The sequence below is a fragment of the Schistocerca americana genome, chromosome 4, assembly GCF_021461395.2.
Source record: "Schistocerca americana isolate TAMUIC-IGC-003095 chromosome 4, iqSchAmer2.1, whole genome shotgun sequence".
Classification (NCBI taxonomy): Eukaryota; Metazoa; Arthropoda; class Insecta; order Orthoptera; family Acrididae; genus Schistocerca; species Schistocerca americana.
The window spans coordinates 11001725-11073813 of NC_060122.1; positions in this window are offsets into that span (position 1 = coordinate 11001725).

The window sequence follows — 72089 nt, forward strand, 5'->3', positions numbered from 1 at the left end:
GCCACTTCCTACTGTCTATGTTTTGAACCATTCCTGTGACACTAGTTATAGATTCCGATGCTTCACTTCAGGTTTACTGTATCCCTCTGACCTTCTTATTGACGATGAAACACAGAAATTGCATCGGAATTAAATACAAAATGCTCAATGATGACTCAAGTACAAGAAGACTGGCTCTTCTTACCGTCTATGTTTTGAACCATTCCTGTGACACTAGTTATAGATTCAGATGCTTCACTTCAGGTTTACTGTATCCCTCCGACCTTCTTATTGACGATGATACACAGATATTGCATCGGAATTAAATGCAAAAGGCACAATGCCGACTCAAGTACAAGCAGACTGGCTCTTCTTACTGTCTATATTTTGAACCATTCTTGTGACACTAATTATAGATTCCGATGCTTCACTTCAGGTTTACTGTAACCCTCTGACCTTCATATTGACGATGAAACACAGAAATTGCATCGGAATTAAATACAAAAGGCACAATGCCGACTTAAGTACAAGAAAACTGACGCTTCTTACTGTTTATGTTTTGAACCATTCCTGTGACACTAGTTATATATTCCGATGCTTCACTTCAGGTTTACTGTATCCCTGTGACCTTCTTAGTGATATTGAAACACAGAAATTGCATCGGAATGAAATACAAAAGGCACAATGCCGAATTCAGTACTAGAAGACTGACTCTTCCTACTGTCTATGTTTTGAACCATTCCTGTGACACTAGTTATAGATTCCGATGCTTCACTTCAGGTTTACTGTAACCCTCTGACCTTCTTATTGACGATGAAGCGCAGAAATTGCATCGTAATTAAATACAAAAGGCACAATGCCGACTTAAGTACAAGAAAACTGACTCTTCTTACTGTCTATGTTTTGAACCATTCCTGTGACACTAGTTTTAGATTCAGATGCTTTACTACAGGTTTACTGTATCCCTCTGTCCGCCTTATTGACGATGAAACACAGATATTGCATCGGAATTAAATGCAAGAGGCACAATGCCGACTCAATTACAAGAAGACTGGCTCTTCTTATTGTACATGTTTTGAACCATTCCTGTGACATTAGTTATAGATTCCGATGCTTCACTTCAGGATTAATGTATCCCTCTGACCTTCTTATTGACGACGAAACACAGAAATTGCATCCTAATTAAATACAAAAGGCACAATGCCGACTTAAGTACAAGAAGACTGGCTCTTCTTACCGTCTATGTTTTGAACCATTCCAGTGACACTAGTTATAGATTCAGATGCTTTACTTCAGGTTTACTGTATCCCTCCGACCTTCTTATTGACGATGAAACGCAGAAATTGAATCGGAATTAAATACAAAAGGCACAATGCCGACTTAAGTACAAGAAAAGTGACTCTTCTTACTGTCTACGTTTTGAACCTTTCCTGTGACACTAGTTATATTTTCAGATGCTCCACTTCAGTTTTACTGTATCCGTCTGTCCGCCTTATTGACGATGAAACACAGAAATTGCATCGGAATTAAATACAAGAGGCACAATGCCGACTCAAGTACAAGAAGACTGGCTCTTCTTATTGTCCATGTTTTGAACCATTCCTGTGACACTAGTTATAGATTCCGATGCTTCACTTCAGGTTTACTGTAACCCTCTGACCTTCTTATTGACGATGAAGCGCAGAAATTGCATCGGAATTAAATACAAAAGGCACAATGCCGACATAAGTACAAGAAAACTGACGCTTCTTACTGTTTATGTTTGGAACCATTCCTGTGACACTAGTTAAACATTCCGATGCTTCACTTTAGGTTTACTGTATCCCTCTGACCTTCATATTGACGATAAAACACAGATATTGCATCGGAATTAAATACAAAAGGCACAATGCCGACTTAAGTACAAGAAAACTGACGCTTGTTACTGTTTATGTTTTGAACCATTCCTGTGACACTAGTTATAGATTCCGATGCTTCACTTCAGGTTTACTGTATCCCTGTGACCTTCCTATTGACTATGAAACACAGAAATTGCATCGGAATTAAATACAAAAGGCGCAATGCCGTCTTCAGTACTAAAAGACTGACTCTTCCTACTGTCTATGTTTTGAACCATTCCTGTGACACTAGTTATAGATTCCGATGCTTCACTTCAGGTTTACTGTAACCCTCTGAAATTCTTATTGACGATGAAGCGCAGAAATTGCATCGGAATTAAATACAAAAGGCACAATGCCGACATAAGTACAAGAAAACTGACGCTTCTTACTGTTTATGTTTGGAACCATTCCTGTGACACTAGTTAAACATTCCGATATTTCACTTTAGGTTTACTGTATCCGTTTGACCTTCATATATACGATAAAACACAGATATTGCATCGGAATTAAATACAAAAGGCACAATGCCGACTTAAGTACAAGAAAACTGACGCTTGTTACTGTTTATGTTTTGAACCATTCCTGTGACACTAGTTATAGATTCCGATGCTTCACTTCAGGTTTACTGTATCCCTATGACCTTCATATTGACGACGAAACACAGAAATTGGATCGGAATTAAATACAAAAGGCACAATGCCGACTTCAGTACTAGAAGACTGACTCTTCCTACTGTCTATGTTTTGAACCATTCCTTTGACACTAGTTATAGATTCCGATGCTTCACTTCAGGTTTGCTGTAACCCTCTGACCTTCTTATTGACTATGAAGCACAGAAATTGCATCGGAATTAAATACAAAAGGCACAATGCCGACATAAGCACAAGAAAACTGACTCTTCTTACTGTCTATGTTTTGAACCATTCCTGTGACACTAGTTACAGATTCAGATGTTTCACTTCAGGTTTACTGTATCCCTCTGTCCCCATTATTGACGATGAAACACAGAAATTGCATCGGAATTAAATACAAGAGGCACAATGCCGACTCAAGTACAAGAAGACTGGCTCTTCTTATTGTCCATGATTGGAACCATTCCTGTGACACTAGTTATAGATTCCGATGCTTCACTTCAGGATTACAGTGTCCCTGTCACCTTCTTATTGACGATGAAACACAGAAATTGCATCGGAATTAAATACAAAATGCACAATGCCGACATAAGTACTAGAAGGCTGCCTCTTCCTACTGTCTATGCTTTGAACCATTCCTGTGACACTAGTTACAGATTCCGATGCTTCACTTCAGGTTCACTGTATCCCTCTGACCTTCTTATTGACGATGAAACACAGAAATTGCATCGGAATTAAATACAAAATGCTCAATGCCGACTCAAGTACAAGAAGACTGGCTCTTCTTACCGTCTATGTTTTGAACCTTTCCTGTGACACTAGTTATAGATTCAGATGCTTCACTTCAGGTTTACTGTATCCCTCCGACCTTCTTATTGACGATGATACACAGATATTGCATCGGAATTAAATGCAAAAGGCACAATGCCGACTCAAGTACAAGCAGACTGGCTCTTCTTACTGTCTATATTTTGAACCATTCTTGTGACACTAATTATAGATTCCGATGCTTCACTTCAGGTTTACTGTAACCCTCTGACCTTCATATTGACGATGAAACACAGAAATTGCATCGGAATTAAATACAAAAGGCACAATGCCGACTTAAGTACAAGAAAACTGACGCTTCTTACTGTTTATGTTTTGAACCATTCCTGTGACACTAGTTATATATTCCGATGCTTCACTTCAGGTTTACTGTATCCCTGTGACCTTCTTATTGATATTGAAACACAGAAATTGCATCGGAATGAAATACAAAAGGCACAATGCCGAATTCAGTACTAGAAGACTGACTCTTCCTACTGTCTATGTTTTGAACCATTCCTGTGACACTAGTTATAGATTCCGATGCTTCACTTCAGGTTTACTGTAACCCTCTGACCTTCTTATTGACGATGAAGCGCAGAAATTGCATCGTAATTAAATACAAAAGGCACAGTGCCGACTTAAGTACAAGAAAACTGACTCTTCTTACTGTCTATGTTTTGAACCATTCCTGTGACACTAGTTTTAGATTCAGATGCTTTACTACAGGTTTACTGTATCCCTCTGTCCGCCTTATTGACGATGAAACACAGATATTGCATCGGAATTAAATACAAGAGGCACAATGCCGACTCAAGTACAAGAAGACTGGCTCTTCTTATTGTACATGTTTTGAACCATTCCTGTGACATTAGTTATAGATTCCGATGCTTCACTTCAGGATTAATGTATCCCTCTGACCTTCTTATTGACGATGAAACACAGAAATTGCATCCTAATTAAATACAAAAGGCACAATGCCGACTTAAGTACAAGAAGACTGGCTCTTCTTACCGTCTATGTTTTGAACCACTCCGTTGACACTAGTTATAGATTCAGATGCTTTACTTCAGGTTTACTGTATCCCTCCGACCTTCTTATTGACGATGAAACACAGAAATTGAATCGGAATTAAATACAAAAGGCACAATGCCGACTTAAGTACAAGAAAACTCACGCTTCTTACTGTTTATGTTTTGAACCATTCCTGTGACACTCGTTATAGATTCCGTTGCTTCACTACAGGTTTACTGTATCCCTGTGACCTTCTTATTGACGATGAAATACAGAAATTGCATCGGAATTAAATACCAAAGGCACAATGCCGACATCAGTACTTGAAGACTGACTCTTCCCACTGCCTATGTTTTGAACCATTCCTGTGACACTAAGTCATAGATTCTGATGCTTCGCTTCAGGTTTACAGTAACCCTCTGACCTTCTTATTGACGATGAAGCGCAGAAATTGCATCGGAATTAAATACAAAAGGCACAATGCCGACTTAAGTACAAGAAAAGTGACTCTTCTTACTGTCTACGTTTTGAACCTTTCCTGTGACACTAGTTATAGATTCAGATGCTCCACTTCAGGTTTACTGTATCCGTCTGTCCGCCTTATTGACGATGAAATACAGAAATTGCATCGGAATTAAATATAAGAGGCACAATGCCGACTCAAGTACAAGAAGACTGGCTCTTCTTATTGTCCATGTTTTGAACCATTCCTGTGACACTAGTTATAGATTCCGATGCTTCACTTCAGGTTTACTGTAACCCTCTGACCTTCTTATTGACGATGAAGCGCAGAAATTGCATCGGAATTAAATACAAAAGGCACAATGCCGACATAAGTACAAGAAAACTGACGCTTCTTACTGTTTATGTTTGGAACCATTCCTGTGACACTAGTTAAACATTCCGATGCTTCACTTTAGGTTTACTGTATCCCTCTGACCTTCATATTGACGATAAAACACAGATATTGCATCGGAATTAAATACAAAAGGCACAATGCCGACTTAAGTACAAGAAAACTGACGCTTGTTACTGTTTATGCTTTGAACCATTCCTGTGACACTAGTTATAGATTCCGATGCTTCACTTCAGGTTTACTGTATCCCTGTGACCTTCCTATTGACTATGAAACACAGAAATTGCATCGGAATTAAATACAAAAGGCGCAATGCCGACTTCAGTACTAAAAGACTGACTCTTCCTACTGTCTATGTTTTGAACCATTCCTGTGACACTAGTTATAGATTCCGATGCTTCACTTCAGGTTTACTGTATCCCTCTCACCTTCATGTTGACGATGAAACACAGAAATTGCATCGGAATTATATACAAGTGGCAGAATGAAGACTTAAGTACAAGTAAACTGACCCTTGTTACTGTCTATGTTTTGAACCATTCCTGTGACACTAGTTATAGATTCCGATGCTTCACATCAGGTTTACTGTATCCCTCTGACCCTCTTATTGACGATGAAACACAGAAATTGCATCGGAATTAAATACAAAAGGCTCAATGCCGACTCAAGTACAAGAAGACTGGCTCTTCTTACTGCCTATGTTTGAATCATTCCTGTGACACTAGTTATAGATTCCGATGCTTCACTTCAGGTTTACTGTTTCCCTCCGATCTTCTTATTGACGATGAAACACAGATATTGCATCGGAATTAAATTTAAAAGGCACTTTGCCGACTGAAGTACAAGAAGACTGACCTTTCTTACTGTCTATGTTATGAACCATTCCTGTGACACTGATTATAGATTCCGATTCTTCACTTCAGGTTTACTGTAACCCTCTGACCTTCGTATTGACGATGAAGCACAGAAATTGCTTCGGAATTAAATACAAAAATCACAATGACGACTTAAGTACTAGAAAACTGACTCTTCCTACTGTCTATGTTGTGAACCATTCCTGAGACACTAGTTATAGATTCCGATGCTTCACATCAGGTTTACTGTATCCCTCTGACCCTCTTATTGACGATGAAACACAGAAATTGCATCGGAATTAAATACAAAAGGCGCAATGCCGACTTCAGTACTAAAAGACTGACTCTTCCTATTGTCTATGTTTTGAACCATTCCTGTGACACTAGTTATAGATTCCGATGCTTCACTTCAGGTTTACTGTATCCCTCTCACCTTCATGTTGACGATGAAACACAGAAATTGCATCGGAATTATATACAAGTGGCAGAATGCCGACTTAAGTACAAGTAAACTGACCCTTGTTACTGTCTATGTTTTGAACCATTCCTGTGACACTAGTTATAGATTCCGATGCTTCACATCAGGTTTACTGTATCCCTCTGACCCTCTTATTGACGATGAAACACAGAAATTGCATCGGAATTAAATACAAAAGGCTCAATGCCGACTCAAGTACAAGAAGACTGGCTCTTCTTACTGCCTATGTTTGAACCATTCCTGTGACACTAGTTATAGATTCCGATGCTTCACTTCAGGTTTACTGTTTCCCTCCGATCTTCTTATTGACGATGAAACACAGATATTGCATCGGAATTAAATTTAAATGCACTTTGCCGACTGAAGTACAAGAAGACTGACCTTTCTTACTGTCTATGTTTTGAACCATTCCTGTGACACTGATTATAGATTCCGATTCTTCACTTCAGGTTTACTGTAACCCTCTGACCTTCGTATTGACGATGAAGCACAGAAATTGCATCGGAATTAAATACAAAAATCACAATGACGACTTAAGTACTAGAAAACTGACTCTTCCTACTGTCTATGTTTTGAACCATTCCTGAGACACTAGTTATAGATTCCGGTGCTTCACATCAGGTTTACTGTATCCCTCTGACCCTCTTATCGACGATGAAACACAGAAATTGCATCGGAATTAAATACAAAAGGCTCAATGCCAACTCAAGTACAAGAAGACTGGCTCTTCTTACTGTCTATGTTTGAACCATTCCTGTGACACTAGTTATAGATTCCGATGCTTCACTTCAGGGTTACTGTATCCCTCTGACCTTCTTATTGACGATGAAACACAGACATTGCATCGGAATTAAAAACAAAAGGCACAATGAAGACTTAAGTACTGGAAGACTGTCTCTTCCTACTGTCTATGTTTTGAACCATTCCTGTGACACTAGTTATAGATTCCGATGCTTCACTTCAGGTTTACTGTATCCCTCTGACCTTCTTATTGACGATGAAACACAGAAATTGCATCGGAATTAAATACAAAAGGCTCAATGCCGACTCAAGTACAAGAAGACTGGCTCTTCTTACCGTCTATGATTTGAACCATTCCTGTGACACTAGTTATAGCTTCAGATGCTTCACTTCAGGTTTAGTGTATCCCTCCGACCTTCTTATTTACGATGAAACACAGAAATTGCATCGGAATTAAATACAAAAGGAACAATGCCGACTCAAGTACAAGCAGACTGGCTCTTCTTACTGTCTATGTTTTGAACCATTCCTGTGACACTACTTATAGATTCCGATGCTTCACTTCAGGTTTACTGTATCCCTCTGTCCGCCTTATTGACGATAAAACACAGAAATTGCATCGGAATTAAATACAAGAGGCACAATGCCGCCTCAAGTACAAGAAGACTGGCTCTTCTTATTGCCCATGCTTTGAAAGATTCCTGTGACACTAGTTATAGATTCCGATGCTTCACTTCAGGATTACTGTATCCCTCTGACCTTCTTATTGACGATGAAACACAGAAATTGCATCGGAGTTAAATACAAACGGCACAATGCCGACTTAAGTACTAGACGACTGACTCTTCCTACTGTCTATGTTTTGAACCGTTCCTGTGACACTAGTTATAGATTCCGATGCTTCACTTCAGGTTTACTGTATCCCTCTGACCTTCTTATTCACGATGAAACACAGAAATTGCATCGGAATTAAATACAAAAGGCTCAATGCCGACTCAAGTACAAGAAGACTGGCACTTCTTACCGTCTATGTTTTGTACCATTCCTGTGACACTAGTTATAGATTCAGATGCTACACTTCAGGTTTACTGTATCCCATCGACCTTCTTATTGACGATGAAACACAGAAATTGCATCGGAATTAAATACAAAAGGCACAATGCTGACTCAAGTACAAGCAGACTGGCTCTTCTTACTGTCTATGTTTTGAACCATTCCTGTGACACTAGTTATAGATTCCGATGCTTCACTTCAGGTTTACTGTATCCCTCTGACCTTCATATTGACGATGAAACACAGATATTGCATCGGAATTAAATACAAAAGGCACAATGCCGACTTAAGTACAAGAAAACTGACAATTGTTACTGTTTATGTTTTGAACCATTCCTGTGACACTAGTTATAGATTCCGATGCTTCACTTCATGTTTAGTGTATCCCTGTGACCTTCTTATTGACGATGAAACACAGAAATTGCATCGGAATTAAATACAAAAGGCGCAATGCCGACTTCAGTACTAGAAGACTGACTCTTCCTACTGTCTATGTTTTGAACCATTCCTGTGACACTAGTTATAGATTCCGATGCTTCACTTCAGGTTTACTGTATCCCTCTCACCTTCGTGTTGACGATGAAACACAGAAATTGCATCGGAATTATATACAAGTGGCAGAATGCCGACTTAAGTACAAGTAAACTGACCCTTCTTACCGTCTATGTTTTAACCATTCCTGTGACACTAGTTACAGATTCCGATGCTTCACTTCTGGTTTACTGTATCCCACTGACCGTCTTATTGACGATGTAACACCGAAATTGAATCGGAATTAAATACAAAAGGCACAATGCCCACTTAAGTACAAGATAACTGACTCTTCTTACTGTCTATGTTTTGAAATACTCCTGTGACACTAGTTATAGATTCCGATGCCTCACTTCAGGTTTACTGTATCCCTCTGACCTTCTTATTGACGATGAAACACAGAAATTTCATCGGCATGAAATACAAATGGCACAATGCCGACTTAAGTACAAGAAGACTGATTCTTCGTACTGTCTGTGTTGTGAAACATTCCTGTTACACTAGTTATAGATTTCGATGCTTCACTTCAGGTTTACTGTATCCCTCTGACCTTCTTACTGACGATGAAACACAGATATTGCATCGGGATTAAATACAAAAGGCACAATGCCGGCCTAAGTACAAGTAAACTGACTCTCCTCACTGTCTATGTTTTGAACCATTCCTGTGACACTAGTTATAGATTCCGATACTTCACTTGAGGTTTACTGTATCCCTCTGACCTTCTTATTGACAATGAAACACAGAAATTGCATCGGAATTAAATACAAAAGGCACAATGCCGACTTAAGTATAAGAAAACTGACTCTTCTTACTGTCTATGTTTTGAACCATTCCTGTGACACTAGTTATAGATTCCGATGCTTCACTTCAGATTTACTGTATCCCACTGACCATCTTATTGACGATGAAACCTAGAAATTGCATCGGAATGAAATACAAAAGGCACAATGCCGACTTAAGTACAAGAAAACTGACGCTTCTTACTGTTTATGCTTTGAACCATTCCTGTGACACTAGTTATAGATTCCGATGCTTCACTTCAGGTTTACTGTATCCCTGTGACCTTCATATTGACGATGAAACGCAGAAATTGCATCGGAATTAAATACAAAAATCACAATGACGACTTAAGTACTAGGAAACTGACTCTTCCTACTGTCTATGATTTGAACCGTTCCTGTGACACTAGTCATAGATTTTGATGCTTTACATCAGGTTGACTGTATGCCTCTGACCCTCTTATTGACGATGAAACACAGAAATTGCATCGGAATTAAATACAAAAGGCACAATGCCGACTTAAGTACAAGAAAACAGACTCTTCTTAACGTCTATGTTTTGAACCATTCCTGTGACACTAGTTATAGATTCATATTCTTCACTTCAGGTTTACTGTATCCCTCTGTCCGCCTTATTGACGATAAAACACAGAAATTGCATCCTAATTAAATACAAAAGGCACAATGCCGACTTAAGTACAAGAAGACTGGCTCTTCTTACCGTCTATGTTTTGAACCACTCCGTTGACACTAGTTATAGATTCCGATGCTTCACTTCAGGATTACTGTATCCCTCTGACCTTCTTATTGACGATGAAACACAGAAATTGCATCGGAATTAAATACAAAAGGCACAATGCCGACTTAAGTACTAGAAGACTGACTCATCCTACTGTCTATGTTTTGAACCATTCCTTTGACACTAGTTATAGATTCCGATGCTTCACTTCACGTTTACTGTATCCCTCTGACCTTCTTATTGACGATGAAACACAGAAATTGCATCGGGTTTAAATTCAAAAGGCTCAATGCCGACTCAAGTACAAGAAGACTGGCTCTTCTTACCGTCTATGTTTTGAACCATTCCTGTGACACTAGTTATAGATTCCGATGCTTCACTTCAGGCTTACTGTATCCCTCCGACCTTCTCATTGACGATGAAACACAGAAATTGCATCGGAATTAAATACAAAAGGCACAATGCCGACTCAAGTACAGGCAGACTGGCTCTTCTTACTGTCTACGTTTTGAACCATTCCTGTGACACTAGTTATAGATTCCGATGCTTCACTTCAGGTTTACTGTATCCCTCTGACCTTCATATTGACGATGAAACACAGAAATTACATCGGAACTATATACAAGTGGCACAATGCCGACTTAAGTACAAGAAGACTGACCCTTCTTATTGTCTAAGTTTTGAACCATTCCTGTGACACTAGTTATAGATTCCGATGCTTCACTTCAGATTTACTGTATCCCACTGACCATCTTATTGACGATGAAACCTAGAAATTGCATCGGAATGAAATACAAAAGGCACAATGCCGACTTAAGTACAAGAAAACTGACGCTTCTTACTGTTTATGCTTTGAACCATTCCTGTGACACTAGTTATAGATTCCGATGCTTCACTTCAGGTTTACTGTATCCCTGTGACCTTCATATTGACGATGAAACGCAGAAATTGCATCGGAATTAAATACAAAAATCACAATGACGACTTAAGTACTAGGAAACTGACTCTTCCTACTGTCTATGATTTGAACCGTTCCTGTGACACTAGTCATAGATTTTGATGCTTTACATCAGGTTGACTGTATGCCTCTGACCCTCTTATTGACGATGAAACACAGAAATTGCATCGGAATTAAATACAAAAGGCACAATGCCGACTTAAGTACAAGAAAACAGACTCTTCTTAACGTCTATGTTTTGAACCATTCCTGTGACACTAGTTATAGATTCATATTCTTCACTTCAGGTTTACTGTATCCCTCTGTCCGCCTTATTGACGATAAAACACAGAAATTGCATCCTAATTAAATACAAAAGGCACAATGCCGACTTAAGTACAAGAAGACTGGCTCTTCTTACCGTCTATGTTTTGAACCACTCCGTTGACACTAGTTATAGATTCCGATGCTTCACTTCAGGATTACTGTATCCCTCTGACCTTCTTATTGACGATGAAACACAGAAATTGCATCGGAATTAAATACAAAAGGCACAATGCCGACTTAAGTACTAGAAGACTGACTCATCCTACTGTCTATGTTTTGAACCATTCCTTTGACACTAGTTATAGATTCCGATGCTTCACTTCACGTTTACTGTATCCCTCTGACCTTCTTATTGACGATGAAACACAGAAATTGCATCGGGTTTAAATTCAAAAGGCTCAATGCCGACTCAAGTACAAGAAGACTGGCTCTTCTTACCGTCTATGTTTTGAACCATTCCTGTGACACTAGTTATAGATTCCGATGCTTCACTTCAGGCTTACTGTATCCCTCCGACCTTCTCATTGACGATGAAACACAGAAATTGCATCGGAATTAAATACAAAAGGCACAATGCCGACTCAAGTACAGGCAGACTGGCTCTTCTTACTGTCTACGTTTTGAACCATTCCTGTGACACTAGTTATAGATTCCGATGCTTCACTTCAGGTTTACTGTATCCCTCTGACCTTCATATTGACGATGAAACACAGAAATTACATCGGAACTATATACAAGTGGCACAATGCCGACTTAAGTACAAGAAGACTGACCCTTCTTATTGTCTAAGTTTTGAACCATTCCTGTGACACTAGTTATTGATTCAGATGCTTCACTTCATGTTTACTGTATCCCTGTGACCTTCGTATTGACGATGAAACACAGAAATTGCATCGGAATTAAATACAAAAGGCACAATGCCGACTTCAGTACTAGAAGACTGACTCTTCCTACTGTCTATGTTTTGAACCATTCCTGTGACACTAGTTATAGATTCCGATGCTTCACTTCAGGTTTACTGTAACCCTCTGACCTTCTTATTGACGATAAAGCACAGAAAATGCATCGGAATTAAATACAAAAGGCACAATGCCCACTTAAGTACAAGAAAACTGACTCTTCTTACTGTCTATGTTATGAAATATTCCTGTGAGACTAGTTATAGATTCCGATGCCTCACTTCAAGTTTACTGTATCCCTCTGACCTTCTTATTGACGATGAAACACAGAAATTTCATCGGCATGAAATACAAATGGCACAATGCCGACTTAAGTACAGGAGGACTGACTCTTCGTACTGTCTATGTTGTGAAACATTCCTGTTACACTAGTTATAGATTTCGATGCTTCACTTCAGATTACTGTATCCCTCTGACCTTCTTACTGACGATGAAACACAGATATTGCATCGGGATTAAATACAAAAGGCACAATGCCGACTTAAGTACAAAAAACTGACTCTCCTCACTATCTATGATTTGAACCATTCCTGTGAATCTAGTTATAGATTCCGATGCTTCACTTCAGGTTTACTGTATCCCTCTGACCTTCTTATTGACGATGAAACACAGAAATTGCATCGGAATTAAATACAAAAGGCTCAATACCGACTCAAGTACAAGAAGACTGGCTCTTCTTACCGTCTATGTTTTGAACCATTCCTGTGACACTAGTTATAGATTCAGATGCTTCACTTCAGGTTTAGTGTATCCCTCCGACCTTCTTATTGACGATAAATCACAGAAATTGCATCGGAATTAAATACAAAAGGCACAATGCCGACTCAAGTACAAGCAGACTGGCTCTTCTTACTGGCTATGTTTTGAAACATCCCTGTGACACTACTTATAGATTCCGATGCTTCACTTCAGGTTTACTGTAACCCTCTGATCTTCTTATTGACGATGAAGCACAGAAATTGCATCGGAATTAAATAGAAAAGGCACAATGCCGACTTAAGTACAAGAAAACTGACTTTTCTTACTGTCTATGTTTTGAACCATTCCTGTGACACTAGTTATAGATTCAGATGCTTCACTTCAGGTTTACTGTATCCCTCTGTCCGCCTTATTGACGATGAAACACAGAAATTGCGTCGGAATTAAATACAAGTGGCACAATGCCGACTTAAGTACAAGAAGACTGACCCTTCTTATTGTCTAAGTTTTGAACCATTCCTGTGACACTAGTTATTGATTCAGATGCTTCACTTCATGTTTACTGTATCCCTGTGACCTTCTTATTGACGATGAAACACAGAAATTGCATCGGAATTAAATATAAAAGGCACAATGCCGACTTCAGTACTAGAAGACTGACTCTCCCTACTGTCTATGTTTTGAACCATTCCTGTGACACTAGTTATAGATTCCGATGCTTCACTTCAGGTTTACTGTAACCCTCTGATCTTCTTATTGACGATGAAGCACAGAAATTGCATCGGAATTAAATACAAAAGGCACAATGCCGACTTAAGTACAAGAAAACTGACTCTTCTTACTGTCTATGTTTTGAACCATTCCTGTGACACTAGTTATAGATTTCGATGCTTCACTTCAGGTTCACTGTATCCCTCTTACCTTCATGTTGACGATGAAACACAGAAATTGCATCGGAATTATATACGAGTGGCAGAATGCCGACTTAAGTACAAGTAAACTGACCCTTCTTACTGTCTATGTTTTAACCATTCCTGTGACACTAGTTATAGATTCCGATGCTTCACTTCAGGTTTACTGTATCCCTCTGACCGTCTTATTGACGATGGAACACCGAAATTGAATCGGAATTAAATACAAAAGGCACAATGCCCACTTAAGTACAAGAAAACTGACTCTTCTTACTGTCTCTGTTATGAAATATTCCTGTGGCACTAGTTATAGATTCCGATGCCTCACTTCAAGTTTACTGTATCCCTCTGACCTTCTTATTGACGATGAAACACAGAAATTTCATCGGCATGAAATACAAATGGCACAATGCCGACTTAAGTACAAGAAAACTGACTCTTCTTACTGTCTATGTTTTGAACCATTCCTGTGACACTAGTTATAGATTCAGATGCTTCACTTCAGGTTTACTGTATCCCTCTGTCCGCCTTATTGACGATGAAACATAGAAATTGCATCGGAATTAAATACAAGAGGCACAATGCCGACTCAAGTACAACAAGACTGGCGCTTCTTATTGTCCATGTTTTGAACCATTCCTGTGACACTAGTTATAGATTCCGATGCTTCACTTCAGGTTTACTGTAACCCTCTGACCTTCTTATTGACGATAAAGCACAGAAAATGCATCGGAATTAAATACAAAAGGCACAATGCCCACTTAAGTACAAGAAAACTGACTCTTCTTACTGTCTATGTTATGAAATATTCCTGTGAGACTAGTTATAGATTCCGATGCCTCACTTCAAGTTTACTGTATCCCTCTGACCTTCTTATTGACGATGAAACACAGAAATTTCATCGGCATGAAATACAAATGGCACAATGCCGACTTAAGTACAGGAGGACTGACTCTTCGTACTGTCTATGTTGTGAAACATTCCTGTTACACTAGTTATAGATTTCGATGCTTCACTTCAGATTACTGTATCCCTCTGACCTTCTTACTGACGATGAAACACAGATATTGCATCGGGATTAAATACAAAAGGCACAATGCCGACTTAAGTACAAAAAACTGACTCTCCTCACTATCTATGATTTGAACCATTCCTGTGAATCTAGTTATAGATTCCGATGCTTCACTTCAGGTTTACTGTATCCCTCTGACCTTCTTATTGACGATGAAACACAGAAATTGCATCGGAATTAAATACAAAAGGCTCAATACCGACTCAAGTACAAGAAGACTGGCTCTTCTTACCGTCTATGTTTTGAACCATTCCTGTGACACTAGTTATAGATTCAGATGCTTCACTTCAGGTTTAGTGTATCCCTCCGACCTTCTTATTGACGATAAATCACAGAAATTGCATCGGAATTAAATACAAAAGGCACAATGCCGACTCAAGTACAAGCAGACTGGCTCTTCTTACTGGCTATGTTTTGAAACATCCCTGTGACACTACTTATAGATTCCGATGCTTCACTTCAGGTTTACTGTAACCCTCTGATCTTCTTATTGACGATGAAGCACAGAAATTGCATCGGAATTAAATAGAAAAGGCACAATGCCGACTTAAGTACAAGAAAACTGACTTTTCTTACTGTCTATGTTTTGAACCATTCCTGTGACACTAGTTATAGATTCAGATGCTTCACTTCAGGTTTACTGTATCCCTCTGTCCGCCTTATTGACGATGAAACACAGAAATTGCGTCGGAATTAAATACAAGTGGCACAATGCCGACTTAAGTACAAGAAGACTGACCCTTCTTATTGTCTAAGTTTTGAACCATTCCTGTGACACTAGTTATTGATTCAGATGCTTCACTTCATGTTTACTGTATCCCTGTGACCTTCTTATTGACGATGAAACACAGAAATTGCATCGGAATTAAATATAAAAGGCACAATGCCGACTTCAGTACTAGAAGACTGACTCTCCCTACTGTCTATGTTTTGAACCATTCCTGTGACACTAGTTATAGATTCCGATGCTTCACTTCAGGTTTACTGTAACCCTCTGATCTTCTTATTGACGATGAAGCACAGAAATTGCATCGGAATTAAATACAAAAGGCACAATGCCGACTTAAGTACAAGAAAACTGACTCTTCTTACTGTCTATGTTTTGAACCATTCCTGTGACACTAGTTATAGATTTCGATGCTTCACTTCAGGTTCACTGTATCCCTCTTACCTTCATGTTGACGATGAAACACAGAAATTGCATCGGAATTATATACGAGTGGCAGAATGCCGACTTAAGTACAAGTAAACTGACCCTTCTTACTGTCTATGTTTTAACCATTCCTGTGACACTAGTTATAGATTCCGATGCTTCACTTCAGGTTTACTGTATCCCTCTGACCGTCTTATTGACGATGGAACACCGAAATTGAATCGGAATTAAATACAAAAGGCACAATGCCCACTTAAGTACAAGAAAACTGACTCTTCTTACTGTCTCTGTTATGAAATATTCCTGTGGCACTAGTTATAGATTCCGATGCCTCACTTCAAGTTTACTGTATCCCTCTGACCTTCTTATTGACGATGAAACACAGAAATTTCATCGGCATGAAATACAAATGGCACAATGCCGACTTAAGTACAAGAAAACTGACTCTTCTTACTGTCTATGTTTTGAACCATTCCTGTGACACTAGTTATAGATTCAGATGCTTCACTTCAGGTTTACTGTATCCCTCTGTCCGCCTTATTGACGATGAAACATAGAAATTGCATCGGAATTAAATACAAGAGGCACAATGCCGACTCAAGTACAACAAGACTGGCGCTTCTTATTGTCCATGTTTTGAACCATTCCTGTGACACTAGTTATAGATTCCGATGCTTCACAACAGGATTACTGTATCCCTCTGACCTACTTATTGACGATGAAACACAGAAATTGCATCGGAATTAAATACAAAAGGCACAATGCCGACTTAAGTACTAGAAGACTGACTCTTCTTAATGTCTATGATTTGAACCATTCCTGTGATACTAGTTATAGATTCCGATGCTTCACTTCAGGTTTACTGTATCCCTCTGACCGTCTTATTAACGATGAAACACAGAAATTGCATCGGAATAAAATACAAAAGGCACAATGCCGACTTAAGTAAAAGTAAACTGACTCTCCTTACTAACTATGTTTTGAACCATTCCTGTGAAACTAGTTATAGATTCCGATGCTTCGCTTCTGGTTTACTGTATCCCTCTAACGTTCATATTGACGATGACACACAGAAATTACATCGGAATTAAATACAAAAGGCACAATGCCGACTTAAGTACAAGAAAACTGACTCTTCTTACTGTCTATGCTTTTAGCCATTCCTGTGACACTAGTTATAGATTCCGGTGCTTCACTTCAGGTTTGCTGTATCCCTTTGACCTTCTTATTGACGATGAAACACAGAAATTGCATCGGAATTAAATACAAATGGCACAATGCCGACTTAAGTACAAGAAAACTGACTCTTCTTACTGTCTATGCTTTTAGCCATTCCTGTGACACTAGTTATAGATTCCGGTGCTTCACTTCAGGTTTACTGTATCCCTCTGACGTTCGTATTGACGATGACACACAGAAATTACATCGGAATTAAATACAAAAGGCACAATGCCGACTTAAGTACAAGAAAACTGACTCTTCTTACTGTCTATGTTTTGAAACATTCCTGTGACATTAGTTATAGATTCCGGTGCCTCACTTCAGGTTTGCTGTATCCCTATGACCTTCTTATTGACGATGAAACACAGAAATTGCATCGGATTTAAATACAAAAGGCACAATGCCGACTTAAGTACAAAATGACTGACTCTTCTTACCCTGTATGTTTTGAACCATTCCTGTGACACTAGTTATAGATTCCGATGCTTCACTTCAGGTTTACTGTAATCCTCTGACCTTCGTATTGACGATGAAGCACAGAAATTGCATCGGAATTAAATACCAAATAAACAATGCCGACTTCAGTACTAGAAGACTGACTCTTCGTACTATCTATGTTTTGAACCATTCCTGTGACACCAGTTATAGATTCCGATGCTTCACTTCAGGTTTACTGTAACCCTCTGACCTTCTTATTGACGATGAAGCACAGAAAATGCATCGGAATTAAATACAAAAGGCACAATGCCCACTTAAGTACAAGAAAACTGACTCTTCTTACTCTCTATGTTATGAAATATTCCTGTGGCACTAGTTATAGATTCCGATGCCTCACTTCAAGTTTACTGTATCCCTCTGACCTTCTTATTGACGATGAAACACAGAAATTTCATCGGCATGAAATACAAATGGCACAATGCCGACTTAAGTACAAGAGGACTGACTCTTCGTACTGTCTATGTTGTGAAACATTCCTGTTACACTAGTTATAGATTCAGATGCTTCACTTCAGGTTTACTGTATCCCTCTGTCCGCCTTATTGACGATGAAACATAGAAATTGCATCGGAATTAAATACAAGAGGCACAATGCCGACTCAAGTACAACAAGACTGGCGCTTCTTATTGTCCATGTTTTGAACCATTCCTGTGACACTAGTTATAGATTCCGATGCTTCACTTCAGGATTACTGTATCCCTCTGACCTTCTTATTGACGATGAAACACAGAAATTGCATCGGAATTAAATACAAAAGGCACAATTGCGACTTAAGTACTAGAAGACTGACTCTTCCTAATGTCTATGATTTGAACCATTCCTGTGATACTAGTTATAGATTCCGATGCTTCACTTCAGGTTTACTGTATCTCTCTGACCTTCTTATTGACGATAAATCACAGAAATTGCATCGGAATTAAATACAAAAGGCACAATGCCGACTCAAGTACAAGCAGACTGGCTCTTCTTACTGTCTATGTTTTGAAACATCCCTGTGACACTACTTATAGATTCCGATGCTTCACTTCAGGTTTACTGTAACCCTCTGATCTTCTTATTGACGATGAAGCACAGAAATTGCATCGGAATTAAATAGAAAAGGCACAATGCCGTCTTAAGTACAAGAAAACTGACTTTTCTTACTGTCTATGTTTTGAACCATTCCTGTGACACTAGTTATAGATTCAGATGCTTCACTTCAGGTTTACTGTATCCCTCTGTCCGCCTTATTGACGATGAAACACAGAAATTGCGTCGGAATTAAATACAAGTGGCACAATGCCGACTTAAGTACAAGCAGACTGACCCTTCTTATTGTCTAAGTTTTGAACCATTCCTGTGACACTAGTTATTGGTTCAGATGCTTCACTTCATGTTTACTGTATCAATGTGACCTTCTTATTGACGATGAAACACAGAAATTGCATCGGAATTAAATACATAAGGCACAATGAAGACTTCAGTACTAGAAGACTGACTCTTCCTAGTGTCTATGTTTTGAACCATTCCTGTGACACTAGTTATAGATTCCGATGCTTCACTTCAGGTTTACTGTAACCCTCTGACCTTCTTATTGACGATGAAGCACAGAAATTGCATCGGAATTAAATACAAAAGGCACAATGCCGACTTAAGTACAAGAAAACTGACTCTTCTTACTGTCTATGTTTTCAACCATTCCTGTGACACTAGTTATAGATTCCGATGCTTCACTTCAGGTTTGCTGTATCCCTCTCACCTTCATGTTGACGATGAAACACAGAAATTGCATCGGAATTATATACAAGTGGCACAATGCCGACTTAAGTACAAGTAAACTGACCCTTCTTACCGTCTATGTTTTAACCATTCCTGTGACACTAGTTATAGATTCCGATGCTTCACTTCAGGTTTACTGTATCCCTCTGACCGTCTTATTGACGATGTAACACCGAAATTGAATCGGAATTAAATACAAAAGGCACAATGCCCACTTAAGTTCAAGAAAACTGACTCTTCTTACTGTCTATGTTATGAAATATTCCTGTGACACTACTTATAGATTCCGAAGCTTCACTTCAGGTTTACTGTATCCCTCTGACTTTCATATTGACGATGAAACACAGAAATTACATCGGAAATACATACAAGTGGCACAATGCCGACTTAAGTACAAGAAGACTGACCCTTCTTATTGTCTAAGTTTCGAACCATTCCTGTGACACTAGTTATTGATTCAGATGCTTCACTTCATGTTTACTGTATCCCTGTGAACTTCTTATTGACGATGAAACACAGAAATTGCATCGGAATTAAATATAAAAGGCACAATGCCGTCTTCAGTACTAGAAGACTGACTCTCCCTACTGTCTATGTTTTGAACCATTCCTGTACACTAGTTATAGATTCCGATGCTTCACTTCAGGTTTACTGTAACCCTCCGATCTTCTTATTGTCGATGAAGCACAGAAATGTCATCGGAATTGAATACAAAAGGCACAATGCCGACTTAAGTACAAGAAAACTGACTCTTCTTACTGTCTATGTTTTCAACCATTCCTGTGACACTAGTTATAGATTCCGATGCTTCACTTCAGGTTTACTGTATCCCTCTCACCTTCATGTTGACGATGAAACACAGAAATTGCATCGGAATTATATACAAGTGGCACAATGCCGACTTAAGTACAAGTAAACTGACCCTTGTTACCGTCTATGTTTTAACCATTCCTGTGACACTAGTTATAGATTCCGATGCTTCACTTCAGGTTTACTGTATCCCTCTGACCGTCTTATTGACGATGTAACACCGAAATTGAATCGGAATTAAATACAAAAGGCACAATGCCCACTAAAGTACAAGAAAACTGACTCTTCTTACTGTCTATGTTATGAAATATTCCTGTGGCACTAGTTATAGATTCCGATGCCTCACTTCAAATTTACTGTATCCCTCTGACCTTCTTATTGACGATGAAACACAGAAATTTCATCGGCATGAAATACAAATGGCACAATGCCGACTTAAGTACAAGAACACTGACTCTTCGTACTGTCTATGTTGTGAAACATTCCTGTTACACTAGTTATAGATTTCGATGCTTCACTTCAGATTACTGTATCCCTCTGACCTTCTTACTGACGATGAAACACAGATATTGCATCGGGATTAAATACAAAAGGCACAATGCCGACTTAAGTACAAAAAACTGACTCTCCTCACTATCTATGATTTGAACCATTCCTGTGAATCTAGTTATAGATTCCGATGCTTCACTTCAGGTTTACTGTATCCCTCTGACGCTCGTATTGGCGATGACACACAGAAATTACTTCGGAATTAAATACAAAAGGCACAATGCCGACTTAAGTACAAGAATACTGACGCTTCTTACTGTCTATGTTTTGAACCATTCCTGTGACACTAGTTATAGATTCAGATGCTTCACTTCAGGTTTACTGTATCCCTCTGTCCGCCTTATTGACGATGAAACATAGAAATTGCATCGGAATTAAATACAAGAGGCACAATGCCGACTCAAGTACAACAAGACTGGCGATTCTTATTGTCCATGTTTTGAACCATTCCTGTGACACTAGTTATAGATTCCGATGCTTCACTTCAGGATTACTGTATCCCTCTGACCTACTTATTGACGATGAAACACAGAAATTGCATCGGAATTAAATACAAAAACACAATGCCGACTTAAGTACTAGAAGACTGACTCTTCTTAATGTCTATGTTTTGAACCATTCCTGTGATACTAGTTATGGATTCCGATGCTTCACTTCAGGTTTACTGTATCACTCTGACCGTCTTATTGACGATGAAACACAGAAATTGCATCGGAATAAAATACAAAAGGCACAATGCCGACTTAGGTAAAAGTAAACTGACTCTCCTTACTAACTATGTTTTGAACAATTCCTGTGAAACTAGTTATAGATTCCGATGCTTCGCTTCTGGTTTACTGTATCCCTCTGACGTTCATATTGACGATGACACACAGAAATTACATCGGAATTAAATACAAAAGGCACAATGCCGACGTAAGTACAAGAAAACTGACTCTTCTTACTGTCTATGCTTTTAGCCATTCCTGTGACACTAGTTATAGATTCCGGTGCTTCACTTCAGGTTTGCTGTATCCCTCTGACCTTCTTATTGACGATGAAACACAGAAATTGCATCGGAATTAAATACAAATGGCACAATGCCGACTTAAGTACAAGAAAACTGACTCTTCTTACTGTCTATGCTTTTAGCCATTCCTGTGACACTAGTTATAGATTCCGGTGCTTCACTTCAGGTTTGCTGTATCCCTCTGACCTTCTTATTGACGATGAAACACAGAAATTGCGTCGGAATTAAATACAAGTGGCACAATGCCGACTTAAGTACAAGAAGACTGACCCTTCTTATTGTCTAAGTTTTGAACCATTCCTGTGACACTAGTTATTGATTCAGATGCTTCACTTCATGTTTACTGTATCAATGTGACCTTCTTATTGACGATGAAACACAGAAATTGCATCGGAATTAAATAAAAAAGGTACAATCCCGACTTCAGTACTAGAAGTCTGACTCTTCCAATGTCTATGCTTTGAACCATTCCTGTTACACTAGTTATAGATTCCGATGCTTCACTTCAGGTTTACTGTATCCCTCTGACCGTCTTTTTGACGATGTAACACCGAAATTGAATCGGAATTAAATACAAAAGGCACAATGCCCACTTAAGTTCAAGAAAACTGACTCTTCTTACTGTCTATGTTATGAAATATTCCTGTGACACTACTTATAGATTCCGATGCTTCACTTCAGGTCTACTGTATCCCTCTGTCCTTCATATTGACGATGAAACACAGAAATTACATCGGAATTACATACAAGTGGCACAATGCAGACTTAAGTACAAGAAGACTGACAATTCTTATTGTCTAAGTTTTGAACCATTCCTGTGACACTAGTTATTGATTCAGATGCTTCACTTCATGTTTACTGTATCCCTGTGACCTACTTATTGACGATGAAACACAGAAATTGCATCGGAATTAAATATAAAAGGCACAATGCCGACTTCAGTACTAGAAGACTGACTCTTCCTACTGTCTATGTTTTGAACCATTCCTGTGACACTAGTTATAGATTCCGATGCTTCACTTCAGGTTCACTGTAACCCTCTGATCGTCTTATTGACGATGAAGCACAGAAATTGCATCGGAATTAAATACAAAAGGCACAATCTCGACTTAAGTACAAGAAAACTGACTCTTCTTACTGTCTATGTTATGAAATATTCCTGTGACACTAGTTATAGATTCCGATACCTCACTTCAAGTTTACTGTATCCCTCTGACCTTCTTATTGACGATGAAACACAGAAATTTCATCGGCATGAAATACAAATGGCACAATGCCGACTTAAGTACAAGAAGACTGACTCTTCGTACTGTCTATGTTGTGAAACATTCCTGTTACACTAGTTATAGATTTCGATGCTTCACTTCAGATTACTGTATCCCTCTGACCTTCTTACTGACGATGAAACACAGATATTGCATCGGGATTAAATACAAAAGGCACAATGCCGACTTAAGTACAAAAAACTGACTCTCCTCACTATCTATGATTTGAACCATTCCTGTGAATCTAGTTATAGATTCCGATGCTTCACTTCAGGTTTACTGTATCCCTCTGACGTTCGTATTGGCGATGACACACAGAAATTACATCGGAAATAAATACAAAAGGTACAATGCCGACTTAAGTACAAGAAAACTGACTCTTCTTACTGTCTATGTATTGAACCATTCCTGTGACACTAGTTATAGATTCAGATGCTTCACTTCAGGTTTACTGTATCCCTCTGTCCGCCTTATTGACGATGAAACATAGAAATTGCATCGGAATTAAATACAAGAGGCACAATGCCGACTCAAGTACAGCAAGACTGGCGCTTCTTATTGTCCATGTTTTGAACCATTCCTGTGACACTAGTTATAGATTCCGATGCTTCACTTCAGGATTACTGTATCCCTCTGACCTTCTTATTGACGATGAAACACAGAAATTGCATCGGAATTAAATACAAAAGGCACAATGCCGACTTAAGTACTAGAAGACTGACTCTTCCTAATGTCTATGTTTTGAACCATTCCTGTGATACTAGTTATAGATTCCGATGCTTCACTTCAGGTTTACTGTAGCCCTCTGACCGTCTTATTGACGATGAAAGACAGAAATTGCATCGGAATTAAATACAAAAGGCACAATGCCGACTTAAGTACTAGAAGACTGGCTCTTCTTACTGTCTATGCTTCGAACCATTCCTGTGACACTAGTTATGGATTCCGATGCTTCACTTCAGATTTACTGTATCCCTCTCACCTTCATGTTGACGATGAAACACAGAAATTGCATCGGAATTATATACAAGTGGCACAATGCCTACTTAAGTACAAGGACACTGACCCTTCTTAACGTCTATGTTTTAACGAGTCCTGTGACACTTGTTATAGATTTGGATGCTTCACTTCAGGTTTACTGTATCCCTCTGACCTCCTTATTGACGATGAAACACAGAAATTGCATCGGAACTAAATACAAAAGGCACAATGCCGACTTAAGTACAACTAAACTGACTCTCCTTACTATCTATGATTTGAACCATTCCTGTGACACTAGTTATAGATTCAGATGCTTCACTTCAGGTTTACTGTATCCATCCGACCTTCTTATTGACGATGAAACACAGATATTGCATCGTAATTAAATACAAAAGGCACAATGCCGACTTAAGTACAAGAAAACTGACGCTTGTTACTGTTTATGTTTTGAACCATTCCTGTGACACTAGTGATAGATTCCGATGCTTCACTTCAGGTTTCCTGTAACCCTCTGACCTTCTTATTGACGATGAAACACAGAAATTGCATCGGAATTAAATACAAAATTCACAATGCCGACTTAAGTACAAGAAAACTGACGCTTGTTACTGTTTATGTTTTGAACCATTCCTGTGACACTAGTTATAGATTCCGATGCTTCACTTTATGTTTACTGTATCCCTGTGACCTTCTTATTGACGATGAAACACAGAAATTGCATCGGAATTAAATACAAAAGGCTCAATGCCGACTCAAGTACAAGAAGACTGGCTCTTCTTATTGTCCATAATTTGAACCATTCCTGTGACACTAGTTATAGATTCCGATGCTTCACTTCAGGATTACTGTATCCCTCTGACCTTCCTATTGACGATGAAACACAGAAATTGCATCGGAATTAAATACAAAAGGCTCAATGCCGACTCAAGTACAAGAAACTGTCTCTTCTTACCCTCTATGTTTTGAACCATTCCTGTGACACTAGTTATAGATTCAGATGCTTCACTTCAGGTTTACTGTATCCATCCGACCTTCTTATTGACGATGAAACACAGAAATTGCATCGGAATTAAATACAAAAGGCTCAATGCCGACTCAAGTACAAGAAGACTGTCTCTTCTTACCCTCTATGTTTTGAACCATTCCTGTGACACTAGTTATAGATTCCGATGCTTCACTTCAGGTTTACTGTATCCCTCTGACCTCCTTATTGACGATGAAACACAGAAATTGCATCGGAACTAAATACAAAAGGCACAATGCCGACTTAAGTACAAGTAAACTGACTCTCCTTACTGTCTATGATTTGAACCATTCCTGTGAAACTAGTTATAGATTCCGATGCTTCACTTCAGGTTTACTGTATCCCTCTGACGTTCATATTGACGATGACACACAGATATTGCATCGGATTTAAATACAAAAATCACAATGCCGACCTAAGTACAAAAAGACTGACTCTTCTTACCATGTATGTTTTGAACCATTCCTGTGACACTAGTTATAGATTCCGATGCTTCACTTTAGGTTTACTGTAACCCTCTGACCTTCGTATTGACGATGAAGCGTAGAAATTGCATCGGAATTAAATACAAAAGGCACAATGCCGACTTAAGTACAAGAAAACTGACTCTTCTTACTGTCTATGCTTTGAACCTTTCCTGTGACACTAGTTATAAATTCCGATGCTTCACTTCAGGTTTACTGTATCCCTCTGACCTTCTTATTGACGACGAAACACAGAAATTGCATCGGAATTAAATACAAAAGGCACAATGCCGACTTGAGTACTAGAAGACTGACTCTTCCTACTGTCTATGTTTTGAACCATTCCTGTGACACTAGTTATAGATTCCGATACTTCACTTCAGGTTTCCTGTAACCCTCCGACCTTCTTATTGACTATGAAGCACAGAAATTGCATCGGAATGAAATACAAAAGGCACAATGCCGATATAAGCACAAGAAAACTGACTCTTCTTACTGTCTATGTTTTGAACCATTCCTGTGACACTAGTTACAGATTCAGATGCTTCACTTCAAGTTTACTGTATCCCTCTGTCCCCATTATTGACGATGAAACACAGAAATTGCATCGGAATTAAATACAAGAGGCACAATGCCGACTCAAGTACAAGAAGACTGGCTCTTCTTATTGTCCATGATTTGAACCATTCCTGTGACACTAGTTATAGATTCCGATGCCTCACTTCAGGATTACTGTATCCCTCTGACCTTCCTATTGACGATGAAACACAGAAATTGCATCGGAATTAAATACAAAAGACGCAATGCCGACTCAAGTACAAGAAGACTGTCTCTTCTTACCCTCTATGTTTTGAACCATTCCTGTGACACTAGTTATAGATTCAGATGCTTCACTTCAGGTTTACTGTATCCATCCGACCCTCTTATTGACGATGAAACACAGATATTGCATCGTAATTAAATATAGAAGGCACAATGCCGGCTCAAGAACAAGCAGACTGGCTCTTCTTACTGCATATGTTTTGAACCATTCCTGTGACACCAATTATAAATTCCGATGCTTCGATTCAGGTTTACTGTATCCCTCTGACCTTCATATTGACGATGAAACATAGAAATTGCATCGGAATTAAATGCAAAAGGCACAATGCCGACTTCAGTACTAGAAGACTGACTCTACCTACTGTCTATGTTTTGAACCATTCCTGTGACACTAGTTATAGATTCCGATGCTTCACTTCAGGTTTACTGTATCCCTCTAACCTTCTTATTGACGATGAAACACAGAAATTGCATCGGAACTAAATACAAAAGGCACAATGCCGACTCAAGTACAAACAGACTGGCTCTTCTTACTGTCTATGCTTCGAACCATTCCTGTGACACTAGTTATGGATTCCGATGCTTCACTTCTGATTTAGTGTATCCCTCTCACCTTCATGTTGACGATGAAACACAGAAATTGCATCGGAATTATATACAAGTGGCACAATGCCTACTTAAGTACAAGGAGACTGACCCTTATTAACGTCTATGTTTTAACGAGTCCTGTGACACTTGTTATAGATTTAGATGCTTCACTTCAGGTTTACTGTATCCCTCTGACCTCCTTATTGACGATGAAACACAGAAATTGCATCGGAACTAAATACAAAAGGCACAATGCCGACTTAAGTACAAGTAAACTGACTCTCCTTACTATCTATGATTTGAACCATTCCTGTGAAACTAGTTATAGATTCCGATGCTTCACTTCAGGTTTACTGTATCCCTCTGACGTTCGTATTGACGATGACACACAGATATTGCATCGGATTTAAATGCAAAAGGCACAATGCCGACCTAAGTACAAAAAGACTGACTCTTCTTACCATGTATGTTTTGAACCATTCCTGTGACACTAGTTATAGATTCCGATGCTTCACTTCAGGTTTACTGTAACCCTCTGACCTTCGTATTGACGATGAAGCACAGAAATTGCATCGGAATTAAATACAAAAGGCACAATGCCGACTTAAGTACAAGAAAACTGACGCTTGTTACTGTTTATGTTTTGAACCATTCCTGTGACACTAGTTATAGATTCCGATGCTTCACTTTATGTTTACTGTATCCCTGTGACCTTCTTATTGACGATGAAACACAGAAATTACATCGGAATTAAATACAAGAGGCACAATGCCGACTCAAGTACAAGAAGACTGGCTCTTCTTATTGTCCATGATTTGAACCATTCCTGTGACACTAGTTATAGATTCCGATGCTTCACTTCAGGATTACTGTATCCCTCTGACCTTCCTATTGACGATGAAACACAGAAATTGCATCGGAATTAAATACAAAAGGCTCAATGCCGACTCAAGTACAAGAAGACTGTCTCTTCTTACCCTCTATGTTTTGAACCATTCCTGTGACACTAGTTATAGATTCAGATGCTTCACTTCAGGTTTACTGTATCCATCCGACCTTCTTATTGACGATGAAACACAGATATTGCATCGTAATTAAATACAAAAGGCACAATGCCGGCTCAAGTACAAGCAGACTGGCTCTCCTTACTGCATATGTTTTGAACCATTCCTGTGACACTAATTATAAATTACGATGCTTCGATTCAGGTTTACTGTATCCCTCTGACCTTCATATTGACGATGAAACATAGAAATTGCATCGGAATTAAATACAAAAGGCACAATGCCGACTTAAGTACAAGAAAACTGACGCTTCTTACTGTTTATGTTTTGAACCATTCCTGTGACACTAGTTATAGATTCCGATGCTTCACTTCAGGATTACAGTGTTCCTGTGACCTTCGTATTGACGATGAAACACAGAAATTGCATCGGAATTAAATACAAAATGCACAATGCCGACTTAAGTACTAGAAGGCTGACTCTTCCTACTGTCTATGTTTTGAACCATTCCTGTGACACCAGTTATAGATTCCGATGCTTCACTTCAGATTTACTGTATCCCTCTGACCTTCTTATTGACGATGAAACACAGAAATTGCATCGGAATTAAATACAAAAGGCTCAATGCCGACTTAAGTACAAGAAGACTGGCTCATCTTACCGTCTATGTTTTGAACCATTCCTGTGACACTAGTTATAGATTCAGATGCTTCAGTTCAGGTTTACTGTATCCCTCCGACCTTCTTATTGACGATGAAACACAGATATTGCATCGGAATTAAATGCAAAAGGCACAATGCCGACTCAACTACAAGCAGACTGGCTCTACTTACTGTCTTTATTTTGAACCATTCTTGTGACACTAATTATAGATTCCGATGCTTCACTTCAGGTTTACTGTATCCCTCTGACCTTCATATTGACGATGAAACACAGAAATTGCATCGGAATTAAATACAAAAGACACAGTGCCGACTTAAGTACAAGAAAACTGACGCTTCTTACTGTTTATGTTTTGAACCATTCCTGTGACACTAGTTATAGATTCCGATGCTTCACTTCAGGTTTACTGTATCCCTGTGACCTTGTTATTGATATTGAAACACAGAAATTGCATCGGAATTAAATACAAAAGGCACAATGCCGAATTCAGTACTAGAAGACTGACTCTTCCTACTGTCTATGTTTTGAACCATTCCTGTGACACTAGTTATAGATTCCGATGCTTCACTTCAGGTTTACTGTAACCCTCTGACCTTCTTATTGACGATGAAGCACAGAAATTGCATCGGAATTAAATACAAAAGGCCCAATGGCGACTTAAGTACAGGAAGACTGGCTCTTCTTACCGTCTATGTTTTAAACCATTCCTGTGACACTAGTTTTAGATTCAGATGCTTTACTACAGGTTTACTGTATCCCTCTTTCCGCCTTATTGACGATGAAACACAGAAATTGCATCGGAATTAAATACAAGAGGCGCAATGCCGACTCAAGTACAAGAAGACTGGCTCTTCTTATTGTACATGTTTTGAACCATTCCTGTGACACTAGTTATAGATTCCGATGCTTCACTTCAGGCTTACTGTATCCCTCTGACCTTCATATTGACGATGAAACACAGATATTGCATCGGAATTAAATACAACAGGCACAATGCCGACTTAAGTACAAGAAAACTCACGCTTCTGACTGTTTATGCTTTGAACCATTCCTGTGACACTCGTTATAGATTCCGATGCTTCACTACAGGTTTACTGTATCCCTGTGACCTTCTTATTGACGATGAAACACAGAAATTGCATCGGAATTAAATACCAAAGGCACAATGCCGACTTCAGTACTTGAAGACTGACTCTTCCTACTGTCTATGTTGTGAACCATTCCTGTGACACTAAGTTATAGATTCCGATGCTTCACTTCAGGTTTACAGTAACCCTCTGACCTTCTTATTGACGATGAAGCGCAGAAATTGCATCGGAATTAAATACAAAAGGCACAATGCCGACTTAAGTACAAGAAAACTGACTCTTCTTACTGTCTACGTTTTGAACCTTTCCTGTGACACTAGTTATAGATTCAGATGCTTCACTTCAGGTTTACTGTATCCGTCTGTCCGCCTTATTGACGATGAAACATAGAAATTGCATCGGAATTAAATACAAGAGGCACAATGCCGACTCAAGTACAAGAAGACTGGCTCTTCTTATTGTCCATGTTTTGAACCATTCCTGTGACACTAGTTATAGATTCCGATGCTTCACTTCAGGATTACTGTATCCCTCTGACCTTCTTATTGACGATGAGACACAGAAATTGCATCGGAATTAAATACAAAACGCACAATGCCGACATAAGTACAAGAAAACTGACGCTTACTTACTGTTTATGTTTGGAACCATTCCTGTGACACTAGTTAAAGATTCCGATGCTTCACTTTAGGTTTACTGTATCCCTCTGACCTTCTTATTGACGATTAAACTCAGAAATTGCATCGGAAGTAAATACAAAAGGCACAATGCCGACTTCAGTATTAGAAGACTGACTCTTCCTACTGTCTATGTTTTGAACCACTCCTGTGCCACTAGTTATAGATTCCTATGCTTCACGTCAGGTTTTCTGTAACCCTCTGACCTTCTTATTGACGATGAAGCACAGAAATTGCATCGGAATTAAATAAAAAAGGCACAATGCCGACTTAAGTACAAGAAAACTGACTCTTCTTACTGTCTATGTTTTGAACCATTCCTGTGACACTCGTTATAGATTCAGATTCTTCACTTGAGGTTTACTGTATCCCTCTGTCCGCCTTATTGTCGATAAAACACAGAAATTGCATCGGAATTAAATACAAGAGGCACAATGCCGACTCAAGTACAAGAAGGCTGGCTCTTCTTATTGCCCATGTTTTGAAAGATTCCTGTGACACTAGTTATAGATTCCGATGCTTCACTTCAGGATTACTGTATCCCTCTGACCTTCTTATTGACGATGAAACACAGAAATTGCATCGGAGTTAAATACAAACGGCACAATGCCGACATAAGTACTAGACGACTGACTCTTCCTACTGTCTATGTTTTGAACCATTCCTGTGACACTAGTTATAGAATCCGATGCTTCACTTCAGGTTTACTGTATCCCTCTGACCTTCTTATTCACGATGAAACACAGAAATTGCATCGGAATTAAATACAAAAGGCTCAATGCCGACTCAAGTACAAGAAGACTGGCTCTTCTTACCGTCTATGTTTTGAACCATTCCTGTGACACTAGTTATAGATTCAGATGCTTCACTTCAGGTTTACTGTATCCCATCGACCTTCTTATTGACGATGAAACACAGAAATTGCTTCGGAATTAAATACAAAAGGCACAATGCTGACTCAAGTACAAGCAGACTGGCTCTTCTTACTGTCTATGTTTTGAACCATTCCTGTGACACAAGTTATAGATTCCGATGCTTCACTTCAGGTTTACTGTATCCCTCTGACGTTCGTATTGACGATGACACACAGATATTGCATCGGATTTAAATACAAAAGGCACAATGCCGACCTAAGTACAAAAAGACTGACTCTTCTTACCATGTATGTTTTGAACCATTCCTGTGACACTAGTTATAGATTCCGATGCTTCACTTCAGGATTACAGTGTCCCTGTGACCTTCTTATTGACGATCAAACACAGAAATTGCATCGGAATTAAATACAAAATGCACAATGCCGACTTAAGTACTAGAAGGCTGACTCTTCCTACTGTCTATGTTTTGAACCATTCCTGTGACACCAGTTATAGATTCCGATGCTTCACTTCAGGTTTACTGTATCCCTCTGACCTTCTTATTGACGATGAAACACAGAAATTGCATCGGAATTAAATACAAAAGGCTCAATGCCGACTTAAGTACAAGAAGACTGGCTCATCTTACCGTCTATGTTTTGAACCATTCCTGTGACACTAGTTATAGATTCAGATGCTTCAGTTCAGGTTTACTGTATCCCTCCGACCTTCTTATAGACGATGAAACACAGATATTGCATCGGAATTAAATGCAAAACGCACAATGCCGACTCAACTACAAGCAGACTGGCTCTACTTACTGTCTATACTTTGAACCATTCTTGTGACACTAATTATAGATTCCGATGCTTCACTTCAGGTTTACTGTATCCCTCTGACCTTCATATTGACGATGAAACACAGAAATTGCATCGGAATTAAATACAAAAGACACAATGCCGACTGAAGTACAAGAAAACTGACGCTTCTTACTGTTTATGTTTTGAACCATTCCTGTGACACTAGTTATAGATTCCGGTGCTTCACTTCACGTTTACTGTATCCCTGTGACCTTGTTATTGATATTGAAACACAGAAATTGCATCGGAATTAAATACAAAAGGCACAATGCCGAATTCAGTACTAGAAGACTGACTCTTCCTACTGTCTATGTTTTGAACCATTCCTGTGACACTAGTTATAGATTCCGATGCTTCACTTCAGGTTTACTGTAACCCTCTGACCTTCTTATTGACGATGAAGCACAGAAATTGCATCGGAATTAAATACAAAAGGCCCAATGCTGACTTAAGTACAGGAAGACTGGCTCTTCTTACCGTCTATGTTTTAAACCATTCCTGTGACACTAGTTTTAGATTCAGATGCTTTACTACAGGTTTACTGTATCCCTCTGACCGCCTTATTGACGATGAAACACAGAAATTGCATCGGAATTAAATACAAGAGGCGCAATGCCGACTCAAGTACAAGCAGACTGGCTCTTCTTACTGTCTATGTTTTGAACCTTTCCTGTGACACTAGTTATAGATTCAGATGCTTCACTTCAGGTTTACTGTATCCGTCTGTCCGCCTTATTGACGATGAAACATAGAAATTGCATCGGAATTAAATATAAGAGGCACAATGCCGACTCAAGTACAAGAAGACTGGCTCTTCTTATTGTCCATGTTTTGAACCATTCCTGTGACACTAGTTATAGATTCCGATGCTTCACTTCAGAATTACTGTATCCCTCTGACCTTCTTATTGACGATGAGACACAGAAATTGCATCGGAATTAAATACAAAAGGCACAATGCCGACATAAGTACAAGAAAACTGACGCTTACTTACTGTTTATGTTTGGAACCATTCCTGTGACACTAGTTAAAGATTCCGATGCTTCACTTTAGGTTTACTGTATCCCTCTGACCTTCTTATTGACGATTAAACTCAGAAATTGCATCGGAATTAAATACAAAAGGCACAATGCCGACTTCAGTATTAGAAGACTGACTCTTACTACTGTCTATGTTTTGAACCACTCCTGTGCCACTAGTTATAGATTCCTATGCTTCACGTCAGGTTTTCTGTAACCCTCTGACCTTCTTATTGACGATGAAGCACAGAAATTGCATCGGAATTAAATACAAAAGGCACAATGCCGACTTAAGTACAAGAAAACTGACTCTTCTTACTGTCTATGTTTTGAACCATTCCTGTGACACTCGTTATAGATTCAGATTCTTCACTTGAGGTTTACTGTATCCCTCTGTCCGCCTTATTGACGATAAAACACAGAAATTGCATCGGAATTAAATACAAGAGGCACAATGCCGACTCAAGTACAAGAAGACTGGCTCTTCTTATTGCCCATGTTTTGAAAGATTCCTGTGACACTAGTTATAGATTCCGATGCTTCACTTCAGGATTACTGTATCCCTCTGACCTTCTTATTGACGATGAAACACAGAAATTGCATCGGAATTAAATACAAAAGGCTCAATGCCGACTCAAGTACAAGAAGACTGGCTCTTCTTACCGTCTATGTTTTGAACCATTCCTGTGACACTAGTTATAGATTCAGATGCTTCACTTCAGGTTTAGTGTATCCCTCCGACCTTCTTATTCACGATGAAACACAGAAATTGCATCGGAATTAAATACAAAAGGCTCAATGCCGACTCAAGTACAAGAAGACTGGCTCTTCTTACCGTCTATGTTTTGAACCATTCCTGTGACACTAGTTATAGATTCAGATGCTTCACTTCAGGTTTACTGTATCCCATCGACCTTCATATTGACGATGAAACACAGATATTGCATTGGAATTAAATACAAAAGGCACAATGTTGACTTAAGTACAAGAAAACTGACGCTTGTTACTGTTTATGTTTTGAACCATTCCTGTGACACTAGTTATAGACTCCGATGCTTCACTTCATGTTTACTGTATCCCCGTGACCTTCTTATCGACGATGAAACACAGAAATTGCATCGGAATTAAATACAAAAGGCGCAATGCCGACTTCAGTACTAGAAGACTGACTCTTCCTACTGTCTATGATTTGAACCATTCCTGTGACACTAGTTATAGATTCCGATGCTTCACTTCATGTTTACTGTATCCCTCTCACCTTCGTGTTGACGATGAAACACAGAAATTGCATCGGAATTATATACAAGTGGCAGAATGCCGACTTAAGTACAAGTAAACTGACCCTTCTTACCATCTATGTTTTAAACATTCCTGTGACACTAGTTATAGATTCCGATGCTTCACTTCAGGTTTACTGTATCCCTCTGACCGTCTTATTGACGTTGTAACACCGAAATTGAATCGGAATTAAATACAAAAGGCACAATGCCCAGTTAAGTACAAGAAAACTGACTCTTCTTAGTGTCTATGTTTTGAAATACTCCTGTGACACTAGTTATAGATTCCGATGCCTCACTTCAGGTTTACTGTATCCCTCTGACCTTCTTATTGACGATGAAACACAGAAATTTCATCGGCATGAAATACAAATGGCACAATGCCGACTGAAGTACAAGAAGACTGATTCTTCGTACTGTCTATGTTGTGAAACATTCCTGTTACACTAGTTATAGATTTCGATGCTTCACTACAGGTTTACTGTATGCCTCTGACCTTCTTACTGACGATGAAACACAGATATTGCATCGGGATTAAATACAAAAGGCACAATGCCGGCCTAAGTACAAGTAAACTGACTCTCCTCACTATCTATGATTTGAACCATTCCTGTGAATCTAATTATAGATTCCGATGCTTCACTTCAGGTTTACTGTATCCCTCTGACGTTCGTATTGACGATGACACACAGAAATTACATCGGAATTAAATACAAAAGGCACATGCCGACTTAAGTACAAGAAAACTGACTCTTCTTAATGTCTATGTTTTGAACCATTCCTGTGACACTAGTTATAGATTCCGATGCTTCACTTCAGGTTTACTGTATCCCACTGACCATCTTATTGACGATGAAACCTAGAAATTGCATCGGAATGAAATACAAAAGGCACAATGCCGACTTAAGTACAAGAAAACTGACGCTTCTTACTGTTTATGCTTTGAACCATTCCTGTGACACTAGTTGTAGATTCGAATGTTTCACTTCAGGTTTACTGTATCCCTGCGACCTTCATATTGACGATGAAACACAGAAATTGCATCGGAATTAAATACAAAAATCACAATGACGACTTAAGTACTAGAAAACTGACTCTTCCTACTGTCTATGTTTTGAACCGTTCCTGTGACACTAGTTATGGATTTTGATGCTTTACATCAGGTTGACTGTATGCCTCTGACCCTCTTATTGACGATGAAACACAGAAATTGCATCGGAATTAAATACAAAAGGCACAATGCCGACTCTTCTTACTGTCTATGTTTTGAACCATTCCTGTGACACTAGTTATAGATTCAGATTCTTCACTTCAGGTTTACTGTATCCCTCTGTCCGCCTTATTGACGATAAAACACAGAAATTGCATCGGAATTAAATACAAGAGGCACAATGCCGACTTAAGTACTAGAAGACTGACTCATCCTACTGTCTATGTTTTGAACCATTCCTTTGACACTAGTTGTAGATTCCGATGCTTCACTTCATGTTTACTGTATCCCTCTGACCTTCTTATTGACGATGAAACACAGAAATTGCATCGGAATTAAATTCAAAAGCCTCAATGCCGACTCAAGTACAAGAAGACTGGCTCTTCTTACCGTCTATGATTTGAACCATTCCTAGGACACTAGTTATAGATTCCGATGCTTCACTTCAGGCTTACTGTATCCCTCCGTCCTTCTCATTGACGATGAAAGACAGAAATTGCATCGGAATTAAATACAAAAGGCACAATGCCGACTCAAGTACAGGCAGACTGGTTCTTCTTACTGTCTACGTTTTGAACCATTCCTGTGACACTAGTTATAGATTCCGATGCTTCACTTCAGGTTTACTGTATCCCTCTGACCTTCATATTGACGATGAAACACAGAAATTACATCGGAATTATATACAAGTGGCACAATGCCGACTTAAGTACAAGAAGACTGACCCTTCTTATTGTCTAAGTTTTGAACCATTTATGTGACACTAGTTATTGATTCAGATGCTTCACTTCATGTTTACTGTATCCCTGTGACCTTCGTATTGAAGATGAATCACAGAAATTGCATCGGAATTAAATACAAAAGGCACAATGCCGACTTCAGTACTAGAAGACTGACTCTTCCTACTGTCTATGTTTTGAACCATTCCTGCGACACTAGTTATAGATTCCGATGCTTCACTTCAGGTTTACTGTAACCCTCTGACCTTCTTATTGACGATGAAGCACAGAAATTGCATCGGAATTAAATACAAAAATCACAATGCCCACATAAGTACAAGAAAACTGACTCTTCTTACTGTCTATGTTATGAAATATTCCTATGACACTAGTTATAGATTCCGATGCCTGTCTTCAAGTTTACTGTATCCCTCTGACCTTCTTATTGACGATGAAAAACAGAAATTTCATCGGCATGAAATACAAATGGCACAATGCCGACTTAAGTACAAGAGGACTGACTCTTCGTACTGTCTATGTTGTAAAACACTCCTGTTACACTAGTTATAGATTTCAATGCTTCACTTCAGATTACTGTATCCCTCTGACCTTCTTACTGACGATGAAACACAGTTACTGCATCGGGATTAAATACAAAAGGCACAATGCCGACTTAAGTACAAAAAACTGACCCTTCTCACTATCTATGATTTGAACCATTCCTGTGAATCTAGTTATAGATTCCGATGCTTCACTTCGGGTTTACTGTATCCCTCTGTCCGCCTTATTGACGATGAAACACAGAAATTGCATCGGAATTAAATACAAAAGGCTCAATGCCGTCTCAAGTACAAGACGACTGGCTCTTCTTACCGTCTATGTTTTGAACCATTCCTGTGACACTAGTTATAGATTCAGATGCTTCACTTCAGGTTTAGTGTATCCCTCCGATCTTCTTATTGACGATAAAACACAGAAATTGCATCGGAATTAAATACAAAAGGCACAATGCCGACTCAAGTACAAGCAGACTGGCTCTTCTTACTGTCTATGTTTTGAAACATTCCTGTGACACTACTTATAGATTCCGATGCTTCACTTCAGGTTTACTGTAACCCTCTGATCTTCTTATTGACGATGAAGCACAGAAATTGCATCGGAATTAAATAGAAAAGGCACACTGCCGACTTAAGAACAAGAAGACTGACCCTTCTTATTGTCTAAGTTTTGAACCATTCCTGTGACACTAGTTATTGATTCAGATGCTTCACTTCATGTTTACTGTATCAATGTGACCTTCTTATTGACGATGAAACACAGAAATTGCATCGGAATTAAATACAAAAGGCACAATGCCGACTTCAGTACTAGAAGACTGACTCTTCCTACTGTCTATGTTTTGAACCATTCCTGTGACACTAGTTATAGATTCCGATGCTTCACTTCAGGTTTACTGTAACCCTCTGACCTTCTTATTGACGATGAAGCACAGAAATTGCATCGGAATTAAATACAAAATTCACAATGGCGACTTAAGTACAAGAAAACTGACTCTTCTTACTGTCTATGTTTGAACCATTCCTGTGACACTAGTTATAGATTCCGATGCTTCACTTCAGGTTTACTGTATCCCTCTCACCTTCATGTTGACGATGAAACACAGAAATTGCATCGGAATTATATACAAGTGGCACAATGCCGACTTTAGTACAAGTAAACTGACCCTTCTTACCGTCTATGTTTTAACCATTCCTGTGACACTAGTTATAGATTCCGATGCTTCACTTCAGGTTTACTGTATCCCTCCGACCTTCATATTGACGATGAAACACACAAATTACATCGGAATTATATACAAGTGGCACAATGCCGACTTCAGTACAAGAAGACTGACCCTTCTTATTGTCTAAGTTTTGAACCATTCCTGTGACACTAGTTATTGATTCAGATGCTTCACTTCATGTTTACTGTATCCCTGTGACCTTCTTATTGACGATGAAACACAGAAATTGCATCGGAATTAAATATAAAAGGCACAATGCCGACTTCAGTACTAGAAGACTGACTCTTCCTACTGTCTATGTTTTGAACCATTCCTGTGACACTAGTTATAGATTCCGATGCTTCACTTCAGGTTAACTGTAACCCTCTGATCTTCTTATTGACGATGAAGCACAAAAATTGCATCGGAATTAAATACAAAAGGCACAATGCCGACTTAAGTACAAAAAAACTGACTCTTCTTACTGCCTATGTTATGAAATATTCCTATGACACTAGTTATAGATTCCGATGCCTCACTTCAAGTTTACTGTATCCCTCTGACCTTCTTATTGACGATGTAACACAGAAATTTCATCGGCATGAAATACAAATGGCACAATGCCGACTTAAGTACAAGAGGACTGACTCTTCGTACTGTCTATGTTGTGAAACATTCCTGTTACACTAGTTATAGATTTCAATGCTTCACTTCAGATTACTGTATCCCTCTGACCTTCTCACTGACGATGAAACACAGATATTGCATCGGGATTAAATACAAAAGGCACAATGCCGACTTAAGTACAAAAAACTGACCCTTCTCACTATCTATGATTTGAACCATTCCTGTGAATCTAGTTATAGATTCCGATGCTTCACTTCGGGTTTACTGTATCCCTCTGACGTTCGTATTGACGATGACACACAGAAATTACATCGGAATTAAATACAAAATTCACAATGCCGACTTAAGTACAAGAAAACTGACTCTTCTTACTGTCTATGTTTTGAACCATTCCTGTGACACTAGTTGTAGATTCAGATGCTTCACTTCAGGTTTACTGTATCCCTCTGTCCGCCTTATTGACGATGAAACACAGAAATTGCATCGGAATTAAATACAAAAGGCTCAATGCCGTCTCAAGTACAAGAAGACTGGCTCTTCTTACCGTCTATGTTTTGAACCATTCCTGTGACACTAGTTATAGATTCAGATGCTTCACTTCAGGTTTAGTGTATCCCTCCGACCTTCTTATTGACGATAAAACACAGAAATTGCATCGGAATTAAATACAAAAGGCACAATGCCGACTCAAGTACAAGCAGACTGGCTCTTCCTACTGTCTATGCTTTGAAACATTCCTGTGACACTACTTATAGATTCCGATGCTTCACTTCAGGTTTACTGTAACCCTCTGATCTTCTTATTGACGATGAAGCACAGAAATTGCATCGGAATTAAATACAAAAGGCACAATGCCGACTTAAGTACAAGAAAACTGACTCTTCTTACTGCCTATGTTTTGAACCATTCGTGTGACACTAGTTATAGATTCCGATGCTTCACTTCAGGTTTACTGTATCCCTCTCACCTTCATGTTGACGATGAAACACAGAAATTGCATCGGAATTAAATACAAAAATCACAATGCCCACTTAAGTACAAGAAAACTGACTCTTCTTACTGTCTATGTTATGAAATATTCCTATGACACTAGTTATAGATTCCGATGTCTCACTTCAAGTTTACTGTATCCCTCTGACCTTCTTATTGACGATGAAACACAGAAATTTCATCGGCATGAAATACAAATGGCACAATGCCGACTTAAGTACAAGAGGACTGACTCTTCGTACTGTCTATGTTGTGAAACATTCCTGTTACACTAGTTATAGATTTCAATGCTTCACTTCAGATTACTGTATCCCTCTGACCTTCTTACTGACGATGAAACACAGATATTGCATCGGGATTAAATACAAAAGGCACAATGCCGACTTAAGTACAAAAAACTGACTCTTCTCACTATCTGTGATTTGAACCATTCCTGTGAATCTAGTTATAGATTCCGATGCTTCACTTCGGGTTTACTGTATCCCTCTGACGTTCGTATTGACAATGACACACTGAAATTACATCGGAATTAAATACAAAAGGCACAATGCCGACTCAAGTACAAGAAAACTGACTCTTCTTACTGTCTATGTTTTGAACCATTCCTGTGACACTAGTTGTAGATTCAGATGCTTCACTTCAGGTTTACTGTATCCCTCTGTCCGCCTTATTGACGATGAAACATAGAAATTGCATCGGAATTAAATACAGGAGGCACAATGCCGACTAAAGTACAACAAGACTGGCGCTTCTTATTGTCCATGTTTTGAACCATTCCTGTGACACTAGTTATAGATTCCGATGCTTCACTTCAGGATTACTGTATCCCTCTGACCTTCTTATTGACGGTGAAACACAGAAATTGCATCGGAATTAAATACAAAATTCACAATGCTGACTTATGTACTAGAAGACTGACTCTTCCTAATGTCTATGTTTTGAACCGTTCCTGTGATACTAGTTATAGATTCCGATGCTTCACTTCAGGTTTACTGTATCCCTCTGACCTTCTTATTGACGATGAAACACAGAAATTGCATCGGAATTAAATACAAAAGGCTCAATGCCGACTCAAGTACAAGAAGACTGGCTCTTCTTACCGTCTATGTTTTGAACCATTCCTGTGACACTAGTTATAGATTCAGATGCTTCACTTCAGGTTTAGTGTATCCCTCCGACCTTCTTATTTACGATAAAACACAGAAATTGCATCGGAATTAAATACAAAAGGCACAATGCCGACTCAAGTACAAGCAGACTGGCTCTTCTTACTGTCTATGTTTTGAAACATTCCTGTGACACTACTTATAGATTCCGATGCTTCACTTCAGGTTTACTGTAACCCTCTGATCTTCTTATTGACGATGAAGCACAGAAATTGCATCGGAATTAAATAGAAAAGGCACAATGCCGACTTAAGAACAAGAAGACTGACCCTTCTTATTGTCTAAGTTTTGAACCATTCCTGTGACACTAGTTATTGATTCAGATGCTTCACTTCATGTTTACTGTATCAATGTGACCTTCTTATTGACGATGAAACACAGAAATTGCATCGGAATTAAATACAAAAGGCACAATGCCGACTTCAGTACTAGAAGACTGACTCTTCCTACTGTCTATGTTTTGAACCATTCCTGTGACACTAGTTATAGATTCCGATGCTTCACTTCAGGTTTACTGTAACCCTCTGACCCTCTTATTGACGATGAAGCACAGAAATTGCATCGGAATTAAATACAAAAGGCACAATGCCGACTTAAGTACAAGAAAACTGACTCCTCTTACTGTCTATGTTTTGAACCATTCCTGTGACACTAGTTATAGATTCCGATGCTTCACTTCAGGTTTACTGTATCCCTCTCATCTTCATGTTGACGATGAAACACAGAAATTGCATCGGAATTATATACAAGTGGCACAATGCCGACTTAAGTACAAGTAAACTGACCCTTCTTACCGTCTATGTTTTAACCATTCCTGTGACACTAGTTATAGATTCCGATGCTTCACTTCAGGTTTACTGTATCCCTCTGACCTTCATATTGACGATGAAACACACAAATTACATCGGAATTATATACAAGTGGCACAATGCCGACTTCAGTACAAGAAGACTGACCCTTCTTATTGTCTAAGTTATGAACCATTCCTGTGACACTAGTTATTGATTCAGATGCTTCACTTCATGTTTACTGTACCCCTGTGACCTTCTTATTGACGATGAAACACAGAAATTGCATCGGAATTAAATATAAAAGGCACAATGCCGTCTTCAGTACTAGAAGACTGACTCTTCCTACTGTCTATGTTTTGAACCATTCCTGTGACACTAGTTATAGATTCCGATGCTTCACTTCAGGTTAACTGTAACCCTCTGATCTTCTTATTGACGATGAAGCACAGAAATTGCATCGGAATTAAATACAAAAGGCACAATGCCGACTTATATACAAGAAAACTGACTCTTCTTACTGCCTATGTTTTGAACCATTCCTGTGACACTAGTTATAGATTCCGATGCTTCACTTCAGGTTTACTGTATCCCTCTCACCTTCATGTTGACGATGAAACACAGAAATTGCATCGGAATTAAATACAAAAATCACAATGCCCACTTAAGTACAAAAAAACTGACTCTTCTTACTGTCTATGTTATGAAATATTCCTATGACACTAGTTATATATTCCGATGCCTCACTTCAAGTTTACTGTATCCCTCTGACCTTCTTATTGACGATGAAACACAGAAATTTCATCGGCATGAAATACAAATGGCACAATGCCGACTTAAGTACAAGAGGATTGACTCTTCGTACTGTCTATGTTGTGAAACATTCCTGTTACACTAGTTATAGATTTCAATGCTTCACTTCAGATTACTGTATCCCTCTGACCTTCTTACTGACGATGAAACACAGATATTGCATCGGGATTAAATACAAAAGGCACAATGCCGACTTAAGTACAAAAAACTGACTCTTCTCACTATCTATGATTTGAACCATTCCTGTGAATCTAGTTATAGATTCCGATGCTTCACTTCGGGTTTACTGTATCCCTCTGACGTTCGTATTGACGATGACACACAGAAATTACATCGGAATTAAATACAAAAGGCACAATGCCGAATTAAGTACAAGAAAACTGACTCTTCTTACTGTCTATGTTTTGAACCATTCCTGTGACACTACTTGTAGATTCAGATGCTTCACTTCAGGTTTACTGTATCCCTCTGTCCGCCTTATTGACGATGAAACATAGAAATTGCATCGGAATTAAATACAAGAGGCACAATGCCGACTCAAGTACAACAAGACTGGCGCTTCTTATTGTCCATGTTTTGAACCATTCCTGTGACACTAGTTATAGATTCCGATGCTTCACTTCAGGATTACTGTATCCCTCTGACCTTCTTATTGAGGGTGAAACGCAGAAATTGCATCGGAATTAAATACAAAAGGCACAATGCCGACCTAAGTACTAGAAGACTGACTCTTCCTAATGTCTATGTTTTGAACCATTCCTGTGATACTAGTTATAGATTCCGGTGCTTCACTTCAGGTTTACTGTTTCCCTCTGACCTTCTTATTGACGATGAAACACAGAAATTGCATCGGAATTAAATACAAAAGGCTCAATGCCGACTCAAGTACAAGAAGATTGGCTCTTCTTACCGTCTATGTTTTGAACCATTCCTGTGACACTAGTTATAGATTCAGATGCTTCACTTCAGGTTTAGTGTATCCCTCCGACCTTCTTATTGACGATAAAACACAGAAATTGCATCGGAATTAAATACAAAAGGCACAATGCCGACTCAAGTACAAGCAGACTGGCTCTTCTTACTGTCTATGTTTTGAAACATTCCTGTGACACTACTTATAGATTCCGATGCTTCACGTCAGGTTTACTGTAACCCTCTGATCTTCTTATTGACGATGAAGCACAGAAATTGCATCGGGATTAAATACAAAAGGCACAATGCCGACTTAAGTACAAAAAACTGACTCTTCTCACTATCTATGATTTGAACCATTCCTGTGAATCTAGTTATAGATTCCGATGCTTCACTTCGGGTTTACTGTATCCCTCTGACGTTCGTATTGACAATGACACACAGAAATTACATCGGAATTAAATACAAAAGGCACAATGCCGACTCAAGTACAAGAAAACTGACTCTTCTTACTGTCTATGTTTTGAACCATTCCTGTGACACTAGTTGTAGATTCAGATGCTTCACTTCAGGTTTACTGTATCCCTCTGTCCGCCTTATTGACGATGAAACATAGAAATTGCATCGGAATTAAATACAGGAGGCACAATGCCGACTAAAGTACAACAAGACTGGCGCTTCTTATTGTCCATGTTTTGAACCATTCCTGTGACACTAGTTATAGATTCCGATGCTTCACTTCAGGATTACTGTATCCCTCTGACCTTCTTATTGACGGTGAAACACAGAAATTGCATCGGAATTAAATACAAAATTCACAATGCCGACTTAAGTACTAGAAGACTGACTCTTCCTAATGTCTATGTTTTGAACCATTCCTGTGATACTAGTTATAGATTCCGATGCTTCACTTCAGGTTTACTGTATCCCTCTGACCTTCTTATTGACGATGAAACACAGAAATTGCATCGGAATTAAATACAAAAGGCTCAATGCCGACTCAAGTACAAGAAGACTGGCTCTTCTTACCGTCTATGTTTTGAACCATTCCTGTGACACTAGTTATAGATTCAGATGCTTCACTTCAGGTTTAGTGTATCCCTCCGACCTTCTTATTGACGATAAAACACAGAAATTGCATCGGAATTAAATACAAAAGGCACAATGCCGACTCAAGTACAAGCAGACTGGCTCTTCTTACTGTCTATGTTTTGAAACATTCCTGTGACACTACTTATAGATTCCGATGCTTCACTTCAGGTTTACTGTAACCCTCTGATCTTCTTATTGACGATGAAGCACAGAAATTGCATCGGAATTAAATAGAAAAGGCACAATGCCGACTTAAGAACAAGAAGACTGACCCTTCTTATTGTCTGAGTTTTGAACCATTCCTGTGACACTAGTTATTGATTCAGATGCTTCACTTCATGTTTACTGTATCAATGTGACCTTCTTATTGACGATGAAACACAGAAATTGCATCGGAATTAAATACAAAAGGCACAATGCCGACTTCAGTACTAGAAGACTGACTCTTCCTACTGTCTATGTTTTGAACCATTCCTGTGACACTAGTTATAGATTCCGATGCTTCACTTCAGGTTTACTGTAACCCTCTGACCCTCTTATTGACGATGAAGCACAGAAATTGCATCGGAATTAAATACAAAAGGCACAATGCCGACTTAAGTACAAGAAAACTGACTCCTCTTACTGTCTATGTTTTGAACCATTCCTGTGACACTAGTTATAGATTCCGATGCTTCACTTCAGGTTTACTGTATCCCTCTCATCTTCATGTTGACGATGAAACACAGAAATTGCATCGGAATTATATACAAGTGGCACAATGCCGACTTAAGTACAAGTAAACTGACCCTTCTTACCGTCTATGTTTTAACCATTCCTGTGACACTAGTTATAGATTCCGATGCTTCACTTCAGGTTTACTGTATCCCTCTGACCTTCATATTGACGATGAAACACACAAATTACATCGGAATTATATACAAGTGGCACAATGCCGACTTCAGTACAAGAAGACTGACCCTTCTTATTGTCTAAGTTTTGAACCATTCCTGTGACACTAGTTATTGATTCAGATGCTTCACTTCATGTTTACTGTATCCCTGTGACCTTCTTATTGACGATGAAACACAGAAATTGCATCGGAATTAAATATAAAAGGCACAATGCCGTCTTCAGTACTAGAAGACTGACTCTTCCTACTGTCTATGTTTTGAACCATTCCTGTGACACTAGTTATAGATTCCGATGCTTCACTTCAGGTCAACTGTAACCCTCTGATCTTCTTATTGACGATGAAGCACAGAAATTGCATCGGAATTAAATACAAAAGGCACAATGCCGACTTATATACAAGAAAACTGACTCTTCTTACTGCCTATGTTTTGAACCATTCCTGTGACACTAGTTATAGATTCCGATGCTTCACTTCAGGTTTACTGTATCCCTCTCACCTTCATGTTGACGATGAAACACAGAAATTGCATCGGAATTAAATACAAAAATCACAATGCCCACTTAAGTACAAGAAAACTGACTCTTCTTACTGTCTATGTTATGAAATATTCCTATGACACTAGTTATATATTCCGATGCCTCACTTCAAGTTTACTGTATCCCTCTGACCTTCTTATTGACGATGAAACACAGAAATTTCATCGGCATGAAATACAAATGGCACAATGCCGACTTAAGTACAAGTGGACTGACTCTTCGTACTGTCTATGTTGTGAAACATTCCTGTTACACTAGTTATAGATTTCAATGCTTCACTTCAGATTACTGTATCCCTCTGACCTTCTTACTGACGATGAAACACAGATATTGCATCGGGATTAAATACAAAAGGCACAATGCCGACTTAAGTACAAAAAACTGACTCTTCTCACTATCTATGATTTGAACCATTCCTGTGAATCTAGTTATAGATTCCGATGCTTCACTTCGGGTTTACTGTATCCCTCTGACGTTCGTATTGACGATGACACACAGAAATTACATCGGAATTAAATACAAAAGGCACAATGCCGACTTAAGTACAAGAAAACTGACTCTTCTTACTGTCTATGTTTTGAACCATTCCTGTGACACTACTTGTAGATTCAGATGCTTCACTTCAGGTTTACTGTATCCCTCTGTCCGCCTTATTGACGATGAAACATAGAAATTGCATCGGAATTAAATACAAGAGGCACAATGCCGACTCAAGTACAACAAGACTGGCGCTTCTTATTGTCCATGTTTTGAACCATTCCTGTGACACTAGTTATAGATTCCGATGCTTCACTTCAGGATTACTGTATCCCTCTGACCTTCTTATTGAGGGTGAAACACAGAAATTGCATCGGAATTAAATACAAAAGGCACAATGCCGACCTAAGTACTAGAAGACTGACTCTTCCTAATGTCTATGTTTTGAACCATTCCTGTGATACTAGTTATAGATTCCGATGCTTCACTTCAGGTTTACTGTATCCCTCTGACCTTCTTATTGACGATGAAACACAGAAATTGCATCGGAATTAAATACAAAAGGCTCAATGCCGACTCAAGTACAAGAAGACTGGCTCTTCTTACCGTCTATGTTTTGAACCATTCCTGTGACACTAGTTATAGATTCAGATGCTTCACTTCAGGTTTAGTGTATCCCTCCGACCTTCTTATTGACGATAAAACACAGAAATTGCATCGGAATTAAATACAAAAGGCACAATGCCGACTCAAGTACAAGCAGACTGGCTCTTCTTACTGTCTATGTTTTGAAACATTCCTGTGACACTACTTATAGATTCCGACGCTTCACGTCAGGTTTACTGTAACCCTCTGATCTTCTTATTGACGATGAAGCACAGAAATTGCATCGGAATTAAATAGAAAAGGCACAATGCCGACTTAAGAACAAGAAGACTGACCCTTCTTATTGTCTAAGTTTTGAACCATTCCTGTGACACTAGTTATTGATTCAGATGCTTCACTTCATGTTTATTGTATCAATGTGACCTTCTTATTGACGATGAAACACAGAAATTGCATCGGAATTAAATACAAAAGGCACAATGCCGACTTCAATACTAGAAGACTGACTCTTCCTACTGTCTATGTTTTGAACCATTCCTGTGACACTAGTTATAGATTCCGATGCTTCACTTCAGGTTTACTGTAACCCTCTGACCTTCTTATTGACGATGAAGCACAGAAATTGCATCGGAATTAAATACAAAAGGCACAATGCCGACTTAAGTACAAGTAAAAATGACTCTTCTTACTGTCTATGTTTTGAACCATTCCTGTGACACTAGTTATAGATTCCGATGCTTCACTTCAGGTTTACTGTATCCCTCTCGCCTTCATGTTGACGATGAAACACAGAAATTGCATCGGAATTATATACAAGTGGCACAATGCTGACTTAAGTACAAGTAAACTGACCCTTCTTACCGTCTATGTTTTAACCATTCCTGTGACACTAGTTATAGATTCCGATGCTTCACTTCAGGTTTACTGTATCCCTCGGACCTTCATATTGACGATGAAACACACAAATTACATCGGAATTATATACAAGTGGCACAATGCCGACTTCAGTACAAGAAGACTGACCCTTCTTATTGTCTAAGTTTTGAACCATTCCTGTGACACTAGTTATAGATTCCGATGCTTCACTTCAGGTTTACTGTATCCCTCTCACCTTCATGTTGACGATGAAACACAGAAATTGCATCGGAATTATATACAAGTGGCACAATGCCGACTTAAGTACAAGTAAACTGACCCTTCTTACCGTCTATGTTTTAACCATTCCTGTGACACTAGTTATAGATTCCGATGCCTCACTTCAAGTTTACTGTATCCCTCTGACCTTCTTATTGACGATGAAACACAGAAATTTCATCGGCAAGAAATACAAATGGCACAATGCCGACTTAAGTACAAGAAGACTGACTCTTCGTACTGTCTACGTTGTAAAACATTCCTGTTACACTAGTTATAGATTTCGATGCTTCACTTCAGATTACTGTATCCCTCTGACCTTCTTACTGACGATGAAACACAGATATTGCATCGGGATTAAATACAAAAGGCACAATGCCGACTTAAGTACAAAAAACTGACTCTTCTCACTATCTATGATTTGAACCATTCCTGTGAATCTAGTTATAGATTCCGATGCTTCACTTCGGGTTTACTGTATCCCTCTGACGTTCGTATTGACGATGACACACAGAAATTACATCGAAATTAAATACAAAAGGCACAATGCCGACTTAAGTACAAGAAAACTGACTCTTCTTACTGTCTATGTTTTGAACCATTCCTGTGACACTAGTTGTAGATTCAGATGCTTCACTTCAGGTTTACTGTATCCCTCTGTCCGCCTTATTGACGATGAAACATAGAAATTGCATCGGAATTAAATACAATAGGCACAATGCCGACTCAAGTACAACAAGACTGGCGCTTCTTATTGTCCATGTTTTGAACCATTCCTGTGACACTAGTTATAGATTCCGATGCTTCACTTCAGGATTACTGTATCCCTCTGACCTTCTTATTGACGGTGAAACACAGAAATTGCATCGGAATTAAATACAAAATTCACAATGCCGACTTAAGTACTAGAAGACTGACTCTTCCTAATGTCTATGTTTTGAACCATTCCTGTGATACTAGTTATAGATTCCGATGCTTCACTTCAGGTTTACTGTATCCCTCTGACCTTCTTATTGACGATGAAACACAGAAATTGCATCGGAATTAAATACAAAAGGCTCAATGCCGACTCAAGTACAAGAAGACTGGCTCTTCTTACCGTCTATGTTTTGAACCATTCCTGTGACACTAGTTATAGATTCAGATGCTTCACTTCAGGTTTAGTGTATCCCTCCGACCTTCTTATTGACGATAAAACACAGAAATTGCATCGGAATTAAATACAAAAGGCACAATGCCGACTCAAGTACAAGCAGACTTACTCTTCTTACTGTCTATGTTTTGAAACATTCCTGTGACACTACTTATAGATTCCGATGCTTCACTTCAGGTTTACTGTATCCCTCTGATCTTCTTATTGACGATGAAGCACAGAAATTGCATCGGAATTAAATAGAAAAGGCACAATGCCGACTTAAGAACAAGAAGACTGAGCCTTCTTATTGTCTAAGTTTTGAACCATTCCTGTGACACTAGTTATTGATTCAGATGCTTCACTTCATGTTTACTGTATCAATGTGACCTTCTTATTGACGATGAAACACAGAAATTGCATCGGAATTAAATACAAAAGGCACAATGCCGACTTCAGTACTAGAAGACTGACTCTTCCTACTGTCTATGTTTTGAACCATTCCTGTGACACTAGTTATAGATTCCGATGCTTCACTTCAGGTTTACTGTAACCCTCTGACCCTCTTATTGACGATGAAGCACAGAAATTGCATCGGAATTTAATACAAAAGGCACAATGCCGACTTAAGTACAAGAAAACTGACTCTTCTTACTGTCTATGTTTTGAACCATTCCTGTGACACTAGTTATGGATTCCGATGCTTCACTTCAGGTTTACTGTATCCCTCTCATCTTCATGTTGACGATGAAACACAGAAATTGCATCGGAATTATATACAAGTGGCACAATGCCGACTTAAGTACAAGTAAACTGACCCTTCTTACCGTCTATGTTTTAACCATTCCTGTGACACAAGTTATAGATTCCGAATCTTCACTTCAGGTTTACTGTATCCCTCTGACCTTCATATTGACGATGAAACACACAAATTACATCGGAATTATATACAAGTGGCACAATGCCGACTTCAGTACAAGAAGACTGACCCTTCTTATTGTCTAAGTTTTGAACCATTCCTGTGACACTAGTTATTGATTCAGATGCTTCACTTCATGATTACTGTATCCCTGTGACCTTCTTATTGACGAAGAAACACAGAAATTGCATCGGAATTAAATATAAAAGGCACAATGCCGACTTCAGTACTAGAAGACTGACTCTTCCTACTGTCTATGTTTTGAACCATTCCTGTGACACTAGTTATAGATTCCGATGCTTCACTTCAGGTTAACTGTAACCCTCTGATCTTCTTATTGACGATGAAGCACAGAAATTGCATCGGAATTAAATACAAAAGGCACAATGCCGACTTAAGTACAAGAAAACTGACTCTTCTTACTGCCTATGTTTTAAACCATTCCTGTGACACTAGTTATAGATCCCGATGCTTCACTTCAGGTTTACTGTATCCCTCTCACCTTCATGTTGACGATGAGACACAGAAATTGCATCGGAATTAAATACAAAAATCACAATGCCCACTTAAGTACAAGAAAATTGACTCTTCTTACTGTCTATGTTATGAAATATTCCTATGACACTAGTTATATATTCCGATGCCTCACTTCAAGTTTACTGTATCCCTCTGACCTTCTTATTGACGATGAAACACAGAAATTTCATCGGCATGAAATACAAATGGCACAATGCCGACTTAAGTACAAGAGGACTGACTCTTCGTACTGTCTATGTTGTGAAACATTCCTGTTACCCTAGATATAGATTTCAATGCTTCACTTCAGATTACTGTATCCCTCTGACCTTCTTACTGACGATGAAACACAGATATTGCATCGGGATTAAATACAAAAGGCACAATGCCGACTTAAGTACAAAAAACTGACTCTTCTCACTATCTATGATTTGAACCATTCCTGTGAATCTAGTTATAGATTCCGATGCTTCACTTCGGGTTTACTGTATCCCTCTGACGTTCGTATTGACGATGACACACAGAAATTACATCGGAATTAAATACAAAAGGCACAATGCCGACTTAAGTACAAGAAAACTGACTCTTCTTACTGTCTATGTTTTGAACCATTCCTGTGACACTACTTGTAGATTCAGATGCTTCACTTCAGGTTTACTGTATCCCTCTGTCCGCGTTATTGACGATGAAACATAGAAATTGCATCGGAATTAAATACAAGAGGCACAATGCCGACTCAAGTACAACAAGACTGGCGCTTCTTATTGTCCATGTTTTGAACCATTCCTGTGACACTAGTTATAGATTCCGATGCTTCACTTCAGGATTACTGTATCCCTCTGACCTTCTTATTGAGGGTGAAACACAGAAATTGCATCGGAATTAAATACAAAAGGCACAATGCCGACCTAAGTACTAGAAGACTGACTCTTCCTAATGTCTATGTTTTGAACCATTCCTGTGATACTAGTTATAGATTCCGGTGCTTCACTTCAGGTTTACTGTATCCCTCTGACCTTCTTATTGACGATGAAACACAGAAATTGCATCGGAATTAAATAGAAAAGGCTCAATGCCGACTCAAGTACAAGAAGAGTGGCTCTTCTTACCGTCTATGTTTTGAACCATTCCTGTGACACTAGTTATAGATTCAGATGCTTCACTTCAGGTTTAGTGTATCCCTCCGACCTTCTTATTGACGATAAAACACAGAAATTGCATCGGAATTAAATACAAAAGGCACAATGCCGACTCAAGTACAAGCAGACTGGCTCTTCTTACTGTCTATGTTTTGAAACATTCCTGTGACACTACTTATAGATTCCGATGCTTCACGTCAGGTTTACTGTAACCCTCTGATCTTCTTATTGACGATGAAGCACAGAAATTGCATCAGAATTAAATAGAAAAGGCACAATGCCGACTTAAGAACAAGAAGACTGACCCTTCTTATTGTCTAAGTTTTGAACCATTCCTGTGACACTAGTTATTGATTCAGATGCTTCACTTCATGTTTACTGTATCAATGTGACCTTCTTATTGACGATGAAACCCAGAAATTGCATCGGAATTAAATACAAAAGGCACAATGCCGACTTCAGTACTAGAAGACTGACTCTTCCTACTGTCTATGTTTTGAACCATTCCTGTGACACTAGTTATAGATTCCGATGCTTCACTTCAGGTTTACTGTAACCCTATGACCTTCTTATTGACGATGAAGCACAGAAATTGCATCGGAATTAAATACAAAAGGCACAATGCCGACTTAAGTACAAGAAAACTGACTCTTCTTACTGTCTATGTTTTAAACCATTCCTGTGACACTAGTTATAGATTTCGATGCTTCACTTCAGGTTTACTGTATCCCTCTCACCTTCATGTTGACGATGAAACACAGAAATTGCATCGGAATTATATACAAGTGGCACAATGCCGACTTAAGTACAAGTAAACTGACCCTTCTTACCGTCTATGTTTTAACCATTCCTGTGACACTAGTTATAGATTCCGATGCTTCACTTCAGGTTTACTGTATCCCTCTGACCTTCATATTGACGATGAAACACACAAATTACATCGGAATTATATACAAGTGGCACAATGCCGACTTCAGTACAAGAAGACTGACCCTTCTTATTGTCTAAGTTTTGAACCATTCCTGTGACACTAGTTATTGATTCAGATGCTTCACTTCATGTTTACTGTATCCCTGTGACCTTCTTATTGACGATGAAACACAGAAATTGCATCGGAATTAAATATAAAAGGCACAATGCCGACTTCAGTACTAGAAGACTGACTCTTCCTACTGTCTATGTTTTGAACCATTCCTGTGACACTAGTTATAGATTCCGATGCTTCACTTCAGGTTAACTGTAACCCTCTGATCTTCGTATTGACGATGAAGCACAGAAATTGCATCGGAATTAAATACAAAAGGCACAATGCCGACTTAAGTACAAGAAAACTGACTCTTCTTACTGCCTATGTTTTGAACCATTCCTGTGACACTAGTTATAGATTCCGATGCTTCACTTCAGGTTTACTGTATCTCTCTCACCTTCATGTTGACGATGAAACACAGAAATTGCATCGGAATTATATACAAGTGGCACAATGCCGACTTAAGTACAAGTAAACTGACCCTTCTTACCGTCTATGTTTTAACCATTCCTGTGACACTAGTTATAGATTCCGATGCCTCACTTCAAGTTTACTGTATCCCTCCGACCTTCTTATTGACGGTGAAACACAGAAATTTCATCGGCAAGAAATACAAATGGCACAATGCCGAATTAAGTACAAGAAGACTGACTCTTCGTACTGTCTATGTTGTGAAACATTCCTGTTACACTAGTTATAGATTCCGATGCTTCACTTCAGGTTTACTGTATCCCTCTGACCTTCATATTGACGATGAAACACACAAATTACATCGGAATTATATACAAGTGGTACAATGCCGACTTCAGTACAAGAAGACTGACCCTTCTTATTGTCTAAGTTTTGAACCATTCCTGTGACACTAGTTATTGATTCAGATGCTTCACTTCATGTTTACTGTATCCCTGTGACCTTCTTATTGACGATGAAACACAGAAATTGCATCGGAATTAAATATAAAAGGCACAATGCCGACTTCAGTACTAGAAGACTGACTCTTCCTACTGTCTATGTTTTGAACCATTCCTGTGACACTAGTTATAGATTCCGATGCTTCACTTCAGGTTAACTGTAACCCTCTGATCTTCGTATTGACGATGAAGCACAGAAATTGCATCGGAATTAAATACAAAAGGCACAATGCCGACTTAAGTACAAGAAAACTGACTCTTCTTACTGCCTATGTTTTGAACCATTCCTGTGACACTAGTTATAGATTCCGATGCTTCACTTCAGGTTTACTGTATCTCTCTCACCTTCATGTTGACGATGAAACACAGAAATTGCATCGGAATTATATACAAGTGGCACAATGCCGACTTAAGTACAAGTAAACTGACCCTTCTTACCGTCTATGTTTTAACCATTCCTGTGACACTAGTTATAGATTCCGATGCCTCACTTCAAGTTTACTGTATCCCTCCGACCTTCTTATTGACGGTGAAACACAGAAATTTCATCGGCAAGAAATACAAATGGCACAATGCCGACTTAAGTACAAGAAGACTGACTCTTCGTACTGTCTATGTTGTGAAACATTCCTGTTACACTAGTTATAGATTCCGATGCTTCACTTCAGGTTTACTGTATCCCTCTGACCTTCATATTGACGATGAAACACACAAATTACATCGGAATTATATACAAGTGGTACAATGCCGACTTCAGTACAAGAAGACTGACCCTTCTTATTGTCTAAGTTTTGAACCATTCCTGTGACACTAGTTATTGATTCAGATGCTTCACTTCGTGTTTACTGTATCCCTGTGACCTTCTTATTGACGATGAAACACAGAAATTGCATCGGAATTAAATATAAAAGGCACAATGCCGACTTCAGTACTAGAAGACTGACTCTTCCTACTGTCTATGTTTTGAACCATTCCTGTGACACTAGTTATAGATTCCGATGCTTCACTTCAGGTTTACTGTAACCCTCTGACCCTCTTATTGACGATGAAGCACAGAAATTGCATCGGAATTTAATACAAAAGGCACAATGCCGACTTAAGTACAAGAAAACTGACTCTTCTTACTGTCTATGTTTTGAACCATTCCTGTGACACTAGTTATGGATTCCGATGCTTCACTTCAGGTTTACTGTATCCCTCTCATCTTCATGTTGACGATGAAACACAGAAATTGCATCGGAATTATATACAAGTGGCACAATGCCGACTTAAGTACAAGTAAACTGACCCTTCTTACCGTCTATGTTTTAACCATTCCTGTGACACAAGTTATAGATTCCGAATCTTCACTTCAGGTTTACTGTATCCCTCTGACCTTCATATTGACGATGAAACACACAAATTACATCGGAATTATATACAAGTGGCACAATGCCGACTTCAGTACAAGAAGACTGACCCTTCTTATTGTCTAAGTTTTGAACCATTCCTGTGACACTAGTTATTGATTCAGATGCTTCACTTCATGATTACTGTATCCCTGTGACCTTCTTATTGACGAAGAAACACAGAAATTGCATCGGAATTAAATATAAAAGGCACAATGCCGACTTCAGTACTAGAAGACTGACTCTTCCTACTGTCTATGTTTTGAACCATTCCTGTGACACTAGTTATAGATTCCGATGCTTCACTTCAGGTTAACTGTAACCCTCTGATCTTCTTATTGACGATGAAGCACAGAAATTGCATCGGAATTAAATACAAAAGGCACAATGCCGACTTAAGTACAAGAAAACTGACTCTTCTTACTGCCTATGTTTTAAACCATTCCTGTGACACTAGTTATAGATCCCGATGCTTCACTTCAGGTTTACTGTATCCCTCTCACCTTCATGTTGACGATGAGACACAGAAATTGCATCGGAATTAAATACAAAAATCACAATGCCCACTTAAGTACAAGAAAATTGACTCTTCTTACTGTCTATGTTATGAAATATTCCTATGACACTAGTTATATATTCCGATGCCTCACTTCAAGTTTACTGTATCCCTCTGACCTTCTTATTGACGATGAAACACAGAAATTTCATCGGCATGAAATACAAATGGCACAATGCCGACTTAAGTACAAGAGGACTGACTCTTCGTACTGTCTATGTTGTGAAACATTCCTGTTACCCTAGATATAGATTTCAATGCTTCACTTCAGATTACTGTATCCCTCTGACCTTCTTACTGACGATGAAACACAGATATTGCATCGGGATTAAATACAAAAGGCACAATGCCGACTTAAGTACAAAAAACTGACTCTTCTCACTATCTATGATTTGAACCATTCCTGTGAATCTAGTTATAGATTCCGATGCTTCACTTCGGGTTTACTGTATCCCTCTGACGTTCGTATTGACGATGACACACAGAAATTACATCGGAATTAAATACAAAAGGCACAATGCCGACTTAAGTACAAGAAAACTGACTCTTCTTACTGTCTATGTTTTGAACCATTCCTGTGACACTACTTGTAGATTCAGATGCTTCACTTCAGGTTTACTGTATCCCTCTGTCCGCGTTATTGACGATGAAACATAGAAATTGCATCGGAATTAAATACAAGAGGCACAATGCCGACTCAAGTACAACAAGACTGGCGCTTCTTATTGTCCATGTTTTGAACCATTCCTGTGACACTAGTTATAGATTCCGATGCTTCACTTCAGGATTACTGTATCCCTCTGACCTTCTTATTGAGGGTGAAACACAGAAATTGCATCGGAATTAAATACAAAAGGCACAATGCCGACCTAAGTACTAGAAGACTGACTCTTCCTAATGTGTATGTTTTGAACCATTCCTGTGATACTAGTTATAGATTCCGGTGCTTCACTTCAGGTTTACTGTATCCCTCTGACCTTCTTATTGACGATGAAACACAGAAATTGCATCGGAATTAAATAGAAAAGGCTCAATGCCGACTCAAGTACAAGAAGAGTGGCTCTTCTTACCGTCTATGTTTTGAACCATTCCTGTGACACTAGTTATAGATTCAGATGCTTCACTTCAGGTTTAGTGTATCCCTCCGACCTTCTTATTGACGATAAAACACAGAAATTGCATCGGAATTAAATACAAAAGGCACAATGCCGACTCAAGTACAAGCAGACTGGCTCTTCTTACTGTCTATGTTTTGAAACATTCCTGTGACACTACTTATAGATTCCGATGCTTCACGTCAGGTTTACTGTAACCCTCTGATCTTCTTATTGACGATGAAGCACAGAAATTGCATCAGAATTAAATAGAAAAGGCACAATGCCGACTTAAGAACAAGAAGACTGACCCTTCTTATTGTCTAAGTTTTGAACCATTCCTGTGACACTAGTTATTGATTCAGATGCTTCACTTCATGTTTACTGTATCAATGTGACCTTCTTATTGACGATGAAACCCAGAAATTGCATCGGAATTAAATACAAAAGGCACAATGCCGACTTCAGTACTAGAAGACTGACTCTTCATACTGTCTATGTTTTGAACCATTCCTGTGACACTAGTTATAGATTCCGATGCTTCACTTCAGGTTTACTGTAACCCTATGACCTTCTTATTGACGATGAAGCACAGAAATTGCATCGGAATTAAATACAAAAGGCACAATGCCGACTTAAGTACAAGAAAACTGACTCTTCTTACTGTCTATGTTTTAAACCATTCCTGTGACACTAGTTATAGATTTCGATGCTTCACTTCAGGTTTACTGTATCCCTCTCACCTTCATGTTGACGATGAAACACAGAAATTGCATCGGAATTATATACAAGTGGCACAATGCCGACTTAAGTACAAGTAAACTGACCCTTCTTACCGTCTATGTTTTAACCATTCCTGTGACACTAGTTATAGATTCCGATGCTTCACTTCAGGTTTACTGTATCCCTCTGACCTTCATATTGACGATGAAACACACAAATTACATCGGAATTATATACAAGTGGCACAATGCCGACTTCAGTACAAGAAGACTGACCCTTCTTATTGTCTAAGTTTTGAACCATTCCTGTGACACTAGTTATTGATTCAGATGCTTCACTTCATGTTTACTGTATCCCTGTGACCTTCTTATTGACGATGAAACACAGAAATTGCATCGGAATTAAATATAAAAGGCACAATGCCAACTTCAGTACTAGAAGACTGACTCTTCCTACTGTCTATGTTTTGAACCATTCCTGTGACACTAGTTATAGATTCCGATGCTTCACTTCAGGTTAACTGTAACCCTCTGATCTTCGTATTGACGATGAAGCACAGAAATTGCATCGGAATTAAATACAAAAGGCACAATGCCGACTTAAGTACAAGAAAACTGACTCTTCTTACTGCCTATGTTTTGAACCATTCCTGTGACACTAGTTATAGATTCCGATGCTTCACTTCAGGTTTACTGTATCTCTCTCACCTTCATGTTGACGATGAAACACAGAAATTGCATCGGAATTATATACAAGTGGCACAATGCCGACTTAAGTACAAGTAAACTGACCCTTCTTACCGTCTATGTTTTAACCATTCCTGTGACACTAGTTATAGATTCCGATGCCTCACTTCAAGTTTACTGTATCCCTCCGACCTTCTTATTGACGGTGAAACACAGAAATTTCATCGGCAAGAAATACAAATGGCACAATGCCGAATTAAGTACAAGAAGACTGACTCTTCGTACTGTCTATGTTGTGAAACATTCCTGTTACACTAGTTATAGATTCCGATGCTTCACTTCAGGTTTACTGTATCCCTCTGACCTTCATATTGACGATGAAACACACAAATTACATCGGAATTATATACAAGTGGTACAATGCCGACTTCAGTACAAGAAGACTGACCCTTCTTATTGTCTAAGTTTTGAACCATTCCTGTGACACTAGTTATTGATTCAGATGCTTCACTTCATGTTTACTGTATCCCTGTGACCTTCTTATTGACGATGAAACACAGAAATTGCATCGGAATTAAATATAAAAGGCACAATGCCGACTTCAGTACTAGAAGACTGACTCTTCCTACTGTCTATGTTTTGAACCATTCCTGTGACACTAGTTATAGATTCCGATGCTTCACTTCAGGTTAACTGTAACCCTCTGATCTTCGTATTGACGATGAAGCACAGAAATTGCATCGGAATTAAATACAAAAGGCACAATGCCGACTTAAGTACAAGAAAACTGACTCTTCTTACTGCCTATGTTTTGAACCATTCCTGTGACACTAGTTATAGATTCCGATGCTTCACTTCAGGTTTACTGTATCTCTCTCACCTTCATGTTGACGATGAAACACAGAAATTGCATCGGAATTATATACAAGTGGCACAATGCCGACTTAAGTACAAGTAAACTGACCCTTCTTACCGTCTATGTTTTAACCATTCCTGTGACACTAGTTATAGATTCCGATGCCTCACTTCAAGTTTACTGTATCCCTCCGACCTTCTTATTGACGGTGAAACACAGAAATTTCATCGGCAAGAAATACAAATGGCACAATGCCGACTTAAGTACAAGAAGACTGACTCTTCGTACTGTCTATGTTGTGAAACATTCCTGTTACACTAGTTATAGATTCCGATGCTTCACTTCAGGTTTACTGTATCCCTCTGACCTTCATATTGACGATGAAACACACAAATTACATCGGAATTATATACAAGTGGTACAATGCCGACTTCAGTACAAGAAGACTGACCCTTCTTATTGTCTAAGTTTTGAACCATTCCTGTGACACTAGTTATTGATTCAGATGCTTCACTTCGTGTTTACTGTATCCCTGTGACCTTCTTATTGACGATGAAACACAGAAATTGCATCGGAATTAAATATAAAAGGCACAATGCCGACTTCAGTACTAGAAGACTGACTCTTCCTACTGTCTATGTTTTGAACCATTCCTGTGACACTAGTTATAGATTCCGATGCTTCACTTCAGGTTAACTGTAACCCTCTGATCTTCTTATTGACGATGAAGCACAGAAATTGCATCGGAATTAAATACAAAAGGCACAATGCCGACTTAAGTACAAGAAAACTGACTCTTCTTACTGCCTATGTTTTGAACCATTCCTGTGACACTAGTTATAGATTCCGATACTTCACTTCAGGTTTACTGTATCCCTCTGCCCTTTCTATTGACGATGAAACACAGAAATTGCATCTTAGTTAAATACAAAAGGCTCAATGCCGACATAAGTACAGGAAGACTGACTCTTCTTACCGTCTATGTTTTGAACCATTCCTGTGACACTAGTTATAGATTCCGATGCTTCACTTCAGGTTTACTGTATCCCTCTGACCTTCTTATTGACGATCTAACACAGAAATTGCATCGGAATTAAATACAAAAGGCACAATGCCGAGTCAAGTACAAGAGGACTGGCTCTTCTTACTGTCTATGTTTTGAACCTTTCCTGTGAGACAGGATTTAGATTCCGATGCTTCACTTCAGGTTTACTGTATCCCTTGGACCTTCTTGTAGACGACGAAACACAGAAATTGCATCAGAATTAAATACAAAAGGCACAATGCCGACTCAAGTACAAGCAGACTGGCTCTTCTTACTGCCTTTGATTTGAACCATTCCTGTGACACTAGTTACAGATACCGATGCTTCACTTCAGGTTTACTGTATCCCTCTGACCGTCTTATTGACGATGAAACACAGAAATTGCATCGGAATTAAATACAAAAGGCACAATGCCGACTTAAGTAGAAGTAAACTGACTCTATTTACTATCTATGTTTTGAAAGATTCCTGTGAAACTATTTATAGATTCCGATGCTTTACTTCAGGATTACTGTATCCCTCTGACCTTCTTATTGAAGATGAAACACTGAAATTGCATCGGAGTTAAATACAAACGGCACAATGCCGACTTAAGTACTAGACGACTGACTCTTCCTACTGTCTATGTTTTGAACCATTCCTGTGACACTAGTTATAGATTCCGATGCTTCACTTCAGGTTTACTGTATCCCTCTGACCTTTTTATTCACGATGAAACACAGAAATTGCATCGGAATTAAATACAAAAGGCTCAATGCCGACTCAAGTACAAGAAGACTGGCTCTTCTTACCGTCTATGTTTTGAACCATTCCTGTGACACTAGTTATAGATTCAGATGCTTCACTTCAGGTTTACTGTATCCCATCGACCTTCTTATTGACGATGAAACACAGAAATTGCATCGGAATTAAATACAAAAGGCACAATGCTGACTCAAGTACAAGCAGACTGGCTCTTCTTACTGTCTATGTTTTGAACCATTCCTGTGACACTAGTTATAGATTCCGATGCTTCACTTCAGGTTTACTGTATCCCTCTGACCTTCATATTGACGATGAAACACAGATATTGCATCGGAATTAAATACAAAAGGCACAATGCCGACTTAAGTACAAGAAAACTGACGCTTGTTACTGTTTATGTTTTGAACCATTCCTGTGACACTAGTTATAGATTCCGATGCTTCACTTCAGGTTTACTGTATCCATGTGACCTTCTTATTGACGATGAAACACAGAAATTGCATCGGAATTAAATACAAAAGGCGCAATGCCGACTTCAGTACTAGAAGACTGACTCTTCCTACTGTCTATGTTTTGAACCGTTCCTGTGACACTAGTTATAGATTCCGATGCTTCACTTCAGGATTACTGTATCCCTCTCACCTTCGTGTTGACGATGAAACACAGAAATTGCATCGGAATTATATACAAGTGGCAGAATGCCGACTTAAGTACAAGTAAACTGACCCTTCTTACCATCTATTTTTTAACCATTCCTGTGACACTAGTTATAGATTCCGATGCTTCACTTCAGGTTTACTGTATCCCTCTGACCGTCTTATTGACGATGTAACACCGAAATTGAATCGGAATTAAATACAAAAGGCACAATGCCCACTTAAGTACAAGAAAACTAACTCTTCTTAGTGTCTATGTTTTGAAATACTCCTGTGACACTAGTTATAGATTCCGATGCCTCACTTCAGGTTTACTGTATCCCTCTGACCTTCTAATTGACGATGAAACACAGAAATTTCATCGGCATGAAATACAAATGGCACAATGCCGACTTAAGTACAAGAAGAGTGATTCTTCGTACTGTCTATGTTGTGAAACATTCCTGTTACACTAGTTATAGATTTCGATGCTTCACTTCAGGTTTACTGTATCCCTCTGACCTTCTTACTGACGATGAAACACAGATATTGCATCGGGATTAAATACAAAAGGCACAATGCCGGCCTAAGTACAAGTAAACTGACTCTCCTCACTATCTATGATTTGAACCATTCCTGTGAATCTAGTTATAGATTCCGATGCTTCACTTCAGGTTTACTGTATCCCTCTGACGTTTGTATTGAAGATGAAACACAGCAAATGCATCGGAATTAAATACAAAAGGCACAATGCCGACTTAAGTACAAGAAAACTGACTCTTCTTACAGTCTATGTTTTGAACCATTCCTGTGACACTAGTTATAGATTCAGATTCTTCACTTCAGGTTTACTGTATCCCTCTGTCCGCCTTATTGACGATAAAACACAGAAATTGCATCGGAATTAAATACAAGAGGCACAATGCCGACTCAAGTACAAGAAGACTGGCTCTTCTTATTGTCCATGTTTTGAACCATTCCTGTGACACTAGTTATAGATTACGCTGCTTCACTTCAGGATTACTGTATCCCTCTGACCTTCTTATTGACGATGAAACACAGAAATTGCATCGGAATTAAATACAAAAGGCACAATGCCGACTTAAGTACAAGTAAACTGACCCTTCTTACCGTCTATGTTTTAACCATTCCTGTGACACTAGTTATAGATTCCGATGCCTCACTTCAAGTTTACTGTATCCCTCTGACCTTCTTATTGACGATGAAACACAGAAATTTCATCGGCATGAAATACAAATGGCTCAATGCCGACTTAAGTACAAGAAGACTGACTCTTCGTACTGCCTATGTTGTGAAACATTCCTGTTACACTAGTTATAGATTTCGATGCTTCACTTCAGATTACTGTATCCCTCTGACCTTCTTACTGACGATGAAACACAGATATTGCATCGGGATTAAATACAAAAGGCACAATGCCGACTTAAGTACAAAAAACTGACTCTACTTATTGTCTAAGTTTTGAACCATTCCTGTGACACTAGTTATAGATTCCGATACTTCACTTCAGGTTTACTGTATCCCTCTGCCCTTTCTATTGACGATGAAACACAGAAATTGCATCTTAGTTAAATACAAAAGGCTCAATGCCGACATAAATACAGGAAGACTGACTCTTCTTACCGTCTATGTTTTGAACCATTCCTGTGACACTAGTTATAGATTCCGATACTTCACTTGCGGTTTACTGTATCCCTCTGACCTTCTTATTGAAGATGAAACACAGAAATTGCATCGGAATTAAATACAAAAGGCACAATGCCGACTTAAGTATAAGAAAACTGACTCTTCTTACTGTCTATGTTTTGAACCATTCCTGTGACACTAGTTATAGATTCCGATGCTTCACTTCAGGTTTACTCTATCCCACTGACCCTCTTATTGACGATGAAACCTAGAAATTGCATCGGAATGAAAAAAAAAGCACAATGCCGACTTAAGTACAAGAAAACTGACGCTTCTTACTGTTTATGCTTTGAACCATTCCTGTGACACTAGTTATAGATTCGAATGCTTCACTTCAGGTTTACTGTATCCCTGTGACCTTCATATTGACGATGAAGCACAGAAATTGCATCGGAATTAAATACAAAAATCACAATGACGACTTAAGTACTAGAAAACTGACTCTTTCTACTGTCTATGTTTTGAACCGTTCCTGTGACACTAGTTATGGATTTTGATGCTTTACATCAGGTTGACTGTATGCCTCTGACCCTCTTATTGACGATGAAACACAGAAATTTCATCGGAATTAAATACAAAAGGCACAATGCCGACTTAAGTACAAGAAAACTGACTCTTCTTACTGTCTATGTTTTGAACCATTCCTGTGACACTAGTTATAGATTCAGATTCTTCACTTCAGGTTTACTGTATCCCTCTGTCCGCCTTATTGACGATAAAACACAGAAATTGCATCGGAATTAAATACAAGAGGCACAATGCCGACTCAAGTACAAGAAGACTGGCTCTTCTTATTGTCCATGTTTTGAACCATTCCTGTGACACTAGTTACAGATTCCGCTGCTTCACTTCAGGATTACTGTATCCCTCTGACCTTCTTATTGACGATGAAACACAGAAATTGCATCGGAATTAAATACAAAAGGCACAATGCCGACTTAAGTACAAGTAAACTGACCCTTCTTACCGTCTATGTTTTAACCATTCCTGTGACACTAGTTATAGATTCCGATGCCTCACTTCAAGTTTACTGTATCCCTCTGACCTTCTTATTTACGATGAAACACAGAAATTTCATCGGCATGAAATACAAATGGCACAATGCCGACTTAAGTACAAGAAGCCTGACTCTTCGTACTGTCTATGTTGTGAAACATTCCTGTTACACTAGTTATAGGTTTCGATGCGTCACTTCAGATTACTGTATCCCTCTGACCTTCTTACTGACGATGAAACACAGATATTGCATGGGGATTAAATACAAAAGGCACAATGCCGACTTAAGTACAAAAAACTGACTCTTCTTATTGTCTAAGTTTGGAACCATTCCTGTGACACTAGTTATAGATTCCGATACTTCACTTCAGGTTTACTGTATCCCTCTGCCCTTTCTATTGACGATGAAACACAGAAATTGCATCTTAGTTAAATACAAAAGGCTCAATGCCGACATAAGTACAGGAAGACTGCCTCTTCTTACTGTCTATGTTTTGAACCATTCCTGTGACACTAGTTATAGATTCCGATGCTTCACTTCAGGTTTACTGTATCCCTCTGACCTTCTTATTGACGATCTAACACAGAAATTGCATCGGAATTAAATACAAAAGGCACAATGCCGAGTCATGTACGAGAGGACTGGCTCTTCTTACTGTCTATGTTTTGAAACTTTCCTGTGAGACAGGATTTAGATTCCGATGCTTCACTTCAGATTTACAGTATCCCTTGGACCTTCTTGTAGACGACGAAACACAGAAATTGCATCGGAATTAAATACAAAAGGCACAATGCCAACTCAAGTACAAGCAGACTGGCTCTTCTTACTGCCTTTGATTTGAACCATTCCTGTGACACTAGTTACAGATACCGATGCTACACTTCAGGTTTACTGTATCCCTCTGACCGTCTTATTGACGATGAAACACAGAAATTGCATCGGAATGAAATACAAAAGGCGCAATGCCGACTTCAGTACTAGAAGACTGGCTCTTCCTACTGTCTATGTTTTGAACCGTTCCTGTGACACTAGTTATAGATTCCGATGCTTCACTTCAGGTTTACTGTATCCCTCTCACCTTCGTGTTGACGATGAAACACAGAAATTGCATCGGAATTATATACAAGTGGCAGAATGCCGACTTAAGTACAAGTAAACTGACCCTTCTTACCATCTATGTTTTAACCATTCCTGTGACACTAGTTATAGATTCCGATGCTTCACTTCAGGTTTACTGTATCCCTCTGACCGTCTTATTGACGATGTAACACCGAAATTGAATCGGAATTAAATACAAAAGGCACAATGCCCACTTAAGTACAAGAAAACTGACTCTTCTTAGTGTCTATGTTTTGAAATACTCCTGTGACACTAGTTATAGATTCCGATGCCTCACTTCAGGTTTACTGTATCCCTCTGACCTTCTTATTGACGATGAAACACAGAAATTTTATCGGCATGAAATACAAATGGCACAATGCCGACTTAAGTACAAGAAGACTGATTCTTCGTACTGTCTATGTTGTGAAACATTCCTGTTACACTAGTTATAGATTTCGATGCTTCACTTCAGGTTTACTGTATCCCTCTGACCTTCTTACTGACGATGAAACACAGATATTGCATCGGGATTAAATACAAAAGGCACAATGCCGGCCTAAGTACAAGTAAACTGACTCTCCTCACTATCTATGATTTGAACCATTCCTGTGAATCTAGTTATAGATTCCGATGCTTCACTTCAGGTTTACTGTATCCCTCTGACGTTCGTATTGACGATGACACACAGAAATTACATCGGAATTAAATACAAAAGGCACAATGCCGACTTAAGTACAAGAAAACTGACTCTTCTTACTGTCTATGTTTTGAACCATTCCTGTGACACTAGTTATAGATTCCGATACTTCACTTGCGGTTTACTGTATCCTTCTGACCTTCTTATTGAAGATGAAACACAGAAATTGCATCGGAATTAAATACAAAAGGCACAATGCCGACTTAAGTATAAGAAAACTGACTCTTCTTACTGTCTATGTTTTAAACCATTCCTGTGACACTAGTTATAGATTCCGATGCTTCACTTCAGGTTTACTGTATCCCACTGACCATCTTATTGACGATGAAACCTAGAAATTGCATCGGAATGAAAAAAAAAGCACAATGCCGACTTAAGTACAAGAAAACTGACGCTTCTTACTGTTTATGCTTTGAACCATTCCTGTGACACTAGTTATAGATTCGAATGCTTCACTTCAGGTTTACTTTATCCCTGTGACCTTCATATTGACGATGAAACACAAAAATTGCATCGGAATTAAATGCAAAAATCACAATGACAACTTAAGTACTAGAAAACTGACTCTTTCTACTGTCCATGTTTTGAACCGTTCCTGTGACACTAGTTATGGATTTTGATGCTTTACATCAGGTTGACTGTATGCCTCTGACCCTCTTATTGACGATGAAACACGGAAATTGCATCGGAATTAAATACAAAAAGGCACAATGCCGACTTAAGTACAAGAAAACTGACTCTTCTTACTGTCTATGTTTTGAACCATTCCTGTGACACTAGATATAGATTCAGATTCTTCACTTCAGGTTTACTGTATCCCTCTGTCCGCCTTATTGACGATAAAACACAGAAATTGCATCGGAATTAAATACAAGAGGCACAATGCCGACTCAAGTACAAGAAGACTGGCTCTTCTTATTGTCCATGTTATGAACCATTCCTGTGACACTAGTTATAGATTCCGCTGCTTCACTTCAGGATTACTGTATCCCTCTGACCTTCTTATTGACGATGAAACACAGAAATTGCATCGGAATTAAATACAAAAGGCACAATGCCGACTTAAGTACAAGTAAACTGACACTTCTTACCGTCTATGTTTTAACCATTCCTGTGACACTAGTTATAGATTCCGATACTTCACTTCAGGTTTACTGTATCCCTCTGCCCTTTCTATTGACGATGAAACACAGAAATTGCATCTTAGTTAAATACAAAAGGCTCAATGCCGACATAAGTACAGGAAGACTGACTCTTCTTACCGTCTATGTTTTGAACCATTCCTGTGACACTAGTTATAGATTCCAATGCTTCACTTCAGGTTTACTGTATCCCTCTGACCTTCATATTGACGATGAAACACACAAATTACATCGGATTTATATACAAGTGGCACAATGCCGACTTCAGTACAAGAAGACTGACCCTTCTTATTGTCTAAGTTTTGAACCATTCCTGTGACACTAGTTATTGATTCAGATGCTTCACTTCATGTTTACTGTATCCCTGTGACCTTCTTATTGACGATGAAACACAGAAATTGCATCGGAATTAAATATAAAAGGCACAATGCCGACTTCAGTACAAGAAGACTGACTCTTCCTACTGTCTATGTTTTGGACCATTCCTGTGACACTAGTTATAGATTCCGATGCTTCACTTCAGGCTAACTGTAACCCTCTGATCTTCTTATTGACGATGAAGCACAGAAATTGCATCGGAATTAAATACAAAAGGCACAATGCCGACTTAAGTACAAGAAAACTGACTCTTCTTACTGCCTATGTTTTGAACCATTCCTGTGACACTAGTTATAGATTCCGATGCTTCACTTCAGGTTTACTGTATCCCTCTCACCTTCATGTTGACGATGAAACACAGAAATTGCATCGGAATTATATACAAGTGGCACAATGCCGACTTAAGTACAAGTAAACTGACCCTTCTTACCGTCTATGTTTTAACCATTCCTGTGACACTAGTTATAGATTCCAATGCCTCACTTCAAGTTTACTGTATCCCTCTGACCTTCTTATTGACGATGAAACACAGAAACTTCATCGGCATGAAATACAAATGGCACAATGCCGACTTAAGTACAAGAAGACTGACTCTTCGTACTGTCTATGTTGTGAAACATTCCTGTTACACTAGTTATAGATTTCGATGCTTCACTTCAGATTACTGTATCCCTCTGACCTTCTTACTGACGATGAAACACAGATATTGCGTCGGGATTAAATACAAAAGGCACAATGCCGACTTAAGTACAAAAAACTGACCCTTCTTATTGTCTAAGTTTTGAACCATTCCTGTGACACTAGTTATAGATTCCGATACTTCTTTTCAGTTTTACTGTATCCCTCTGCCCTTCCTATTGACGATGAAACACAGAAATTGTATCTTAGTTAAATACAAAAGGCTCAATGCCGACATAAGTACAGGAAGACTGACTCTTCTTACCGTCTATGTTTTGAACCATTCCTGTGACACTAGTTACAGATTCCGATGCTTCACTTCAGGTTTACTGAAACCCTCTGACCTTCTTATTGACGATCTACCACAGAAATTGCATCTGAATTAAATGCAAAAGGCACAATGCCGAGTCAAGTACAAGAGGACTGGCTCTTCTTACTGTCTATGTTTTGAACCTTTCCTGTGAGACAGGATTTAGATCCCGATGCTTCACTTCAGGTTTACTGTATCCCTTGGACCTTCTTGTAGACGACGAAACACAGAAATTGCATCGGATTTAAATACAAAAGGCACAATGCCGACTCAAGTACAAGCAGACTGGCTCTTCTTACTGCCTTTGATTTGAACCATTCCTGTGACACTAGTTATAGATACGGATGCTTCACTTCAGGTTTACTGTATCACTCTGACCGTCTTATTGACGATGAAACACAGAAATTGCATCGGAATTCAATACAAAAGGAACAATGCCGACTTAAGTAGAAGTAAACTGACTCTATTTACTATCTATGTTTTGAACCATTCCTGTGAAACTATTTATAGATTCCGATGCTTCACTTCGGATTTACTGTATCCCTCTGACGTTCGTATTGACGATGACACACAGAAATTACATCGGAATTCAATACAAAAGGCACAATGCCGACTTAAGTACAAGATAACTGACTCTTCTTACTGTCTATGTTTTCAACCATTCCTGTGACACTAGTTATAGATTCCGATACTTCACTTGAGGTTTACTGTATCCCTCTGACCTTCTTATTGACGATGAAACACAGAAATTGCGTCGGAATTAAATACAAAAGGCACAATGCCGTCTTAAGTACAAGAAAACTGATGCTTCTTAATGTTTATGTTTTGAACCATTCCTGTGACACTAGTTATATATTCGGATGCTTCACTTCAGGTTTACTATATCCCTGAGACCTTCTTTTTGACGATGAAACACAGAAATTGCATCGGAATTAAATACAAATGCACAATGCCGACTTAAGTACAAGAAAACTGAATCTTCTTACTGTCTATGTTTTGAACTATTCCTGTGACACTAGTTATACTTTCCGATGCTTCACTTCAGGTTTACTGTATCCCTCCGACCGTCTTATTGACGATGTAACACCGAAATTGAATCGGAATTAAATACAAAGGGCATAATCCCCACTTAAGAACAAGAAAACTGAGTCTTCTTACTGTCTATGCTTTGAACCATTCCTGTGAATCTAGTTATAGATTCCGATGCTTCATCACAGGTTTACTGTATCCCTCTGACCTTCATATGGACGATGAAACACAGAAATTGCATCCGAATTAAATACAAAAGGCACAATGCCGACTTAAGTACAAAAAACTGACTCTACTTACTGTCTATGTTTTGAACCATTCCTGTGACACTAGTTATAGATTCCGATGGTTCTCTTCAGGTTTACTGTATCCCTCTGACCTTCTTATTGACGATGACACACAGTAATTGCATCGGAATTAAATACAAAAGGCACAATGCCGACTTAAGTACAAGAAAACTGACGCTTCGTACTGTTTATGTTTTGAACCATTCCTGTGACACTAGTTATAGATTCCGATGCTTCACTTCAGGTTTACTGTATCCCTGTGACCTCCTTATTGACGATGAAGCACAGAAATTGCATCGGAATTAAATACAAAAGGCACAATGCCGACTTAAGTACAAGAAAACTGACTCTTCTTACTGTCTATGCTTTGAACCATTCCTGTGACACTAGTTGTAGATTCCGATGCTTCACTTCAGGTTTACTGTATCCCTCTGACCATCTTATTGACGATGAAACACAGAAATTTCATCGGAATTAAACACAAAGGGCACATTGCCGACTTAAGTAATAGCAGACTGACTCTTCCTACTGTCTACATTTTTAACCATTCCTGTGACACTAGTTATAGATTCCGATGCTTCATGTCAGGTTTACTGTATCCCTCTGACATTCTTATTGACGATGAAACACAGAAATTGCATCGGAATTAAATACAAAAGGCTCAATGCCGACTCAACACAAGACTACTGGCTCTTCTTGCCGTCGATGTTTTGAACCATTCCTGTGACACTAGTTATTGATTCAGATGCTTCACTTCAGGTTTACTGTATTCCTCTGACCTTCTTATTGACGATGAAACACAGAAATTGCATCGGAATTAAATACAACAGACACAATGCCGACTCATGTACAAGCAGACTGGCACTTCTTACTGTCAATGTTAGAACCATTCCTGTGACACTAGTTATAGATTCCGATGCTTCACTTCAGGTTTACAGTATCCCTCTGACCTTCATATTGACGATGACACACAGAAAATACATCGGAATTATATACAAGTGGCACAATGCCGACTTAAGTACAAGAAGACTGACCCTTCTTATTGTCTGTTTTTTGAACCATTCCTGTGACACTAGTTATAGATTCCAACACTTCACTTCAGGTTTACTGTTTCCCTCTGACATTCTTATTGACGATAAAAACACAGAAATTGCATCTTAGGTAAATACAAACGGCTCAATGATGAGTTCAGTACAGGAAGATTGACTCTTCTTACCGTCTATGTTCTGAACCATTCCTGTGACACTAGTTATAGATTCCGATGCTTCACTTCAGTTTTACTGTATCCCTCTCACCTTCTTATTGACGATGAAACACAGAAATTGCATCGGAATTAAATACAAAAGGCTCAATGCCGACTCAAGTACAAGACGACTGGCTCCTCTCGCCGTCTATGTTTTGAACCATTCCTGTGACACTAGTTATTGATTCAGATGCTTCACTTCAGGTTTACTGTATCCCTCTGAACTTCATATTGACGATGACACACAGAAAATACATCGGAATTATATACAAGTGGCACAATGCCGACTTAAGTACAAGAAGACTGACCCTTCTTATTGTCTGTTTTTTGAACCATTCCTGTGACACTAGTTATAGTTTCCGATACTTCACTTCAGGTTTACTGTATCCCTCTGACATTCTTATTGACGATAAAAACACAGAAATTGCATCTTAGGTAAATACAAAATGCTCAATGCCGACTTCAGTACAGGAAGATTGACCCTTCTTACCGTCTATGTTTTGAACCATTCCTGTGACACTAGTTATAGATTCCGATGATTCACTTCAGTTTTACTGTATCCCTCTCACCTTTTTATTGACGATGAA